The sequence below is a fragment of the Rhodamnia argentea genome, chromosome 4 (assembly GCF_020921035.1).
Source record: "Rhodamnia argentea isolate NSW1041297 chromosome 4, ASM2092103v1, whole genome shotgun sequence".
Classification (NCBI taxonomy): domain Eukaryota; kingdom Viridiplantae; phylum Streptophyta; class Magnoliopsida; order Myrtales; family Myrtaceae; genus Rhodamnia; species Rhodamnia argentea.
This window is the reverse complement of record NC_063153.1, coordinates 26,088,373-26,159,056: the sequence shown is the minus strand read 5'-3', so window position 1 is coordinate 26,159,056 and position 70,684 is coordinate 26,088,373. Positions and strand designations below refer to the sequence as shown.

Sequence of the window (70,684 nt, the reverse complement as noted above, 5' to 3'; positions counted from 1 at the left end):
CAACTTCATCAGGACACCAACACATCGAAATATACCAAGCGCTAACTGATCAACAATTGACTTTGGTATTATTTGTTAGGAACCTCTAATAAACCCAATATTTTTCCTCAAGGAAATCACCGAGATTAGTCAATCCATGAAAACCCACATTGACTCAAAACTTAAGTTAATGAGTTAAGAGCCAATTATGATATGTTAACTGTTTCACACAATGTTATAAAACTTTTAGAATGCAATTTATGCATTTTCTTCCTTGAGAGCAAAAATCAATAAATGAAGAAGTCAAGCGTATTTTTTAATAACTAAAGTAGTATGCTTAAGCTTCAAAAATATGGTAAAAGTAAATATGGTGTAGCATTTATTTTTATATCTAACAAAAGTCCATCTTCAAAATTTTTGAAAGAGACTCATTCCCGTTGAAATATTATTCCACATCGCTTAATAATATTTCTTAAATGCTTTTTATATTCACATGGCATTTCTCAATCTATAAGCTATATTTTTTCTGCCGAACATTTTAACAACGTTGTTGATTTGTGAAGGCAAATTGAAATGAAAACATTCAATCTTGGATTACCTACAAATTTTTTTTTTTTTTGAGGAATTTAACGGGGGAAAAACTTGTTTTCCTAGCCTAAAAGTTATTTAGCTACTTAACGAACCTTCACTATGCAAATATTTTAAAAAATTGAGTGGGAGCAAGAGCACCCGATATTGTTTATGTAGTTTCATTCCTAAACTTATAAGAGCGAGTTTTGTAGTTATAATATAGGGTTAATACCATTAAAAAATTAAATTGATACACCTATAATAAATTTACTTCAAATAATTTTGTTACCATACAAAAATCTCAAATTGGGAAAATTTCAAGAAATGGTCCGAAGTCCTCTCATTTTCTCAAATAAGGGTCTTAAGTAAATTTTATTTTAAATAAAGGCTTGAAGTGCTCTCATTTTCTCAAATAATTATCCGAAGTGAATATTGTTTTAAATAATGGCCTAAAGTGACAATAAAATCTCAAAAAAGGGCCTACCTTCAAGGGCATTTTCATTTTTTTTTTACTTATTTGATTTTTTCTCTTTTTTATTAGACTTTTCTTTTATCTTTTTTCAATAAAAATTAACCAAAAAAATTTTCAAAAAAGAAAAAGACAACATATACAAACGGGCCACCGCCCCACTACCCGAGGGGTGGGGGGGAGGTGAAGGTCGGTGACCCTATCGACCCGAAGCAAGAGGCCGGTAGGCTCTCGCTAAAATCGGAATAGGGTCGGGCCCTCTCCAAGATTTGGGTGGGGGTCGTCGGCCCCGCCTTGATTAGGGGAGGGTCGACGACCCTCGCCTAGATCCGGGAGAGGGCCCGACACTCTCTCGGTTTTGCGAGGGCCAGAGGCCCTCGCCTCTGGTCGGTGGGGTCTTCGGTGCTCATAGAGGTGCCGCCGACCCTATTGGCCTTTGCTACCCTTGCCGACCTTTGCCGACCCCCCACTTACTGTGGACCCACGGCCATAGGCGGGAGGGGCAGCCCTCCCGCATGTGTCACCTTTTCTTTTCTATTTTTTTTTTAATTTTTTAATTTTTAAAAAATAGAAAAAAGGAAAAAATAGAGAAAAAATGAACGAAAAAATCAAAATGAGAAATGATGAAAATACCATTTAGGCCAAACCCTTTTTTGAAACACTATGGTTACTTTAGACCCTTATTTGAAACATACTACTGCCACTTCGGGCTCTTATTCGAAGCAAGGTTCACTTCGGACCCTTATTTAAGAAAACGAGAGGATTTCGGGTCCTTATTTGAAAATTTCTCCCCAAACCGGTACGCATGAGTTAAATTTACTCTAATCTAATTTTTTTACCACAAAAAAATCCCAAACCGATGTATTTGTAACAAATTTTTACATTAAAATTGATTTATACCATTAATAATCTTAAACTGGTACACCTGTGACAAACAAAGGTAAAAATCTCAAACCAGTACACTTGTCAATTGCCATGTGTCATTTAATTCAATAATTTGATGGTAAAATTTAATAAAAGTCAAGGGAGGATAAATTATCACTAGTGTACCATATTAGAATTTTTTGCGGTTAAAAAATAAGTTTGGGATAAATTTATCACAGATGAACCAGTTTGAGATTTTTAGTGGTATTAATATTATAAAACAAGAATTGTTTTTGTGTTAATTGAAATCAATGCTTTCAAAATTAATTTTTTCCTAATTCAACATACTTAATAAGTGACTCAAAAAGCAATTATTAATAGGACCATTACACAACCATGTCCCGTCATGCTAGATTGAAGTATGGACTAATAGAAAAAAGGCATGAACTTTCAGACCGATGAATGCTACCTACACCAGAATTTCAGTTGATCGGAAGGAAACTTACAAAAATACTATTTAGGTTGTTCATGTGCAGAACATTTTTTCTCAAAACATTTCCTACGACGTTTTAAGATAATTTTTCACGACTTGGGTTTGGTTTTTTGGTTTTTTTTGTTAAAGGCTTACGTGTGTTTATTTTAGGAAAAATGAATTATTTGAAAAATATTTTTTTAAAAATTGATCTATTGAAAAATTGGACAATAAAAAGAATCTTTATTATCGATAATAATTTATGTTTAGATATTTTCGTGTGTGGCGGAATAAGCGGGGTAAGAGATTATTTTTTAGACAAAAACTTTCCAATTTAGACAAAAACTTTCCAAATCTTTCAATTGTTTTTAAACGGACGGAGCATTTATGACATTAATCAAATCCAAACGGACCAAAAAGAAAATATCCCAGAAGGTAACGTTTAAATCAAATTGAGCGCTTGCATAAACCAGGGCCAATTCCACAGCGAGTACCCAACAGTTGCGTACTCGAGGAGAGTAGGAGATCTCCGTTCGCCGACCTGCAAAACAGTCCATTTTCATCTCGCTTCCTGCACACACAAAAATCAGTTTTTTTTTTTTTTTTGGGCCTTCGCCATTATATGATCCGTTCTCTCCATCTCTCCGCTTCCAGAGCTCTCTCTCGCTCTCTCCCTCTCTCTCTCTCTCTCTGTAGCGGCCTTATCTCCATCAGCAGATAACCATAAGAGATCTCTCTCTTTCGCTCGCCGCGTGGAAGTCCTGCGAGGAGCCGAGCGAGGGAGGTTCTCTCACTCTCTCTCTCTCTCTAGGCTGCGCCGATGGCGGGAAACGACTGGATCAACAGCTACCTGGAGGCGATCCTCGACGTCGGCCCGGTGCTCGACGACAAGAAGTCGTCGCTCCTGCTGAGGGAGAGGGGCAGGTTCAGCCCCACCCGCTACTTCGTCGAGGAGGTCATCACCGGGTTCGATGAGACCGATCTCTATCGCTCCTGGGTTAAGGTTAGATCGAAGCGGGCGCTGTTGTTGTTGCTGTTGATTGCGGCGTGATTTTTTGGAGCGCTTCGTTTCTGGTTCCTGTTTGGTTTGTGGCGCGGTGGTTTTTTTTTTTTTTTTTTTTTTGATGTGGAGTGTTGCCTGTGCTGTTTTTGTGTTGGGATTTTTGTTAGGCCCAAGCGACGAGGAGTCCCCAGGAGAGGAATACTAGGTTGGAGAACATGTGCTGGAGGATTTGGAACCTGGCGCGGCAAAAGAAGCAGGTGTTGTTCCTGTTGTGATTTCGTTGCTGTTCATTCGGGAATTGGTTCCGGTTCCATATGATTTCAAAGTTTCGTTTTCGGAGTATCTTGTTTATTTTCACTTTGATTGAGCTTGTTGGTAGGAAGAAGTAGATGGTGGTGGATGTTATCGCTTTGTGATTATTTTGTAGATGTTTGGTTGATCTGCAGTAGAAAGCCTTGTTTGCGGAATTTAGCAAGTGTTTTCAAATGGTACTACTTGTTGCCTAAAGTTAGCTTAACTAGTCCTTTTTTTTTTTTTTTTGGTTGTTTTGGGATTTCTTGTGGCGGAAACTCTCTAGTTTGGGACTTTATTTCATACTTTGGATTTTATCTGAGTAGTTCTGTTCTGTGCGGCTATATGGAGTTCATTGTTTGAGGTAAAGAGCTAGGCTTGGAGACTTCTCTTTTCCTGGATTCGTGTGGCGAGAGTATGGAATCGAACTACATCCCATAAGTATTGGTTTTGATCGTTTTTCCTCAATGCATAAAGGGGATGAGGAACAATTGAGAATTATGATTTTCTCTGTTTTCTTTATGGTCCCTCTTGACTACCGATGCTTTTCATTTCGCTACCAAGGTAGAAGCTTCCACAAAGTAGCTAAATATGAAATAGCTGTAGAAATTAATTTCAAGTGGAGTAACTTATAAGCTTGTTGAAGGATGCTTCATGCGCTGGTTCTAAGTAAAATATACTGATTCCAATGTCGATCCCTTACTAGCTTGAAGGTGAAGAAGCCCAGAGAAAAGCTAAGCGTCGACTTGAACGTGAAAGGGGTCGCAGAGAAGCAACTGCTGACATGTCTGAGGACTTATCTGAGGGAGAAAAGGGAGATGCTGTCAGTGATTTATCAACTCATGGTGATAGCAACAGAGGCAGATTGCCTAGGATAAGTTCTGCCGATACAATGGAGACATGGGTTAGTCAGCAGAAGGGGAAGAAGCTTTACATTGTACTAATAAGGCACGTGCTGTTATATCCTGTTCTGCACAACTCTGTCCATTTGAAGCACCATTGAAAAAGACATTGGGTTACCCCCTCATTCAGTATCTCACTTATGCTTTTAGAACTCAATGAGACAAATGTGGGCCACATGTGTGACTTGATTTTCTTACAATGCAACCGTGTTTGTCTGGATGATGCAAAGAAACTTATATCAACTGTACTACTTGTGAATAGATGATATGGATCCATTCATTGCTGTAAGTGTTGTGTAAGATTTAATGGAATGTGATAATGTCTGCAATTTATTTTCTCAATCACTGCTGTTGTCTGCAGTCTTCATGGCCTGATCCGAGGTGAAAACATGGAGCTTGGCCGTGACTCAGATACTGGCGGTCAGGTAGATTTGAGTTGTGATCTTTGATTTGCTTAATTTGTTTGACAAAGTATCATTATTGTCTGAGTTTACAAGGCTTTTATAACCTTTACTTGTGGGTGCATATTTGTGATGGTGATTTTGTACCTTATTTCTAGCTGTAAGGTAGAAGACTTATTATGGGCCATTACTCTTTAGGTCAAGTATGTCGTGGAACTTGCAAGGGCGTTAGGTTCAATGCCAGGTGTTTATCGAGTAGACTTGCTTACTAGACAGGTGTCATCACCAGATGTTGATTGGAGTTATGGCGAACCCACAGAGATGTTGAGTCCAAGAAATTCTGAAGTTATATCAGATGAAATGGGAGAGAGCAGTGGTTCTTATATTGTCCGTATACCTTTTGGACCAAGAGATAAGTATATTCCGAAGGAACTTCTTTGGCCCTACATCCCTGAATTTGTTGATGGGGCGCTCAACCATGTAATACAAATGTCAAAAGTTCTAGGAGAGCAAGTTGGTGGTGGCCAACCAGTGTGGCCCGTTGCCATCCATGGTCACTATGCTGATGCTGGGGACTCCGCTGCTCTTCTATCTGGGGCTCTAAATGTACCAATGCTATTTACTGGTCACTCACTTGGTCGAGATAAGTTGGAACAACTCCTCCAGCAAGGTCGTCTGTCCAGGGATGAAATTAATACAACATACAAGATAATGCGCCGAATAGAGGCAGAAGAATTGTCCCTTGATGCCTCTGAGATAGTAATAACTAGCACTAGGCAGGAGATTGATGAGCAATGGCGCTTGTATGATGGTTTTGATCCGATGTTGGAGAAGAAGCTACGAGCAAGGATTAAGCGCAATGTAAGCTGTTATGGAAGGTTCATGCCGCGCACGGCTGTAAGTAATATAAATTCCTTTTTTCTCTCCTTCTCTGACCTAACTCTCTCATTCTTACTGCAGTTTATCGCATGATGGATGTGACAACCTCTTGCGCATATTTTTATTTCCAAGCCATTTTAAAACTGGCTTACTAATAGTTAAATGATTCTTTAGTTAATTATGCAAGTTAATTATCATCTACATTATGCTCGGGTGCTTTTGGGTTGATTGTTGATGAGAGAAAATGATACGAGCCGCAAGCTTCATGAGAGAGGGAGGGAGGGGGGTGGGGGGAAAATAGGAAATTATGTGAGTATATTTTGTGCATGTGTAGATATTGTTATTGTTGATGATGCTGTACTATAAGATGAACTAAACTATTCTGGGTACCAATTCAGATAATACCTCCAGGAATGGAATTTCATAATATTGCTCCACAAGATGGTGATGTGGATGGGGAGATGGAAGGAAATGACGATCATCCTACTACACCAGATCCACCAATTTGGCCTGAGGTTCGGAACGAATTGTTCGGAAAAGCTAAAATTTTGAAGAATGGCTCAAGTTAAGCTTCTTGGGGCATGCATTGGCATGGACTCACCTTTTGATTTGTAACAATGCAGATAAAGAGATTTTTCAATAACCCTCGGAAGCCCATGATACTAGCACTTGCGAGGCCAGATCCCAAGAAGAACATCACCACATTGGTCAAAGCATTTGGAGAATGCCGACCATTACGAGAACTGGCTAATCTGGTAATATAGTCTAATTCATTACCATGGTATTTGTTTGTTAAAGACTCTTGTCGATTATGCCTGTGAGAGAGTGAAGAGTATGGTAACCTCATTTAGCCCTTTGTTGTGTAGACTCTAATTATGGGTAATAGAGATGGCATTGATGAAATGTCGAGCACAAACGCTACTGTTCTCCTCTCCGTGCTCAAGCTTATTGACAAATATGATCTTTATGGGCAAGTGGCATATCCTAAACACCACAAACAGTCTGATGTTCCCGACATATATCGGCTAGCAGCAAAAACAAAGGTAACCTTGGAGGATTATGCTAAACAAGCTGTCTGCGAGAATACAATTGTTCATTTTCCCAATAGAGCTGTTGCAACTTACAGATAATCCATGTTATCATTCGCATGGTGCTTTTGGAGTTTACTTTGGCACTGACATCTTGCATACCATTTGGTTAGAGCATACACTAGAACAAGCAACCCCATTTTGATTACTTGAGTCAGCCATGTTTGTTCTATACGGTTTTGTGCTGTTATAAATTTCAATTTTAGTCAAGATTATATGCCCCAGTCCAGCCGTGCAACAGTGCCCACTTGCATGCATGTGTTCAATTTTCTACTGAATGATTCTACTGATCTGATTCTTTTGCAGGGTGTTTTCATCAATCCAGCTTTCATCGAACCATTTGGTCTTACTTTAATAGAGGTGTGTGTTACTTCGTGAAGTGTTAATCTTCTCAAGCCGTTATATGATAAGAGTCCCTCTGTCTTGTCAAACAGGCAGCAGCTTATGGTTTGCCAATGGTCGCCACAAAAAATGGAGGTCCGGTTGATATTCACAGGGTATGCCTTATCGATCTGTATTTTTTAAACAAATTTTCTGTGCATATCTTAAACTGACTGAAAGGAAAAAAAGTGCAGGTTCTTGATAATGGCCTTCTTATTGATCCCCATGATCAGCAGTCGATTGCTGATGCTCTTCTAAAGCTGGTGGCGGGTAAACAGCTGTGGGCTAGGTGCCGACAGAATGGACTGAAGAATATACACCTATTTTCGTGGCCAGAGCATTGCAAGACTTACCTCTCTCGCATAGCAAGTTGCAAGCCCAGGCATCCACAGTGGCAAAGAAGTGAGGATGGTCTTGAAAATTCAGAATCTGATTCGCCAAGTGATTCCTTGAGGGATATCCATGATCTGTCCCTAAATTTGAAGTTCTCATTGGACACAGAGAAGAATGAAGCTAGTGGAAATGAGAATTCTGTCGGATCTGAAGAGAATGCAGCAGATAGAAAGAATAAATTAGAGAATGCTGTTATGACATGGTCCAAAGGTGTTTTAAAGGATAGGAAGACGGGTTTAGTGGAGAAATCTGATCAGAATGCCAACTCTTCCAAATTGCCACCCCTTAGGAGGAGAAAGCACATTTTTGTCCTTGCTGTGGACTGTTATTCACGGACAGATCTTCTTGAAATCACACAAAATGTTTTCTCTTCAGTGGAGAAGGAGAGGAATGAAGGCTCTGTCGGATTTATACTGTCAACATCTTTGACAATATCTGAGATTCAGAGTTTTCTAGTTTCCGGGGGTTTGAGTCCTAATGATTTCGATGCATTTATCTGCAATAGCGGTAGTGATCTCTTCTATCCATCTCTCAATTCTGAGAACCGTCCATTTGCACTCGACTTCTATTACCATTCACACATTGATTACCGATGGGGTGGGGAAGGGTTAAGGAAGACTTTGGTTCGTTGGGCAGCTTCTATTACTGACAAGAAGGCTGAAAATGAAGCCGAGATTGTCACTTTGGCAGAGAAGCTCTCCGCCGACTACTGCTACACCTTTAAAGTGGAAAACCCGGGAATGGTACACCTTATCTCTTTGTCATTCAGCTTGTAATGAGACAAGTATTGCAATTTTTGTTGACATGGATGAGGGATGTAGGTGTTGTGCTGATTTCTGTCACTGTCCTAGTACTCAGGTTGAAATGTGTGAGCCTCTCTTAACTTTTGGTCCTGCAGGTTCCCCCAGTTAAGGAGGTGCGGAAGATGATGAGAATTCAGGCTTTACGGTCGCATGCTATTTATTGCCAAAATTGGACCAGGCTGAATGTCATTCCAGTTCTGGCATCTCGTGCCCAAGCACTTAGGTATTGTTTTTTACTATTGTCATGGATGACCTGAAAATATCTGATAGAAATAAGTGCATTTGACCAAAACTTCATGTTTTTTCAAATTAGGGCCCGAGGCATTTGTTTTGTTTGGAACCTGCATATTGAGCAATCAATATTAGTCGCAAAGAAATGGATGTGGCGAACTTGGCTTAAATCCGAATAATGGCACCTAATAGTCATAACTACAATGCTCTGGTGAAGATTGTCCTAAAATTACAGAACACTGCAAAGGCAATTCATTGAACATCAATGGCCAATGAACTAGAGAGTCAAGGTTTGTTGGAAGGGAAATGCGTTCTAGAGACATGAAGGTTCCACAACTTGCAAAGTTTTGGTAGCTGTAAGAAGGGTCGTGCGGATTTAGGAAACACATAGAGCTCTGCAAGCAAGCTCTTTTGCAGGGAACTGCATAGAGAATGCCTGATCTCCATATGTCTAATGTCCCCTGAACAATTTACTTGTCTTGTGACATCAATTGGTAAAGAGTACTAAACACGGTAATAAATGGCTGTTACCTGTTACAGGCACAGAGATATGACTAGACTTCGATTAAACTTCTCTACCCATAGTTCACTCTACAATTACAAGTCTCAGAGTGCACCGCGTCTCCTTGTACGCTGCTGTAGGGAGGTCTGTTATTTTCATCATGCTTGATCGACTGCCAAATGAACTTAAAATATTTCACGTAGGTACCTGTGTGTGCGGTGGGGAGTCGACCTATCAAAGATGGTTGTTTTTGTTGGAGAATGTGGTGACACGGATTACGAAGGATTGCTTGGTGGGTTGCACAAGAGTGTTATACTTAAGGGGGCTTGTGGCAGCAACAGCAATCAATTCCATGCCAACAGAAACTATCCTCTTTCAGATGTCATGCCCTTGGACAGCCCAAACATCGTTCAGACATCTCAAGACTGCAGCAGCGATGACATTCGGGCTTCTCTGGAGACTTTAGGAGTCATAAAAGAGTGAGAAATTCTTCTCCATGACCTGTTCTGAACTTTATCACGAGAGGTGCTCGTCGTCATCCCTTGGAAGCTTCACATTCTTTCCTTCGCTCTTCTTTCAACATGCGTTTCCACATAGCTGTTGCTCTTACTTGATGATGAAGCCTTCTACTGCTGGAATCCGCACTGTTTTTGTTTCGTATTTTGCCTCGAAAAGTCCCATCGTTTTCTTTTCTTTTTTATTCATTTCCTCCGGCCAAGAGATCCTCAGAAGGCCATTATCTTGCTGTTACTTGTATATAAGTTGCCGGTGCATCTTCCGATGCTCTTCTTTTGGACATTATAACATCTCTCCCAAGATGTTTCCCGTGTATCTGAGGATGAACATGATGTATATACGTAAGTTGCCCTCTTGCGCATGCTCACGTGCAACTCGAAGCTGGATCAAACAATTGACATAAATATACACATGTACTCTCATTTTTTGTTTTATGGGTGATCATGAGTGGTTTTTTTTTATTTTTTTGGGGTCGAAATGAGGGGGTTTTGTTTACGAATTAGAGACTGCGTTGTTCGGGGTGTTAGATCTTATGGATTTTGATTTGGAATGGTTAAGAGTTAAGAGTGTTTTTTTTTTTTTTTTTGGGGGTGGGTGTCGGGAGAGTCTAAGTTGAAGAAGAAGAATAAGGTGGTTGCCGAGATTTGTCAACCGCCGAAAAAGGAGAAGAAATCCACTTCGGCAAGTAAGCAAATTTTTAACGGGGGTAAGGTCCTGTCGGCATCACCGATAATCCAGGGACAGCCTGAGACATTTTAATAGAGAGGAAGAGGACAATTTTGTGCATAAGAATAGCCATCAGACTTGACGCCTCGTAACAAGAACGATTATAATGAAGAGAAAGTTAAATATAAGAGCCGCAATGCTATCATGAAATCGAATAAAAATTTAAAGTAGATATTGTTTTAAATAAGGTTATAAAATATCCTCGTTATTTTAAATAAGGGGCCTGAAATGGATATCGATTCAAATAAGGGTCTTTCACCAATTGGTTAGGGATATTTTTGTCATTTAATTTTTAATTTTTTTTTCCTATTTTTAAATTTTTTTTCCTATTTTTTTGTTTTTGAAAAATTAACAAAAAAATAAAAAGAAGAAGAAATGCAAGCAACATGCAGCCCTTCCACCTGTGGACGCTGCCCCACCTCCGATGGGGCGGTAGCGATTGCTGCCGGTGACATTTAACTTTTAATTTTTTTCTTTTTTTCTTTTTGAAAAATTAATAAAAAAGCTAAAAAGAAAAAGAAATGCAGGCGGGATGCAGCACTCCCACCTGTGGACGCCACAAGGACCTGTTGGCCCTCGCCTTTGGTAGACGGGGTTGCTGGTCCTCGGCGAGACGTTGCCAACCATAGTTGCCGCCCCATCGAGGATGGAGCTGCAACCACGAGGCTGGATGGTAGCCCTCGCACTTGTAATTCCTCGCTTTTTTTGTATTTCAACTTTTAATTTTCTTATTTCTTAATTCAATTTAACTAAAAATTATGTTAAAATTATATTTTGACGAAAATGTCTTTGATTGGCCAGAATTTTTAGCCGGCTAGTCGGTCGACGAGGTCATGCCCTTATTTGAACTAACCATAATCACTTTGAGCCTTTATTTGAAGCAATGGGGCACTGCATACCCTTCTTTGACACAAAAACCACTTCAGGCCCTTTATTTGAAAAAATGACAATACTTTGAGCTCTTATTTGAAATATCATCTATAAAAATGACGACACTTTGAGCCCTAATATTGTGTATGTTCTAAGAGATTTGGCGGAAAGTTAAAGGTTTAATGGAAGATTATCAATTTGAAGTTCAAATGAACGAATCGCTAGGATAAGATCTAAGCTTCATTTGTTTCACGGAAAATAACTTTCACGATTTTTTTTTTTTGTGTGCATTTTCCGACATTTGATTCACAGAAAATAAATTAGTCAATGATAGCATTTTTCATCAATGGATAGAACACATTCAAAAGTAAGAAAAATGATTTTATCTTTTATGAAAAGAGAAAATCATTTTTCCTTATCTTTTCTCCCTGCACTCCTTCACATTCATTTTCTTTTTAATTATTAAAAAAATTCCAAAAATTTTTTATGTTTAAAATTTTAAATATTTTTAATTTTATATTTTTAATAATATTTTTTTTCTTTCCCTACCGGTGTCCAGCCACAACGACGGTGGGCGAGCTTCGAGCTTGCCCGAGACCGTAGGAGGAAGAAGGAAAAAGAAAAAGAAAGAAAAAAAAATCAAAATTTTAAAAAAATTTATAATTTTTTTTTAACTTGTAAGAATTGTTCACGTTAGTGCTGATAGCACCATGTAGGATGTTAACAATTAATTTTCGATCAAACAACAATGGAAAATATATTTCGGTTCTTTTTTTGGTCTTAGCCAAATACTGAAAAATGTTATTATTTTTCTGGAAAATAATTTTCCGAAAATTTTCCGTCAAACAAACGGAGCATGAAACAAAATCAATTTCTCCGGCGTGCTTTCAAACTCGCATGCGACTAGTTGTAAAGCATGTGTTCCAACCTCAAATCAAATGCATTCGAAGAAATGATAACTCAGGTTCACGAGCGAACTTGGCATGGTAGTTCAGTCAGCGGTGCTCAACATAAAGCGAGCTGCGAGTTTTTATAGACCTAATGAGAGTACTTTGCGCCATTTTCTGATTTCACATCTATCTAGCTTTCCTTGAATTTTCAATTGTAGTATCTCTATCGGTTAAAGAGAAAATTTAACAACTTCCCCCCCTTTTTTATTTTTATTTTTTATTTTTTATAGCAGAAGATAATTTTTGGATATTGAGCATGATAAAATAAAATTTTTCATCAACATAACTATTATTCAATTAATTAAAGAGCGCATCATGCCATAACATTCGCAAATAATTATAAAATAAAAATCGCTCAACCTATTGTACATATCATAGAAAGAGAAGGATGATTACCTAAAAAATCCTAAACCTACTATATTTATGCCAATTTAGTTTTAAACTTTTTAATTTGATCATTTTAGTCCTAAGCATTTTAACGATTTTCAATTCAGCTAATTATGGGCGAATTTCGCTGACTTGGACATCGGCTGTCTTGTGTATTACAACCTACGGTGATGCGAACAATTTTTTTTTTTTCCATTTTCACTAGCGTGAGATGCACGAACACGACCTGCTAACATAAAACTCCCGCCCAAATGACATTCGCGAGGCTACTTTTTGATGGAGGCGGAATGAAAACTGATGGCGAAATTGTTTTAGTTGATTACTAAGGGTGTGCTTGTTTCACTGAAAAATTCATAATAAAGAAAAATAATTTTCAAAGGGAATGTTTAGTTTATATTTGTTTGGTGGTTTAAGGAAAGTTATTTTCTTCTTGACACAAAGGAAAGTTGTCTTCCCCCAATCTAAGCTTATTGTTTTTAGTCCATGACCAACTTTTTTCATAGATCGATTAGTTTTCTGTCATTCAAACACCAAAAATACCGAAACCAATTTCTCTGAAACAGTTTTCCTTCAAACAAATGGACCCTAAGTACTACTAGTAACTAGGGTGGTGCTTTTTGGGAATTCCAGCAAATGACCAAAGATATGATTGTCAGTTTCTAAAATAACAAACTGGCGTACTAAGTTATTTTTCTAATTCAAGCCGAGTGACGGTCATTGGGACGCCATCAAACACATTGAATGCCATTTTAACTGTTGAATCTTTTGATTTCAGCCCTTAAGGATGTTATCGAACCGCCCTTAAATCTGTTACCAAGTAGAACCAATGAATGATTCAGGGCCGCTTTCAGGATTGAACCGTCCCCATGATTCGAGACGACAATAAAATAAAGGGCTTAATTTGATCCATTTATATTATATGTAGATCATTGATTATCTTAATGAAAAAAAAAAGATCTCTTTATCAAGTCCGATCGATCCTAGAACCAAGTCATTGTCAATAGTACATCACGTTCCATGTCAGTCAACATATAGCCTTCTGTTGTTTGAACTACTTCGAGATTGATTCAGGGACAATTATGAGGAGCTACAATTTGTCACGACGATGCATTTGAATCCACAACTTCTTTTTCTTATCTTACTTTTAAGTTACATAAAAATGACATATCCGATGCACTTGAGTCCTTCCGTCAATTCGGCCCGTTTTGAGTGTACAGAAAAAGGTCATGTGGCTCTTTGTATCATACGCCGCTCACCACTAAAACCTAACGGAAGTATTAAAGTTGACAACTACAATTCAAATATACGAAACGAAAATTTTAGTAGCCGAGTAAATAATTGCAATGAGTTTTCAGATTAAGATCGCAATATCTCTTCTTTTTCTGCTCCTACATTCCCGCGCTTCACTCATGTAGACTTTCAGCATTGGGCGTCTGATGACTTTGGTTTCAACCCGACGGCAGCAAGCACGAAAAGTTTTTGGGATCCAGGAGACTCACTAAAATAATAATGGCTTGAACGATATATAAGGTCGACAAGTTCTCTTTTCCTAGCTTCTCGTTGAAAAAATATTCGTAAGGTTGACTATGGTACGTTCTCCATCTTAAATGCTAGCCAAGCTTAACATGTGAAGCCCCTAGAAGTTACCGCTCGAAGAAAAAAGACTAATTGAAAGCTTATACTTTCATCATTGACTTCAAATTTATCACAAATCTTGACTCCTAGCTCAATAACCGGAGAAACAGACATTTGGCTGCACGAATTTAAGTATCATATAGTTTTTATCAAGCATATCGCATTACATACGGCTTGTTGATCGATAGAATAATCATTGCAAGAGATGAATGCACGTTATACAGAAAGGTGTTTTAATATTGTGATTAAGCTTGCCATCAAATTTTTTTTTTTTTTTTGTTTATTTGCCAGTCACAAGTTTGCGGCTGGCATTTGACCGTCCATTGTCATCGCAAGGGATCGGAGGGGCGTCTGGAAGAGAGTCTTATGGCCAGCGGCAAATTGTGTAGAAAAGAAAAGCTTCCGGATGTGCTCGACTCTCGCTCTGAGATTTTCCAGACTGCATGTGCTACTCGACTCTCATTCTGTTATGTTTGCATATGATCCGCCTTACACTTGGTTACACAATTCGCCAAGTCAAGAAACAGAATCCCCCCAAAAGAACCGAGAGAAGCGCTCTCCAGCCCATAGGACACTCTCCCCGAGCCCCCCACTCTCTTCTCTCTTTATATCTTGGCAGGGAAGTCCGGAAAACTCAAGATCTCTCACTCGAGATTTCTTCCCCCGGCGCCAACCATCAGCGGGGACGCTTCCGAGACTCGAGTTCTTCGTTCGATCGTTGTTCGTGACCATCTACTGCAATCTCCAAGGTAATTGCATCTCTGCTCTGTTCTGGTTGGTTGAGTCCGAGTTATGCTACCCAAGTCCATGAGGAAAACGGTTTGTCGAGCTTGTGAATCGTAAACGTGTGATCTTTTACACAGTGAACATTTGATATCCCATTTGCTTTATTCAAAGATGAGGAGCGGATGTGTATAGTGGCGAGTTTGAGCCAAGGAAACTGATCATTTTGAGTAGATTTCCTGCATGTGCGTTGATGTCGATCTCAATCCATTTTTGTTAGTCTCTCTCCAGTTTTGTGGATTCACACTGTGTGGTTTTTGTTGGATGAGCAGAATTCATGAATTTCTTTTATGGATAATACGGTGAAGCCGTGCATCCTGGATTGGCCTTGGCATCCAATTGGTCGTGTTTTCGGTCATCTATCGCGTTGAATAAAATCCACGCAATGTTCGCAGTCACTGGAAACAAGATGATGGTCCCACCAAGGTTGATTGGGCGATCATCCTCGGCGGGGCTGCCTTCTCGTTAGTGGTGATAGCGACCATTGGGTGGGTTGTCAACACGATGATGTCGGAGACTCTGGGGTGAACGCTGGAGGATGTGAGGCAGTTTTTTGATAATATCGATGGGGAGGGAAATGAAGATGCAAAGGTACAGTGAGGTCAACAGCAACCCAACCAAGGCAGTGACGAGGGGAAATTAGGAGAACGATTGTAAGGCAGAGGGTATTTGCTTAAGCATTCATCGTATCACAATGCATGGTTGTTGTATTGTTATGGAAAGGAGTGCAGCTGGTTTCAATTGCATTCGTATCGTCTCATGTCACTTTCGATTTTTTGCATTTCTTGTACTTTGGAGCTTCATTATCTTTTTAAATTACAACAACTTGTTTGTTCCAAAATTCAAGTTAGAGGCTGAAAACAGTTGCTTAGTTATTTCAAATTCGATTGAAAACAATCTCTTGAGGGTGTTCTTCAACATAATCAAATCTTAATGAAGCAATATCACATTTGTAGAAGTGCCTTGCACACTACTTGTGAGCAAAGAGTAGTGGGTAGAATTGGAACCGGCTCAATTGCAAACTGATTTTAAGGAGAATTGAAGTAGTTCCATATTTTAAAGGTTTGGAATCGATCAAGACCAGTTTGATTCTGGATTTTGGCCTTGGAATAGCATTTCTATCGGGAAATGAGACCGACCAAGGTTTTTTTTTTTTTTTTTTTAAACTTTTGATAAGAGGGAAATATTAAGCACTAAAAATTAAGCAATGAATTCTAAGTTGCATGATATAAGTGCTGAAACTTTAGTGAAATCTACTTGATATAACATGAGTTTAAAAGCACTGAATTCAATAAATTTGTTTGATGACGAATGCTGCTGAAAATTGAAAGCAAGAGGTCATATTTTTTTTGTAAAATCAACCAAGGCTTTTTTGTTTTCTTTTGTCTGAGGTAGACTCCACATCACTGCCACACATACTTAAAAAAAAAATATAAAAGAAACACCATGTTGACTTTTTTACATTCCCCCGGTCAACAAAATTAACTCAGTTATTGCGCAAGGCTTGATTTCATCAATTTTCAAAAGTCTAAGACTGGATTGTATGTTGGAGCAAACATTTAAGACAGTTGATATCAACATAAATAGTGCCTAAATTTCGGCTTAATGTGCAATGTGGTCTCTAAATTTTTAGTTTGCGCAATATGGTCCATGAAATTTGAGTTTATATCCAATCTAATTCCTAATTATATGAAAATGTTCAATGTTATCCTTAGTGAACAAATGTAAAGTTCAGAGATGACATTACACATTAGTCTAAAATTTGAGGACCATATTGAATAAATTAAGTTTTTAGATCACATTGTATGTTGAGTTAAATTTTAAAGATTATTTGTCATTTTTCCACATAATTTTCCTTTTCGTGAATTACAAATGCGCATACAAATATTTCGTTGCCTATATAATGGCCTGGACAACCAATAGTACAAAGTACATGGGAAAGACAAAATCTTGAAGAACAATGATTGCACGAAATTTTTTATAAGGCAGTTGTGAACATTGGATTTGTCATTCGTGATAAAAGACTTCACTCTGAATTTTTGCCATTACTTGAATGTAGGCACCACAAAAAGTGAATAATGTGATCACTATATAGTAAAAATGATAAAGAGTTATTTCGTGGGGAAAAGTACACTAGAAGTGCCATAACTTTTGTACGGCGTTCACTTGAGTGCCATAACTTTCAAAACGTTCACTTAAGTGCCATAACTTTTAAAAATCGTTCACTTGAGTGCCATGTTGACGTGGCAACCGGAAAAACTGACGTGGCAGCCGGGAAAGTTACTGTAAACGCCGGAAAAGTTATTGTAGAACGCCGGAAAAATTACTGTAGATATCGGAAAGATGACGTGGCACACCGGAAAAGTTACTGTAGCACTCAAGTGAACGATTTTGCTCTAATGTAGTACTCAAGTGAATGATTTTTGAAAGTTATGGCACTTAAGTGAACATTTTGAAAGTTATGACACTCAAGTGAACGCCGTACACAAGTTATGACACTTCTAGTGTACTTTTCCCTTATTTCTTATTTCGTGCTATGACACTCAAATTGACAATTTTGAATACGAAACGATAACACAACTCAAATATGATATGAAGCTAGCGGGTTTGATTTTAGGCTAATTATGTTTGTATCGATTTCTTGTCAACTTGCCGGACATGTATAATAATCGGGTCATGTTTGTATCCAATTCATTAGACACAAAATTGAGTCGTATAACACGTTTTAATTAACGAGTTAGTGTTGACAAGATTTGTATATGATCGATTTAGACACAATTAGCTAAAGATCATTTTTTCCTTGGTATTCACTATTAAAAATTTTTGTGAGATAATTGTTCAAAATATTCTAAACCTATTGCATGGCTATCAAATTAGTTATAAAATTTTCAATTTGGTCAATTTATTCTTGCACCTTTTGACGATTTGCCAATGTAGTCGTTCTGACCAAATTTGACCATAAAAAAATCGGTGATGTGTACGTCGGCCATCGTGCGTGGCACGGCTAGCTTTGACGTGGACAATGTTTGTAATTTTTTAAAATTTTTGAATTTGTATCTTTTTCTTTTTCCTTTCTCTTTCATGTTTCCTTTTTAGTTCATACTTCCTTCCACCAGTCCGAGGCCTCGGCTAAGCTGGAGAAGGTCACTGGTAATAGGTAAAAGTGTAGGGGCCCTCGCCAACCATAGCAAGGGCTAGCAGGCCCTTGTCCAAATCTAGAAAAGGCATTGCGGCCCTCGTGTTGCTGAGGCCTCAGACCAATGCAAAGAAATAGGAAAGAATATAAATAGAAAGAATAAAAAGGCAATTAAAAAAAATCAGAAACTTTGTTCCAAAAAATTGCAAAAATCGTCGACATCAATGTTGGAGTGCCACACGGACGAGATAACGTCCACGTCAGCGATTCCATGCCAAAATTAAATAGAAGAACTATATTAGCAAAATGTCAAAATTTTTAGAACTAAATTAATGAAATTAAAAAGTTTAAGATCGAATTGATCATCATACAATAAAATTTTTAAAAATATTTTGTGCCAGTCTCGTGCCGGTTGGCTGATTTCATTTTGACAGATTGAATTTCATATCATAGTGGGTCATGCAATCATGTTGACTCTTCTATAAGTTATTTTACCGTGTTACACAGATTTTACCGTGTTAATCCGTTGATTTTATGGTCGTGTTCATATCAATTAGGTTGACATTATTAATAAGCTAATTTTTTTATGGAGGCGGAATGAAGAGGGGTGGCAAGATTGTTTTAAATGATTACTAAGTACAAGTAATTACCAGGGTTGTACTTTTTTGAGAATTCAAGAAAATTATTGAGGATAACAACAAACTCAACGAACTCTTGACCGCATTGAGTCATTTTGAAAAACATTGGGTGAGTTCGTTTTGCGAAAAAGATGATTTCAAAAATATTTTCTCAAAAGTAATCGAAATATTTAGGGTACGCTTGTATTATAAAAATGAGTGAACGAAAATTTTTAGTGAATAAGGTCGGAAAAAAAAGGGTTAAACAACGACGTTTTTCAAGTAACTTGTTGGGAGTAACATTACAAATGTTCTTATAAAATTACCAACTTCTCTTCATGGTTTGCAAATTAGCCATTTTATATTAACTTACCAACTTTTACTTGCAAAACTTACCAATGCTTCAAGTTTACCAACTATATGAGAAATTACCAACCTGAACTGGTGAAATATACTGAATTTCATTATATTAAATTATTAAATAATTTTGGATTACCAACTGTCAATTGTGTTACTCAGCGACGGGCTGGTGAACGAGCCGTATGCCGTCGAAGGATAGTTCATAGACGAGATGGAGGACAAGCGGAACCTGTTCAGGGCTCGCCGTCCTGACGAGGCGCATGCCTTCTTCCTCCCTTTCAGCATGAACAACGTCGTCCACTACGTGTACGAGCCGATCCTCTCCGTCAACGACTACAGACGGGGATAGATTACAGAGGTTTTTGCGAGATTATTGTCGTGTTGTGGCGGATAGACATGAGTTTTGGAACAGAAGCGAGGGCGTCGATCATTTTACGTTTGCTTGTCACGATTGGGTAAGTATATTTTGTAATTATGTTCTGGAATGTTTTCAAATTCGCACAAGAGAGGGAAGGAGAATTTGTCTAGTGCCCAATTAAACCCGCAGAATCGGCCAAATAATTGTGATGAAACCGGTCAGTCTGTCAGGGTTTTACAAAGCACAAGTATTGTAGATAGCCTGTGATTTATATGTGATTGGTTAGGTCGAACATGACGGTCGTACGTTGTACTTATACATTGCTTTGTTGAGTTAGATGAAAATTTACTTTGTTAATGCAAGTAGACTCTGCAGAAAACAAAGGTTAGTGTCAGATTGGCTTCGCTTGTGTAGTTTTATATGAGGTTGGCAAGTGCATGAAACATTACACAAAAGTTTTCATAGCAGGATCAAACTGCATTTATGGTAATTGGCAAAGCTAATGGAAATTAAAATCAATTTCATACGATCAACATTATCATTAAATAGCGTGAAATCGTTTAAACTACCATTGATCGTTTAAGCTTTTATTATAGTCGGCGGTCTCATAAAATTTCATATCATATCGGAGTATGTTTCAAGGATTCAAATCAATCTACTCTCGATTTATTGTTCTGTTATTTATTGTGATTTATATGCGATAAGGTGTGTTGAGTAATATAGTATAACTACATTGTTAGTCTTTTTTTTTTTTAAAGAACAATTTAGACGTCTAGGAAAACGATTTATCTAAAAAGGGATGTCAATATCAAAAAAATGTAAGACCCTTTGCTTTTTATTTTTTTTGGAGTCAAAATGTGAAACCCCTTTTTAGATAGCAGCTATGATAGACATGTGATAGAACATGGAAGTTCGCCTAAACAAAAAATAATTAATAAACTCATCATGTATAAGATTAAGATACGGTCGACAAAATTAATCAAAATATTTCTAGGAAAATACATAATAAAATATTTTCTGTGAAATTCACTATGAATTCCACTGATTATGACACAAAAAGGATCACTACTCCACGTGCTATTTTAACTGATGAAAATATCTGGTAAGAAACTCCAATTGAATGATCATGTAACTATCGTTAATTTATTGTGAGCTTAACAACCTATTTTGCTCACAACAAAAAATAAATAAAAAATAATTCAAATGTGTTGTGAGGTCCGCTCCTTCAAGAATTGATGGCTCACAATATGTTGTTAATCTCACAGTATGTTGTTAATTTATTGTGAGCTTAACAACCTATTTTGCTCACAACAAAAAATAAATAAAAAATAATTCAAATGTGTTGTGGGGTCTGCTCCTTCGAGAATTGATGGCTCACAATATGTTGTTAATCTCACAGTCATCTAAACACGGTTATGCCAGAAAAACTCAACATTATATCATTGGTACTTTCCTAGATCCTAATTCCCATGGCTCACAATTTCCTCCATTTATCAATTTTTTTTTTCTTCTGGCTAATTATTTGATCCATTTCAATGTTCACGTAGGGTCCTGATGTTTCATCAGCGGACCCTAAGCTCTTCAAGAACTTCATCTGAGCCCTCTGCAACGCCGACAACTCTGGAGGATTCCGACTCGAGAGAGACGTCTCAATGGCTGGAGTCTATTTAAAGCACGGTGAGCTCGGTCCGCCTCGCTTAGGTCTCGACCCTTGCAGCCGCACAATCCTCGCCTTTTTCGCCGGTGGAGCCCACAGTCCCATCCGAGAGCTCTTGCTCCAGCTTTGGAAGGACAAGGACGCCAACGTCCAAGCGCACGAGTATCTCCCCAGGGGCCAGAACTACTCAGCTGATGGGGAGAGCAGGTACTGCCTGTGCCCGAGTGGGTTCGTGGTCGTGAGCCCAAGGGTTGCGGAGTCGATCTACGCGGAGTGCATCTCCGTGGTCATCAAGGACGGTTACTGGTTGCCATTCAGCGACGTGCTCGACTGGAGCAAGTTCTCGGTTCGAAAAGCGGTGGACAAAATAAAGGACATCAAGACGATTCTGGAGGCAATCCCATTTGAGAAGTACGTGAAGTTGCAGAAGCGGGTGGTGAAGGTCCGGCAGCACTTCGAGCTGCATAGGCCGGCGAAACGGTTTGACGTGATTCACATGGCGCTCCACGGGCATTTTTCAAATCAAGTTAAAAAAAAAATAATTACCAAATCAAGTGTAAAAAAATTTCATTTACCAAATCAGGTGCCGTTCGGCGATCACACTGCCGAGCGGGCCAAAAAAACAAAAAAATTTCCCGCTCGGTAGTCTAATTACCGAGCCGACAGAGCGCATATTTTTTTTAAAAATTTCTTATTCCCTCTCGGCAGTCTAATTGCCGATCGGGAGGAGCGCATAACTTTCTTTAAAAGAATTTTTGCTTGCTCGGCAGTATGACTGCCGAGCAAGCACTCAACCTTTCTTTATTTAAATTTAAATTTAAATTTTCTTTTTTAATCATTTTTTAATTTCTTTTTTTTTTAATTTTCTTTTAATCATTTTTTTATTATTCAATTTGTTCTTTGGAACGGACAAAATATTAATAACATTCCTCTATAATACAATGTTCCGTGTTAACGAGTGAGCGAACGAACGATCGAGGCCACGGAGCGAACGCTCACTCGTTCGCTCGCTCGGTTTGCGGGGTCGAGGCTTGCTCGTTCGTTTGTTCACTCGCTCGCTTGTTCGCTCCACGGCCTCGATCATTCGTTCGCTTCCTCGTTCGTTCGCTCTGCAGTCTCGATCATTCATTCGTTCGCTTGCTTTGCGGGGTCGAGGCTCACTCGCTCGCTCATTCATTCGTTCGCTCGCTCATGTTTACATTCCGTGTCGGAGTAAACCAAGCCATCCTGGTCTCATAGGGTGAGGAAAGGGACTATCAAAATAGAGCGTATGCACCATGTTTATGAATTTAACGCACATGTTTACGTTGCGTGTCGTGGTTTCCTTGCCATGCCAAGTGCTCAATGGAGTGGACTCACTCAGGAATGCATCTTTCCGTAAATTGGAATTATTTGTAGGAATGAGTTTGGGCGAAGGAACCAGCGCGACCATGTCGGACGATGAGGATGAGTTGCAAATGGATTTCTCGTGGGATCTTTCCTTCCAACTGAATCCAAAAGGTCTTTGATGGAGAAAGTTCGCCACGAATTGAAAATTGAGGATGAGCAGGTGAACGATCGAGGCCGCGGAGCGAGCAAAAGAGCGAGAGAGCCTTGACCTCGCGGAGCGAGCGAGCGAACGATCAAGGCTGCGGAGTGAACGAACGAGTGACCTTTGACCCCGCAGACCGAGTGAGCGAACGAGCGAGCATTCGCTCCGCGGTCTCGATCGTTCATTCGCTCGCTCGTTAACATAGACCATTGTATTATATAGGAATTTCATTAATATTTTGTCCATTCCAGAGAACAAATTGAATGATAAAAAAATGATTAAAAGAAAATAAGAAAAAGAAATTAAAAAATGATTAAAAAAGAAAACAATAAAAAAATTTAAAATAAATAAAAGGTTGAGTACTTGCTCAGCGGTATGACTGCCGAGCAAGCATAAATTTTTTTTAAAAAGGTATGGGCTCCTCCCGCTTGGCAATCGGATCGCCGAGCGGGAATAAAAAATTAAAAAAAAATATGCACTCCGTCGGCTCGGCAATCAGATTGCCGAGCGGGAAATTTTTTTTCTTTTTTGGCCCGCTCGGCAATGTGACTGTCGAGCGGCACCTGATTTGGTAAATAAACTTTTTTTACACTTGATTTGGCAATTATTATTATTTTTTAACTTGATTTGGAAAAAAGCCCGCGCTCCACTCCGTATCGCTGAGGAGGCTGAACGTAAAGCTGGATCGAAGAAATGATTGAGCAGTTCTTTAGGTCCTGGTTCTTGTGTACGAACAATTAACAGGAGATAACGAAAGTTTGACGAACAGCAAATAATGAAAATTTAGTTCACATTAAAGTTGGCAATTTCCTGTCATAAGATATCAGGAAAAATATCGAATTACCCCGACTTCGAACCTGAGCTGAACCCACAGTTTCTTCAGGGACTAACGGTCGGAGGCATCGCGAAAATTATGGCCCTTTCTCTTGATTTCATCTTGTTGTAACTGAATCTTGCAAGTAAATAAATATGAAAGTCAAACTAAGAAAACAGAGAGCTTTCGAAGGAGAGGAAAAAGGAAGGAACAGAAACCATCAGCGATCTCATCTCTTCCAGACCTCTCTCTCTCTATATCTTCCGTCCTGCGGCAGGGAAGTTCAAGATCTCTCACTCGATATTTCTACTCCCAGCGCCAACCATCAGCGAAGATGCTTCCGGGACTCGGGTTCTTCGTTCGATCGTTGTTCGTGACCGTCTACTGCAACGTCCAAGGTAATTGCATCTCTGCCCTGTTCTGGTAGGTTGAGTCCGAGTTATGTGGAGAGAAAAATTGCTTGTGAGTCTCTCTGCAGTTTTGTGGATTCACATTGTCTGGTGTTTCTTGGATGAACAGAATTCATGAATTTCGATTATGGATAATACTGTGAAGCCGTGTGTCATGGATTGGTCTTGGCACCCAATTAGTCGTGTTTTCGGCCATCTATTGTGTTAAAACAACATCCACGCAATGCTTGCGATCACCGCGAATAGGAAGATGGCCCTACCAAACGTGATCGCCTTGCACAGCCACAAAACTCACCACTTTGTTGTTGTACAAGGCGATCACACTTGGCGGGGCCCGCCTTCTTGTTCGCGGTGATTGCATGTGTCGTGTGGATGTTATTTATCATGATGATGTTGGAGGCGCAGGTACGATGGCAACCCGACGAGTCAGAGACAAGGGGCACTTAGAAAAAATGATTGTAAGGAAGAGGATATCTGCTCAACCCTTGATCCTATCATAATCATATATGATTGTTGTATTGCCGTGGAAAGGAGTTGAGCTGGTTTCGATTGCATACGTATCGTCAGTTGCATCATGTCGGACTTTCTTTCGAATTTTTGCAGTTCTTCGACTTCTGAGCTTTATTATCTTTTGAAACTGCAACAACTTGTTTGCTCTGAAATTCAAGCTAGAGGCTGAAAACAATCCATTGAAAACAGGGCCATTGGTAGATGTGCTATCACAGGGGAGTTTAGGACCTCGACATTACTTAGTTTGTAGATATGTATCGGGGACATATTAAGGCATAGTGGTCACAAATTTAACAAGAAAAAGGAAAGTATAGGTGATATTAGGACAAATCCAGCACAATCCACAAGTGTATAGACCGAACACGTTAAAATATATCGCAATGCGCGAGAGATATGCTAATTGCTCATCTATGTTACTGCTCTAGTGGATGTTCCATAACATATGATCTTGTCCGCAAATACGATGATCGGCCAATTTCACCAAAAGCATCTAGCCTCTCCAGGTGTAATGTCCTGTTGGTGTAGCGCTCAGAACACCTGACAATTTACGTAAATGAGCGCCCCAACTTGATGTATGTCAGAGAATCGACGAAGAGCGAACCAAAATAGCGCTCGAAATCAACAGGGAGTTCGTCTAGACTCGTGATCAGTGACTATCCCTCCGCATTACCTAACCACCACGAGCTCAATCCTCCCCACGTTATCTAGAAATCTATCTTAGAACCGACCAAAATATTGGCAGCAAACCAGCAATAAAATCTCCGGGCATAAGGCCCCTGCTAGAAAATTCTGAAAGTTATAATGAGTGATGATCTGGTTGTAATGTATGAATATCAAACATAAGCCATGAAACATGTACGTCTTACGACTCTGAAAAATGCCATTTCATATTTTGTTTCATAAAGAGAGAACAAGATTATTTCACGATTTTTATCTTGAGGTGTGTTCTTCAATATAATCAAATTATAGTGAAACAATATCGCGTTTGTAGAAGCGCCTTAAACACTAGGTGTGAGCAAAAGGTGTGGGTAGAATTGGAATGGGCTTAGTCGGTTCGATTCCAAACCGATTTCAAGAATAATTGATTTAGTTTGCAATTTCAAAAGTTTGGATCCAACCAAGACTAGTTTGATTCTCGATTTTGGCCTTGGCATAGGCATTTTTATCGGGAGACTTACTGAGGTTTTTTCCCTATAAAAGTGAAATATTAGGCAATTAAAATTAAGCATCGAATTCTAAGTTGCATCCTGACCAACAAAAATTGTTTTGCATGACATAAGTGAAGAAACTTTATTGAAATCGACTTGATATAACGTGAATTTGTTTGATGACGAATGCAGCTGAAAATTGAAAACATTAAGTCAATTTTTTTTTGCAAAATTTTTCTTATAAAAGAAATGCTCCTTAAAATTAGGCTTTTTTGTTTCCTTTTTATTTCAAAATTTGTCTTTTTCTGAGGTGACTCCATGTCATCGCGACACATGCTTTAAAAAAAAAAAACCACCACGTTGAATTTTTTACGTACCTAAGTTGTTGTGAATGACTTGATTTTGTCGATTCTAAAACATTTACGATTTGAATAGACTTTTTCAAACGTTTAAGATTGGATTGCATGTTCGAACAAAAATTTAAGACTATTGATATAATTTTAGATAATGAAACGAATAGTGCTTCAACTTTTGCCTAATTTACAATGCGGTTCATAAACTTTTAGTTTGTGCAATGTGATCCTTGAATTTTTGGTTTATGTTCAATGTAATCCCTAAATTATATGAAAATATTGAATGTTGTCATTATTGAACAAATTTAAAGTTCAGGGATGACATTGCATATTTGGCTAAAGTTTAAGGACAACATTGAACAAATTAGAAGTTTCGGAATTACATTGCATATTGAGTCAAAGTTCAAGGACTATTTATATCGTTTTCCCATATATGTTTCCCTTTTTTTGTGAATTACAAAGACGCATACAAATATTTCATTGGCTATGTAATGGCCTCGACAGCCAAACATGATACGAAGTATATGGGAAAGACAAAATCTCGAATAAAAATGGTAGCAGGAAATATTTTATAAAGCAGCTGTGAATATTTGATTTGTCATTCCTTATAAAAGACTCAACTTTGAATTTACCCCATTACCGGAATGAAGGCACCACAAAAAGTGAATGATGTGGTCACTAAATAGTAAAAATTATAAGGAGTTCAAAGGTATTAAAAGTGAAGAAAAAATTTATCTCTTGCTATGACACTCATGATCAATATTTTTCATACAAAACGATAACATAACTGAAGTATGATACAGAGCTAGCGGGTTTGATTTCCGGTTAATTATGTTTGGGTCAATTTGCCGTCAACTTGCGGGACACATTTAATGATCGTGTTATGTTTGTGTCCAATTCATTAGACACGGAATTGAGTTGTATAACACGTTTAAATTAACAAGTTAGTGCGAACACGATTTATATATGATCAATTTAAACACAATTAACTATGAATCACTCTTTCCTTTGATATTTACTATTAACAATTTTTACGGGATAATTGTCCAAAACGTCCTAAGCTTATTACACATTAGCCAGTTTAGTTCTAAACATTTCAATTTGGCTATAATCCTAAATTTTTCGATGATTTGCCAATGTAATCATTTTAGCCAAATTTGGCCATAAATGGTTGATGTGGACATTAGTTATTCTATATAGCATTACTTGTGTTGATGTGGATAATTTTTTATAATTTTTTAAATTTTCTGAATTTGTTTATGTTTTTTCCTTTCCTACTCTTTCCTTTTTCTATTTCCTTCTACCAGTCCGCCTTGGCTATGGCTAGCAGAGGTCGACGACCACAAGTGAATGCGTCGTGGCCCTCGTCGACCACGGTGTGGGCTCGCAGGCCCGTCCGGATAAGGCGTGGGCATTGCGGCCGTTGGCCATTGCCTAGGCCTCGGACTAGTGGAGGGAAATAGGACAAAAAGAAAAAAAGTGAAAAGAAAAGAATAAAAAGGATATTAAAAAATCATAATTTGTTTGGCCAAAAATTGCCAAAAATTGTCTACATCAATGTCGGTCGTGTGAAGTAGGACGGTCGGCGGCCACGTCAGCGATTCCATACTCAATTAGTCGAAAGGAATATGTTAGCAACACGTCAAAAGGTCTAGGATTAAATTGGCCAAATTAAGACATTTAAGACTAAATTGGCCATCGTACAATGAAAATTAGATGATATTTTGCGTTAGGCTCGTGTTGGTTGGTTGATTTCGTCTCGACAAACTTCATGTCATAGTGGGTCATGCAATCATTTTGACTCTTCTATTAGTTATTTTACAGCGTCACATGGACTTTCATGTGTCAATCTGTTAATTTTATGGTCGTGTTCATACCAACTAGGTTGACACTACTAATAAATTTTGTCTCCTTTGAATTGACATGTTTTGTAGTATACTTGCAAGGCAGCATGACATGAACACGACCAGCCAACACAAACTCTCACCCCTGACCGCATTCACAAGGCTACTTTTTGATGGAGGCGGAATGAAGAGTGATGGCAAGATTATTTTCAATGATTACTAAGTACTAGAAATTACAAGGGTTGTACTTTTAGGGAATTCAAGCAAATTATCGAAGATATGATTGTGTGTTCGTATCGTTTATAAATTTAAACAAAAAATATGTACATCACTCATGAGAATGTTTAGATATAAATTGTTGTTGATTAAAAAATATTTTTCATCAAAGGAAAATGGTTTAAAAATAATTTATTTTTTACGAAACAAACAACGAAACCTTAATGATGTTACTAAAGAAGCCTTAAGTCTGTTCCAAGGTCTAATGATTCAAAGCTGGTTTCAAAATGGAACTGGCCTCGTAACAGATTCAAAAGATAAGTTGTCGATTCAAATCGGACCATCTGACCCATCCATACCATGATTGCAAGGCTAATAGTCATTTAATTATGTCAAACGTATATCATATTCTACGTTAGTTAAACTATAGCCTTTCGTTTTTGAACTATTTGAAGATTGATTTAGCGACAACTATAAGGAGATAAAATTTGTCACGATGATGCTATTGAGACCCACAACTTTCTTCTTTGCAACTTGTAAGTTCTAAACTTGCCGCCTCGATGCAATGACAGGAAAAGATGCAAGCTATTCTAATTCTATTAACCACACTAACATGACACGCAACTATTTGAATATGGCACCTAAACTTAATAATGACATGTGATTTAAATTAAATAACCCCAACATGCCATTTATACTACATGATATGCGAAATAGCTAGCTAAAGACATGCAATTCAGTTAACGAACCGAAATCTAATGGCACGCAATATGACATGGCAGCGACATAAGAATAAGATGATGACCGTACATGACATAGGCATGCACGTGCAGTTTATTTAATGGGAATTCGAAATTAATGTTTAGAGGAATTAAATTACCCAGAATGACATGTTATCTAATTTGAACTAGGAAATAGATTAATTCAGGTCCTAATTTAAATCGGATAAGTATCCCATATTCTAGAATGCAATCTATTCGAACATGCAATCTAATTTTAAAGGTGCAAAGTTACCAAGAAATCCAATCCTATCTAAGAATCAAATCAGAATCCTTTTAAAATGGACTCTATCTATATTTAATCTAATTTACAGATTGCCTTACGCGTGGTTACAAATAGAGAGGAGAGAAGAAGTCCACTGGCCAAGTGAACCGAGAGAAGCGCTCTCATCTCTTCCAGACCTCTCTCCCTCTTTATATCTTCAGTTCCATGGCAGGCAAGTCCAAAAAACCCAACATCTCTCCCTCGAGATTTCTTCCCCCACGCCAACCATAGGGGAAGACGCTTCCGAGACTTGAGTTCTTCGCTCGATCGTTGTTCGTGACCATCTACTGCAATCTGCAAGGTAGTTGCACCTCTGCTCTGCTCTGGTAGGTTGAGTACGAGTTATGAGGAGAAGTAAACGGTAATGATCAAGGACCTAACGGCAGCCTAAACACGCTTCGATGCCATTGCGATTGTTATGGATCTGGATTGGTTCTTCTGTGTGGCCTCTATATGTCCTCGCTCTCTGATTCCTTCCATGGATTCACCGCAGATTCAAGCCCTCTAGGACGCCTCTGTGTTTGTTTTACTCCAAGCCGATCGATCATCGCAGCAGGTAACCACCTTTTCCTTGATGGAACTGAGTATCTTCTGTTTTAGATGTAGGAGAATGAAAAGAGAGGCTTAGAATCTACTTCTCGCTAGCTTGAAAATCACTTACGAGCTTATATCCGTGATTGTAACTCGTCTGTGATGGTTCCATGTTGAACCGGATCTGATCCCATTGCGATTGTATGAATCGTTTACGTCTGAACTTACATCCGTGTTAACATATTAGACCAATCTTTTCTTAAGGTTAATGTCCAGATGTTTATTTAATCAGTTTGAGAACTTCCGTCAATTTAGTCTAGAGCCAAAACATTCAATATTGCTTGTTTGACAATCTTTTTTTCTGGCTCACGTTGTGTGTATTGTATGTGGGTTGATGTCGATCCCAAGTCTTGGCATCAAATTAGTCATGTTTTCAGCCATCTATTGCCTTAAAGTAACATTCGGGCAGCGCTTGTGATCACCACGCACAAGAAGGCTCACCACTTGGTTCACGGCAAAGGCGATTGCACATCCCTGTGCACGTAGCCTCAACAGGAATATTTGTACACCGACATGATCGGCCCCCATCATGATGGAGAAGGCCGATCATGTTGTTGTGCAGCTTGGAATCTTCTTATTGAGGCAGTGTGCACAGGAGTGTTTAATCGGCTTTGCTTGGACCGGGTGGTGAGTGTAGTGTCATGCACGACGTTTTTGTTGTTGTACAAGACAAGTGTTGATGGAAAATGATTGCGAGTGTTGTGTGGATGTTATTTAGCACGATGATGTCATAGATGTAGCGGTGGACGCTGAGTGTAGGTCCATAGCGAGGCAAATGGAGATACAAAGGTACAGTGAGGCCGACGGCAAACCGATCGACGGAAAATGAATGTGGGGCAGGTTGTGTCTACTTAACCCTTTATTGTATCACAGATGCATGATTGTTGTAATGTTAATGTTATGGAAAGAAGTGAATCTAGTTTCAATTGCACTCGTATTGTAAGTTTCATCATGTCGTACTTTCTTTCGAATTTTTGCACTTAAGACTTTTCAGCTTCATTATCAGTTGAAACTACAACAATTTGTTTATTTTGAAATTCAAAAGTTGTTTCGAGGTTGATTGAAAACAAGGCCATTGGTTGATGTGCTATCACTGTTCAATTTAGGACCTCGACATTACTTAGTTTCTCGATATTTAATGGGGGATATTAAACCATAATGCAAAGCATAGGTGATATTAAAAAAAAATCTAACACAATCCAAAGGTGTGTAGACCGAACATGTTAAAATATATTGCAGTGCACGAGAGATATGCTAATTGCTCGCCTATGTTACTGGTCCAGATACAAGGATCTGCCAACGCAAAACACGATAATCAGTTTCGCGAAATGTATCTAGCCTCTCTAGGGGTAATGTCCCGATTGGCATGGCATTGAGAACACCTGACAATTCTTCTAAATGGGTGCCCCAACTTGATGTACACCAGAGAAAAAATCGCGCTCGAAGTCAACCGCGAACTCGTTTAAACTCGTGATCAATGGCTATCCCTCCTCATTACCTAACTCCAACGAGCTCAAACCTCCCAACATTCTCTAGAAATTTATATTAGAACCAACCGAAATCATTTAAAAAAAAAAAAAACCGAAAGAGGACAGAAGTTCGAACCCTAACAAAGCAAAAACCATAAGACTAGAATCGAACACAAAATTCGAACCCACATCGAGAGAGCTGGGAGCTGAACGTGGATTACTAACTTTTTAGGAAGGGCCAACCCAAATGTTGGTTTCGACCAAAAAAGCAAAGGACCAAAATATTGGCAGCAGAACAGCAATAAAATCATCCACCAAATTATTGAAAGTTATTATGAGCGATAATCTATTCGTTATGTAATAATATCAAACATAATTCCATTTTAAGGAGATTACAAGATTGTATTGTAATTTTATCTTGAGGTATGTTTTTCAATATAATGAAATCATAGTGAAGCAATATGGCGATTGTAGAAGTGCCTTGCACACTAGGCGTAAGCAAAGGGGGCGGGTAGAATTGGAATTGGCTTAGTCCGTTTGATTCTGATTCTATTTTAAGAAGAATTGATTTAGTTCGCGATTTCAAAAGTTTGGAATCGACCAAGACTAGTTTGATTCTCAATTTTGGCCTTGGAATAGGCACTTCTATCGGGAGACCGACCAAGGTTTTTTCCTAATGAAAGTGAAATATTAAGCACTTAAAATTAAGCATTGAATTCTAGGTTGCATACAAACCAGGAAAAAAAAGAACTTAAAGTCCTTTTTTTCGCTCACAATTTCCTCCAATTATCAATTTACTCCTTTTTTTCTCCTGGCTAATTGTTTGGTCTATTTTTCATGTTCATATGGGGTCCGGATGTTTCATTAGCGGATCTGAGCTCTTCAAGAACTTCGTCAGTCCCAGTGCACGACTATCTCCCCAAGGGCCAGAACTACACTCAGCTGATGGGGAGAGCAGGTACTGCCTGTGCTCGAGCGGGTTCGTGGTCGTGAGCCCGAGGGTTGCGCAGTCGATCTATGCGGAGTGCATCCCCGTGATCATCAAGGACAGTTACTGGTTGCTATTCAGCGACGTGCTCGACTGGAGCAAGTTCTCGGTTCGAATACCGGTGGACAAAATAAAGGACATCAAGACGATTCTGGAGGCAATCCCATTTGAGAAGTACGTGAAGTTACAGAAGCGGGTGGTGAAGGTCCGGCGGCACTTCGAGCTGCATAGGCCGGCGAAACGGTTCGATGTGATTCACATGGCGCTCCACTCCGTATTGCTGAGGAGGCTGAACGTAAAGCTGGATCGAAGAGATGATTGAGCAGTTCTTTATGTTGTAATATAACGCGGAAGCTAACCCAGATCTTGCAAATAAATCAATGCGAAAGCACCAAGAGAAATAACGATGAACGATAAATGACACCAGGGATTACGTGGTTCGGTCCGAATATCGGTACCTACATCCACGGGAGAGCCAGCAAGAACAATCCACTATAATTGGAGAATCGGAATTACAATCGCTCAATACGCTCGTGTTTCCCACACCTAGATTATACCCAAACCCAAAGTGTTTACAAATAAACAACTTACTTGGATATAATAAGATAAAATAAAACTCACGAAGCACAAATCTAACCTCAAGATTTAATCGGCTTTGACACTTGAATTCTTGATGTAATTCCACGAACAAAACCCACGAATGAAACCCTTGCAGAGCACTCAATGAATGGCTCTCTTTATGACTCTTTTTCAAGAGTCATTTGTAAAGCAAGCTTGATAAGCATTTTATATTAAACCCACCACCAAAGAGTGTGCAGATTTCCACCGTGAAGATAGGGACAACAAAGTCTCAAACTTGGACTTTCTTACTCCTGCATGCAACTTTTTCAACAACCAAGAAAGCAAATCTTATCTTTTCTTCTTTGTCGTTGTCTTCAAGGAGTCCACTTTGAACCAAATATCCTCATTATTTGGTTAAAGTCAAAGATTGCACTTTTCCCTTTTCTCATCCTTTCACGTGAACACATATCCACCGGCAAATATATGTGCCAATCTTTTTTTCGTTCTTTCACGTGCTGGAGCATCCACACAATACATCGTCGGATTTCGTTCGAACTCAAACTCGAGACATATATTTTAACAATCTCCACCTTGGCTCGACGTTTGAGCCAAGTCTCAATCGCTTCGCTGATAATCCAAACATCATCTGCTACTCTCCTAACAGCCCCAATGGGCTCAACCGCCACAGATATCATCCAAGTCCAAGCCGCGCTTGAACTTCGCCGTAATCGTGGACCTCATCAGAATACCAACTGAACATGCACCTTTAACTGCTCTACAAGGACATTCTGACACAAGCTCCTTAATCGCAGATAAAGCAAAACCACCGTTGCATCCATATCCGTCGGGAGATCGAATACGTACCTTATCAATATCAGCGATAACAGCAACCGTTGGCTCTACGGGCTCCACCTCGCTACAAGCACCATCTGTGTCGATTATCACGCCAGCACTCGCTACCTCGGGAGTTTCTGGTTGCAACTCCACCTCAAGCTGAACACCGTTTAGATCCGTATTTATACTGCCACAAACACTCCTACCCCGAAGTACCGGAGACTCGTCAAAGGTAACTTTTCCGTTGCAAACAGGTGAATTTATATTCGAGCACCACAACCGATAGCCCCGCTCACCTCGTGCATAGCCATGGAATATGCATCTTGCCCTCACATCGAGCTTACCATCACTTACTCGATAATAACACGGGCAACCAAACATTCTAAAAGTAAAATAATTAGCAACGTTACTCGACCACACTTCTTCGGGAGTCCGAAATCCAATCGCGATCGATGGAGATCCGTTCACCAGGTAGCTCACCATACTAAGCGCATCCGCTAGAACTCTTCTAGCCATACCAGCACTAGAGATCATTTTACGGGTCATCTCTAGTAATGTTCTGCTCATCAATTCTGCAAACTGTTGTGGTTTATTGGCACTAGTGCGGTGTTTCACTATGCCATTTATCATGCAGAATTTATTTACCAGCTTTGAGCAAAACTCCATGCTACTGTCGGTTCGCACATGCTTGATCGACTTAGCAGTCTCCACCTCGATCAAAGCTCTCGACCGCGTGTTCCCGACAACAGCATCAAACTTGTGCTTCGACACAATCACCCAAGTCTTTCTCGAGCAATCGTTAGACTCTCGAACAGATACCGACGTCTCCGGAGCGAAACCCGTCAATGTCTCACCTTGAAGTTCATATAGGCTTCCATGCTTGATTCCTTTCATTATCACCAAGGCACCTCGAACAACCTTTAGAACTCCACCTTGTGAAGAATACCTGCATCCAACTGAATCTAGGGCAACCAAGGAAATTAAGTTCTTTTTCAATTCTGGAACGTATCTTACTCCGGTCGGTGTCCTCACAATACCATCATGCATCTTGATTTTAACACTTTAGGTCCTGGTTCTTGTGTACGAACAATTAACAGGAGATAACGAAAGTTTGACAAACAGCAAATAATGAAAATTTAGTTCGTATTAAGGCTCCGTTTGTTTCACGGAAAATATTTTTCCAGAAAACATTTTCCCCAATTTCCGGTGTTTGGGGGGCGGAAAATTAGCGGTCAACGGAAAATATTTTCCGGTCAACAAAAAAAACCTTCTAAAACTAAGGAAAATGATTTCCTCATTTTGAGAAGAGGAAAACATTTTCCACACTTTTCATTCTTCCTCTCTTTCAACTATTTTTTCTTTTTAATTATTTTTTTGCTTTCTTTTCTTTTTTTATTTATTTTTTCAATTTTATTTTTCGGATAAAATTTATTTTTTAATTACTTTCTTTATTTTTTTTTTTTCCTTTTTGAGTCTTTTTTTTATTTTTTTTAATATTCCTTCTTCTCCCTCGACGGGTCGCCGGCCACGGCCACGGCCTGTGGCTAGCCAGGTGAGGCCCGGCGTCGCCGGCCTCGAGCAAGGAAAGTTATAGCGAGGAGCAGAGCCGTGACGTCCGTACCGAACTCCTCGTGCTCCACGCGGACCTCAGCGGCGGACTCGCCATGGAGGCGCCCGGGAGGATGGGGCCGATATTCACGGCAGCGGTGACGGTGGGGAGGCGAGTGGGGGAGGGGGTGACGCACGTGTTCCCGCACGACGTGAACCGGCAGGTGGAGAGGGCGTCTGCGGAGGAGTTCCCATGCATGAAGTACAAGGTGGAGCGCATGGGGAGGCTCTGGCATTTCGAGATCCCACCGTCCCATAACGTGAATGCTTCACGATTCTGTTGAGGACGTCTTTATCATCCTTTTTTTCCCAGTTTTGGTATCGTCGTCTTCTTGTTGTTACACCATATTGTGTGGAGTTCGTGTAGAGAAATTTTACGAAAAATTTAAGGAAAAAAAAAATTGAAGCGTGTTGAGAGTGGGATTTTACGACGTAGTTGACGTTGACGAGCAGGTCGGCGAGGCACTTGACGGCCAATTCCGAGTCACTATCGAGGGTGGCCTCTAGGAGACGCTGCGAGACCTCCGCGACACAATCGACGGGGACCACCTACTTCCCAATGAACGCCGATAGCATCGCGAGCGGGGACGGCGCCAGAGCTCCGAGCACCGTCGCCTCACACTTCCTCTGCAGCATTAGTGGCGTGCTTCGCGTGCACTCCGAAATCAAAATCCCTATTGCTCAGTGCGGGGGATTATATTATGCGCAACGCCTATCTCTTTCGGATTTCTCTCTCTATCTCTAGAAATGAGAGCTGAGAGAGAGAGGAGACTTTAAAAGAAGTGACCACTAGAGTCTATTTTGAAGAAAAAAATAAGACAAATTTTCCTTACCAAACGGCGGAAAACATTTTCTGAAACATTTTCAAGTTTTTGCCAAACACCGGAAAAGGAAGTCATTTTCCTGGAAAATGACTTCCCGGAAAATATTTTCCGAAAAAGTCATATTTTCCGCGAAACAAACGGAGCATAAAGTTGGCAATTTCCTGTCATAAGATATCAGGAAAAATATCGAAGTACCCCGACTTCGAACCTGAGCTGAATCCACAGTTTCTTCAGGGACTAACGGTCGGAGGCATCGCGAAAATTATGGCCCTTTCTCTTGATTTCATCTTGTTGTAACTGAATCTTGCAAGTAAATAAATATGAAAGTCAAACTAAGAAAACAGAGAGCTTTCGAAGGAGAGGAAAAAGGAAGGAACAGAAACCATCAGCGATCTCATCTCTTCCAGACCTCTCTCTCTTTATATCTTCCGTTCTGCGGCAGGGAAGTTCAAGATCTCTCACTCGAGATTTCTACTCCCAGCGCCAACCATCAGCGAAGATGCTTCCGGGACGCGAGTTCTTCGTTCGATCGTTGTTCGTGACTGTCTACTGCAACGTCCAAGGTAATTGCATCTCTGCCCTGTTCTGGTAGGTTGAGTCCGAGTTATGTGGAGAGAAAAATTGCTTGTGAGTCTCTCTGCAGTTTTGTGGATTCACATTGTCTGGTGTTTCTTGGATGAACAGAATTCATGAATTTCGATTATGGATAATACCGTGAAGCCGTGTGTCATGGATTGGTCTTGGCACCCAATTAGTCGTGTTTTCGGCCATCTATTGTGTTAAAACAATATCCACGCAATGCTCGCGATCACCACGAATAGGAAGATGGCCCTACCAAACGTGATCGCCTTGCACAGCCACAAAACTCACCACTTTGTTGTTGTACAAGGCGATCACACTTGGCGGGGCCCGCCTTCTTGTTCGCGGTGATTGCGTGTGTTGTGTGGATGTTATTTATCACGATGATGTCGGAGGCGCAGGTACGATGGCAACCCGACGAGTCAGAGACAAGGGGCCCTTAGAAAAAATGATTGTAAGGAAGAGGATATCTGCTCAACCCTTGATCCTATCATAATCATGTATGATTGTTGTATTGCCATGGAAAGGAGTTGAGCTGGTTTCAATTGCATACGTATCGTCAGTTGCATCATGTCGAACTTTCTTTCGAATTTTTGCAGTTCTTAGACTTTCGAGCTTTATTATCTTTTGAAACTGCAACAACTTGTTTGCTCTGAAATTCAAGCTAGAGGCTAAAAACAATCGATTTGAAAAAAAAGGGCATTGGTAGATGTGCTATCACAAATGAGTTTAGGACCTCGACATTACTTGGTTTGTAGATATGTATTGGGGACATATTAAGGCATAGTGGTCACAAATTTAATAAGAAAAAGTAAAGTATAGGTGGTATTAAGACAAATCTAGCACAATCCACAAGTGTATAGACCAAACACGTTAAAATATATCGCAATGCGCGAAAGATATGCTAATTGCTCATCTATGTTACTGCTCTAGTTGATGTTCCACAACATATGATCTTATCCGCAAATACGATGATCCGCCAATTTCGCCAAAAGCATCTAGCCTATCCAGGTGTAATGTCCTGTTGGCGCGGCGCGAAGAACACCCGAGAACTTACGTAAATGAGTGCCCCAACTTGATGTATGCCAGAGAATCGACGAAGAGCGAACCAAAATCGCGCTCGAAATCAACCGGGAGCTCGTCTAGACTCGTGATCAGTGACTATCCCTCCGCATTACCTAACCACCACGAGCTCAGTCCTCCCCACGTTATCTAGAAATCTATCTTAGAACCGACCAAAATATTGGCAGCCAACCAGCAATAAAATCTCCGGGCATAAGGCCCCAGCTAGAAAATTCTGAAAGTTATAATGAATGATGATCTGGTCGTAATGTATGAATATCAAACATAAGCCATGAAACATGTGCGTCTTACTACTCTGAAAAATACCATTTCATATTTTGTTTCATAAAGAGAGAACAAGATTATTTCACGATTTTTATCTTGAGGTGTGTTCTTCAATATAATCCAAGCATAGTGAAACAATACCGCGTTTGTAGAAGTGCCTAACACACTAGGTGTGAGCAAAAGGCGTGGGTAGAATTGGAATGGGCTTAGGTGGTTCGATTCCGAACCGGTTTCAAGGAGAATTGATTTAGTTTGCAATTTCAAAAGTTTGGATCCAACCAAGACTAGTTTGATTCTCGATTTTGGCCTTGGTATAGGCATTTCTATGAGAAGATTGACCGAGGTTTTTTCCCGATAATAGTGAAATATTAAGCAATTAAAATTAAGCATTGAATTCTAAGTTGCATCCCGACCAAAAAAATTGTTTTGCATGACAAAAGTGATGAAACTTTAGTGAAATGGACTTGATATAACGTGAATTTGTTTGATGAGGAATGCAGCAGAAAATTAAAAACAGTTAGTCAATTTTTTTTTTTTGCAAAATTTTTCTCATAAAAGAAATGTTCCTTAAAATTAGGCTTTTTTGTTTCCTTTTTTCTTTCAAAATTTGTCTTCTTCTGAGGTGACTCCACGTCACCACCACACATGCTTAAAAAAAAAAAAACCACCACGTGGAATATTTTACGTCCCGAAGTTTTTGTGAATGACTTGATTTTCTCGATTTTAAAACATTTACGATTTGAATAAAATTTTTCAAATGTTTAAGATTGGATTGCATGTTGGAATAAACACTTAAGACTGTTGATATAATTTCAGATAGTGAAACGAATAGTACCTCAACTTTTTTCCAATCTACAGTGTGGTTCATGAATTTTTAATTTGTGCAATGTGGTCTTTGAACTTTTAGTTTACGTTTCATGTAGTCCCTAAATTACATGAAAATATTGAATGTTGTCATTATCGAACAAATTTAAAGTTCAGAGATAATACCGCACATTTGGTTAAAATTTATGGATCACTTTGAACAAATTAAAAGTTTGGGAATTACATTACATATTGAGCCAAAGTTCAAAGACTATTTATGTCATTTTCCCATATATGTTTCCCTTTTTCTGTGAATTACAAAGACGCATACAAATATTTCATTGGCTATTTAATGGCCTCGACAACCAAATATAATACGAAGTACAAGGGAAAGACAAAATCTCGAAGAAAAATGAAAGCACGAAATATTTTATAAAGCAGCTGTGAACGTTTGATTTGTCATTCGCGATCAAAGACTCAACTTTGAATTTACCCATTACCTGAATGGAGGCACCACAAAAAGTGAATGATGTGGTCACTAAATAGTAAAAATTATAAGGAGTTCAAAGGTATTAAAAGTGACGATAAAATTTATCTCTTGCTATGACACCCATGATCAAGATTTTTTTATACAAAACGATAACATAACTGAAGTATGATACAGAGCTAGCGGGTTTGATTTCCGGTTAATTATGTTTGGGTCAATTTAATGACCGTGTTATGTTTGTGTCCAATTTATTAGACACGGAATTGATTTGTATAACATGTTTAAATTAACAAGTTAGTGTGAACACGATCTATATATGATCAATTTAAACACAATTAACTATGGATCACTCTTTCCTTTGATATTTACTATTAACAATTTTTACGGGATAATTTTCCAAAACGTCCTAAGCTTATTACATATTAGCCAATTCAGTTCTAAATTTTTCAATTTGGCTATAGTCCTAAATTTTTCGATGATTTGCCAATATAATCATTTTAGCCAAATTTGACCATAAACGGTTGATGTGGACATTAGTTATCCTATATGACATCACTGGCGCTGATGTGGACAATTTTTATAATTTTTTAAATTTTCTGAATTTATTTATGTTTTTTCCTTTCCTACTCTTTCCTTTTTCTATTTCCTTCTACTAGTCCGCCTTGGCTATGGCTAGCAGAGGTCGACGACCACAAGTGAAGGCGTTGTGGCCCTCGTCGACCACGGTGAGAGCTCGCAGGCCCATCTAGATAAGGCGTGGGCATCGCGGCCGTTGGCCATCGCCTAGGCCTCAGACTAGTGGAGGGAAATAGGAGAAAAAGAAAAAAAATGAAAAGAAAAGAATAAAAAGGAAATTAAAAAAATCATAACTTTTTTGCCCAAAAATTGTCAAAAATCGTCCACATCAATGTCGGTTGTGCGAAGTAGGACAGTCAACATCCACGTCAGCGATTCCATATCGAATTAGTCGAAAGGACTATGTTAGCAACACGTCAAAAGGTCTAGGATTAAATTGGCCGAATTAAGACATTTAAGACTGAATTAGCCATGGTACAATGAAAATTAGATGATATTTTGTGTCGGGCTCGTGTTGGTTGGTTGATTTCGTCTCAACAAATTTCATGTCATAGTGGGTCATGCAATCATGTTGACTCTTCTGTTAGTTAGTTTATAGCATCACATGAATTTTCATGTGTCAATCTGTTAATTTTATGGTCGTGTTCATACCAACTAGGTTGACACTATTAATAAATTTTGTCGCGTTTGAATTGACATGTTTTGTAGTATACTTGCAAGGCGGCATGACATGAACACGACCGGCCAACACAAACTCTCACCCCTGACCGCATTCGCAAGGCTACTTTTTGATGGAGGCGGAATGAAGAGTGATGGCAAGATTATTTTAAATGATTACTAAGTACTAGAAATTACAAGGTTGTACTTTTAGGGAATTCAAGCAAATTATCGAAGATATGATTTTGTGTTCGTATCGTTTATAAATTTAAACAAAAAATATTTACATCACTCATGAGAATGCTTAGATATAAATTGTTGTTAATAAAAAAATATTTTTCATTGAAGGAAAATGGTTTACAAATAATGTATTTTCTGCGAAACAAACAACAAAACCTTAATGATGTTACTAAAGAAGCCTTAAGTCGGCTCCAAGGTCCAATGATTCAAAGCTGGTTCAAAATGGAACTGGCCCCACAACAGATTCAAAAGATAAGTTGTCGATTCAAATCGGACCATCTGACCCATCCATACCATGATTGCAAGGCTAATAATCATTTAATTATGTCAAACGTATATCATATTCTACGTCGGTTAAGCTATAGCCTTTCGTTTTTGAACTATTTGAAGATTGATTCGGCGACAACTATAAGGAGATAAAATTTGTCACGATGATGCTATTGAGACCCACAACTTTCTTCTTTGGAACTTGTAAGTTCTAAACTTGCCGCCTCGATGCAATGACAGGAAAAGATGCAAGCTATTCTAATTCTATTAACCACACTAACATGACACGCAACTATTTGAATATGGCACCTAAACTTAATAATGACATGTGATTTAAATTAAATAACCCCAACATGCCATTTATACTACATGATATGCGAAATAGCTAGCTAAAGACATGCAATTCAGTTAACGAACCGAAATCTAATGGCACGCAATATGACATGGCAGCGACATAAGAATAAGATGATGACCGTACATGACATAGGCATGCACGTGCAGTTTATTGAATGGGAATTCGAAATTAATGTTTAGAGGAATTAAATTACCCAGAATGACATGTTATCTAATTTGAACTAGGAAATAGATTAATTCAGGTCCTAATTTAAATCGGATAAGTATCCCATATTCTAGAATGCAATCTATTCGAACATGCAATCTAATTTTAAAGGTGCAAAGTTACCAAGAAATCCAATCCTATCTAAGAATCAAATCAGAATCCTTTTAAAATGGACTCTATCTATATTTAATCTAATTTACAGATTGCCTTACGCGTGGTTACAAATAGAGAGGAGAGAAGAAGTCCACTGGCCAAGTGAACCGAGAGAAGCGCTCTCATCTCTTCCAGACCTCTCTCCCTCTTTATATCTTCAGTTCCATGGCAGGCAAGTCCAAAAAACCCAACATCTCTCCCTCGAGATTTCTTCCCCCACGCCAACCATCGGGGAAGACGCTTCCGGGACTTGAGTTCTTCGCTCGATCGTTGTTCGTGACCATCTACTGCAATCTGCAAGGTAGTTGCACCTCTGCTCTGCTCTGGTAGGTTGAGTACGAGTTATGAGGAGAAGTAAACGGTAATGATCAAGGACCTAACGGCAGCCTAAACACGCTTCGATGCCATTGCGATTGTTATGGATCTGGATTGGTTCTTCTGTGTGGCCTCTATATGTCCTCGCTCTCTGATTCCTTCCATGGATTCACCGCAGATTCAAGCCCTCTAGGTCGCCTCTGTGTTTGTTTTGCTCATAGCCGATCGATCATCGCAGCAGGTAACCACCTTTTCCTTGATGGAACTGAGTATCTTCTGTTTTAGATGTAGGAGAATGAAAAGAGAGGCTTAGAATCTACTTCTCGCTAGCTTGAAAATCATTAACGAGCTTATATCCGTGATTGCAACTCGTCTGTGATGGTTCCATGTTGAACCGGATCTGATCCCATTGCGATTGTATGAATCGTTTACGTCTGAACTTACATCCGTGTTAACATATTAGACCAATCTTTTCTTAAGGTTAATGTCCAGATGTTTATTTAATCAGTTTGAGAACTTCCGTCAATTTAGTCTAGAGCCAAAACATTCAATATTGCTTGTTGGACAATCTTCTTTTCTGGCTCACGTTGTGTGTATTGTATGTGGGTTGATGTCGATCCCACCAATTAGTCATGTTTTCGGCCATCTATCGTCTTAAAGTAACATTTAGGCAACGCTTGTGATCACCACGCACAAGAAGGCTCACCACTTGGTTCACGGCAAAGGCGATTGCACATCCCTGTGCACATAGCCTCAGCAGGAATATTTGTACACCGACATGATCGGCCCCCATCCTGATGGAGAAGGCCGATCATGTTGTTGTGCAGCTTGGAATCTTCCTATTGAGGCAGTGTGCACAGGAGTGTTTAATCGGCTTTGCTTGGACCGGGTGGTGAGTGTAGTGTCATGCACGACGTTTTTGTCGTTGTACAAGACAAGTGTTGATGGAAAATGATTGCGAGTGTTGTGTGGATGTTATTTAGCACGATGATGTCGCAGATGTAGCGGCGGATGCTGAGTGTAGGTCCATAGCGAGGGAAATGGAGATGCAAAGGTACAGTGAGGCCGACGGCAAACCGATCGACGGAAAATGAATGTGGGGCAGGTTGTGTCTACTTAACCCTTTATTGTATCACGATGCATGATTGTTGTAATGTTAATGTTATGGAAAGAAGTGAATCTAGTTTCAATTGCACTCGTATTGTAAGTTTCATCATGTCGTACTTTCTTTCGAATTTTTGCACTTAAGACTTTTCAGCTTCATTATCAGTTGAAACTACAACAATTTGTTTATTTTGAAATTCAAAAGTTGTTTCAAGGTTGGTTGAAAACAAGGCCATTGGTTGATGTGCTATCACTGTTCGATTCGATTTAGGACCTCGACATTACTTAGTTTCTCGATATTTAATGGGGGATATTAAACCATAATGCAAAGTATAGGTGATATTAAAAAAAATCTAGCACAATCCATAGGTGTGTAGACCGAACATGTTAAAATATATTGCAGTGCATGAGAGATATGCTAATTGCTCATCTATGTTACTGCTCCGGATACGACGATCTGCCAACGCAAAACATGATAATCAGTTTCGCGAAATGTATCTAGCCTCTCTAGGGGTAATGTCCTGATTGGCATGGCATTGAGAACACCTGACAATTCATCTAAATGGGTGCCCCAACTTGATGTACACCAGAGAAAAAATGGCGCTCGAAGTAAACCGCGAACTCGTTTAAACTTGTGATCAATGGCTATCCCTCCTCATTACCTAACTCCAACGAGCTCAAACCTCCCAACATGCTCTAGAAATTTATATTAGAACCTACCGAAATCATTTAAAAAAAAAAAAAAACAACTGAAAGAGTGACAGAAGTACGAACCCTAACAAAGCAAAAACCATAAGACTAGAATCGAACACAAAATTCGAACCCACAGCGAGAGAGCTGGGAGCTGAACGTGGATTACTAACTTTTTAGGAAGGGCCAACCCAAATGTTGGTTTCGACCCAAAAAAACAAAGGACCAAAATATTGGCAGCAGAACAGCAATAAAATCATCCACCAAATTATTGAAAGTTATAATGAGTGATAATCTATTCGTTATGTAATAATATCAAACATAATTCCATTTTAAGGAGATTACAAGATTGTATTGTAATTTTATCTTGAGGTATGTTTTTCAATATAATGAAATCATAGTGTAGCAATATGGCGATTGTAGAAGTGCCTTGCACACTAGCCGTAAGCAAAAGGTGCGGGTAGAATTGGAATTGGCTTAGTCCGTTTGATTCTGATTCTATTTTAAGAAGAATTGATTTAGTTCGCGATTTCAAAAGTTTGGAATCGACCAAGACTAGTTTGATTCTCAATTTTGGCCTTGGAATAGGCACTTCTGTCGGGAGACCGACCAAGGTTTTTCCCTAATGAAAGTGAAATATTAAGCACTTAAAATTAAGCATTGAAATCTAGGTTGCATACAAACCAGGAAAAAAAAAAACTTAAAGTCCTTTTTTCTCTCACAATTTTCTCCAATTATCAATTTACTCCTTTTTTCTCCTGGCTAATTGTTTGGTCTATTTTTCATGTTCATATGGGGTCCGGATGTTTCATCAGCGGATCTGAGCTCTTCAAGAACTTCGTCAGTCCTCTGCAGCGCCAGTACCTTCGAAGGATTCCGACCCAAGAGACATGTCTCCATGGCTGAGGTCTACTTAGCTACGGTGAGCTCGGCCCGCCTCACTTAGGTCTTGACCCTCATAACCGCACAATCCTCGCCTGTTTTGCCGGTCGAGCCCATGGTCCCATCCGAGAGCTCTTGCTCGAGCATTGGAAGGACAAGGACGCTACGTCCAAGTGCATGAGTATCTCCCCGAGGGTGAGAACTACACTCAGCTGATGGGGAGAAGAAGGTACACCGCCTGTGCCTGATTAGGTTCGAGCTCGCGAGCCTGAGGATCGTGGAGGCAATCTACCCGGAGTTGCGTCCCCGTGATCATCAAGGGCCGTTACTGGTTACCCCTCAGCGACGTGCTTGATTGGAGCAAGTTCTCTATTTGGATACCAGTGGACAAAATGAAGGACATCAAGACTGATACTGAAGGCGGTCCATGTGAGAAGTACGTGAAGTTGCAGAAGCGGGTGGTGAAGGTCCAGCGGCACTTCGAGCTGCATAGTCCGCAAAACGGTTCGACGTGATTGACATGGCGCTCCACTCTCTGTGGCTGAGGCGGCTGAACGTCAAGCTTGAGCGAAGAGATTTTTGAGTAGTCCTTTACGTCCTGGTTCTTGTTTACAGTGATTAAAAAGAGATAACCAAAGTTTGATAAACAGGAAATAATGAAGATTAAGTTCCTATTAAAGTATCCGTCGTAAGGTATCATGAAAAAAATAAAAATACCCAACTTCGAACCTGAGGTGAGCAAACAGTTTCACCAGGGACTATACGGTTTGTGAGAAAGGGGAATGAATATATATAGTCTTACCTAGCTAGTCACTAAAGTAAATATAACTAGACACTATAACCTATGTTGCGACCTATATTTCAAAATCTAATGGATTACTAAGTATTATAACCTAACTCGAGCTCTCCCAAGCTTATACCAACTCACAACTTAGGTTCGATATCTAGTCATGCAAAAAATTTTGATTTGGAGTCGCCACTCATCTGTTTACGGTTGATTGATTAGACACCTAATTAAAATAACGAGCGGAGACTCGGTTACGCCAGATTAATCTAACGACCCTTCAGTATTCTTACTATTTTTATTTTTTGAAAATAATCACGCAGGCAACTTGAATTAATTTTAACCTGAGTAATAACATGCAAGGGGTGATCATGCAAGTACGCAACCAATGAAATTAATGCCCAATCAACCAAGATAAATAACACATCAAAACAAGGAATTAACGGGAAAAGATGCAAGCTATTGTAATCCAATTAACCACACTAACATAACACGCAACTATTTGAATATGAAACCTAAACTTAATGACATGCGGTTTTAATTAAATAATCCTAACACGCAATCCAGTGACATGCCAATTAATTAACCTAACTAACGGATGCCACATAATGGCATGCAATATGACATGGCAGCGACATGAGAACAAGATGATGACCCTACATGACATAGACATGCACATGCAGTTTATTTAATGAGAATTCGAAATTAATGTTTAATGGAATTAAATTAACCAGAATGAAATATTATCCAATTCGAACTAGGAAATAGATGAATTCAGTTCGTAATTTAAGTTGGGTAGGTAACCCAACTTCTGGAATGCAATTAATTTTAAACTTGCAAAGTTGTCTAGAAATCCTATCCTATCTGGGCATCAAATCAGAATTATTCTAAAGAAAACTCTATCTATATCTAATCTAATTTTTAAAATGAAGTTCTATCTATATGCACGTATCTTACCAACGGAGCTATTTTCAATAATTTTCTCAACAAAAAGAAAACAGAGAGCCGAGAGGAAATAGGAACGAAACACTTCGAACGCTTACAATTTACGGGTTGCCTGACACTTGTTACAAACAGAGAGGAGAGAAGAAACAGAACCCCCCAAAAGAAGCGCTGTCAATCTCTTTATATCTTCCAGACCATCTCCCCCCCGCCGCTCTCTCTCTCTCTCTCTCTCTATATCTTCCGTTCCACGGCAGGGAAATTCAAGACGCTTCGGGGACTTGAGTTCTTCGTTCGATTTGATGTTCGTGACCGTCTGCTGCAATCTCCAAGGTAATTCCATCTCTGCTCTGTTCTGGTAGGTCGAGTTCGAGTTATGTGGAGAGGAAAACGGTAGTGATCAAGCACCTGACACTAGTCTAAACACACTTTGATGCCATTGCGATTGTATGAATCGTTTACGTCTGAACTTACATCCGTGCTAACATATTAGACCAATCTTTTCTTAAGGTGAATGTCCAGATGTTTATTGCATCAGTTTGAGGACTTCCGTGAATTTAGTCTGGAGCCAAAACCTTCAATATTGCTTGTTTGACAATCTTTTTTTTGGCTCACGTTGTGTGTATTGTATGTGGGTTGATGTCGATCCCAAGTCTTGGCATCCAATTAGTCGTGTTTTCGGCCATCTATCGTCTTAAAGTAACATCCAGGCAACGCTTACGATCACCACGAACAAGAAGGTTCACCACTTGGTTCACGGCAAGTGCCATTGCGCATCCCCGTGCACGTAGCCTCAACGGGAATATCTTCAACTGTACACCTACATGATTGGCCCCCATCCTGATGGAGAAGGCCGACCATGTTAATTGGTGTGCAACTTGGAATCTGAGGCAATGTGCATGGGAGTGTTCAATTGGCTTTGCTTGGGCCAAGTGGTGAGTGTGGTGTCATGTAAGACGTTGTGTGGATGTTATTTAGCACGATGATGCCGCAAATGCAGCAGCGGATGCTGAATGTAGTTCCACAACGAGGGAAATGGAGATACACAGGTACAGTGAGGCCGACGGCAACCCGATCGACGGAAAATGATTGTAAGGCAGAGGGTGTGTGGTTAACCTTTTATTGTATCACAAAGCATGATTGTTGTATTGTTAATGTCATGGAAAGGAGTGAAGCTGGTTTTAATTACATTCGTATCGTAAGTTTCATCATGTCGGACTTTCTTTCGAATTTTCGCACTTAGACTTTTCAGCTTCATTATCTATTGAAACTACAATAACTCGTTTATTCTGAAATTCAAAAGTAATTTCGAGTTTGATTGAAAACAAGGCCATTGGTAGATGTGCTATCACTGTTGAATTTAGGACCTCGAAATTACTTACTTTGTCAATATTTAATGGTGCATATTAAACCATAACGCAAAGTATAGGTGATATTAAAAAAAATCCTAGCACAATCCACAGGGGTGTACACAGAACATGTTAAAATATATCGCAGTGCACGAGAGGTATGCCAATTGCTCGTCTATGTTCCTGCTCAGATACGACGATCCGCCAAGGCAAAACACAATGATCAATTTCACAAAATGCATCTAGCCTTCAGGAGTAATGTCCTAATTGGCATGGCATTGAGAACACCTGACAATTCATCTAAATGGGTGCCCCAACTTGATCAATTTCGCGCTCAAAGTCAACCACGAACTGGTCGTGATCAATGGCTATCCCTCCTCATTACGTAACTCCCACGAACTCAAACCTCCCAACATTCTCTAGAAATTTATATTAGAACCTACAGAAATGATTAAAAAAAAAAACAACTTAAAGAGTGACAGAAGTACGAACCCTAACAAAGCAAAAGCCATAAGACTAGAATCGAACACAAAATTTGAACCCACAGCGAGAGAGCCGGGAGCTGAACGTGGATGTGGATTACTGACTTTTTAGGAAGGGCCAACCCAAATATTGGTTTCGACCAAAAAAAAAAAAAAGTACCAAACTACTGGCAGCAAAACAGCAATAAAATCGTCGACCAAATTATCGGAGTGATAATTTATTCCTAATGTAAGAATATCAAACATAATGCCATGAAACGAGTGCGCCTCACAACTCTGAAATATACCATTTCATAATTTGTTTCATAAAGAGATGACAAGATTGTTTTATAATTTTTATCTTGAGGTATGTTTTTCAATATAATCAAATCATAGTGGAGCAATATCGCGATTGTAGAAGTGACTTGCACACTAGGCGTGAGCAAAAGGTGAGGGTAGAATTGGAATCGGCTTAGTCCTTGTGGTTCTGAATCTATTTTAAGGAGAATTGATTTAGTTTGCGATTTCAAAAGTTTGAAATCAACCAAGACTAGTTTGATTCTCGATTTTAGCCTTGGAATAGACACTTCTATCGGGAGACCAACCAAGGTTTTTTCTTGATAAAAGTGCAATATTAAGCACTTAAAATTAAGCATTGAATTCTAAGTTGCATACCAACCAGAAAAAAAAAATCAGTGAAATTACTTGATATGACATGAATTTTAATGAGGGGAGATCCTTGGCGGATGGGGGAAGAGTGATTAAATACCCACCTTTCGAAATCTCGTCTTTCACGAATTTGAGGTGAGAGACGAAGGGTTGGAACAGCCCGAAAGCCGGCTTCTCTCGGATCAACCCCGGGAAGATCACCAGCTCACATCTTCAGACATCGTAGTAAGAGCACACCCACATCAGAAATCACTTGGACTAGGAGCAGTTTGTGGTCAACATAGTGAAATTGCAGGGCCAAAGGGCGAGAAATGCAGAGAGGTTGAAGGCGAAATTTACCTGTCCGAGTTGGGGTGAGGTGAAACACAGCATGATCGCGACGAGTTCCCGAGCCTTGGCCACTGGCCGGCTACCACCACCAGTGGAGGTGAGGGCCACGACGCTCGTCAGCGGTTGGTGGTGGTCACCGACCATTGGTTGGGGCTCGGCAACCCCTTTGACAATCACCCACACATCGAAGGCCATTGCCGGCGACGTTAGGGAGGCGATGGCGAAAGGTGTGTAAGCCCTCACCTCTACTACCAAAATCCTTTTCTTTTTTATGATATTGTTTCGACCTTTTCTTTTTCATTTATTTTTGAATTTAATGTTGAATTTTTTTTTTAAAAATCCACGTGGACTCTTTTTTCTTAAGTGCCACATGAACACCACGTGGACTGCTTTATTAAAAAAAAATTGCCACATGGACTAATTTTTAATTATTAATGATGTGCATATTTTTTAGATACAATCTCTCGCCGCTGGTATTTAAATGATCATTTTTTTTTCAATTTGGTACCCGAGGGAGCCGGCGAAAAATTTTGGTACCAAAATAAGTGTCATATGTAACTTTTGGCATCTTAGGTGTCCTGTTGCCGAAATCTACTTAATATGCGATTAATTTTAAGCAATGATTTCAATAAATTTGTTCGATGACAAAAGCAGTTGAAAATTGAAAACAAGAGAAGTTACACCTTTTTTACAAAATTATCCTTTTAAAAGAAATGTTCCTTAAAATTAGGCTTATTTGTTTTCTTTTTCCTTTCAAAGTTTGTCTTTTTCTGACGTGACTCCGCGACCACACTTTTTCAATGGTGGAACGAACATTGAAGACCGATGATATATTTTGGATAGTACTAGAAATATTACTTGAATTTTGGCTCAATATGTAATGTAGTCGCGGAATTTTTAATTTGTGCAATATGGTATGTTTAATATGGTTCCTAAATTATATGAAAATGTTCAATATTGTCTTTATGAAATAAATTTAAAGTTCCCGAACAACATTGCCTATTGGGATAAAATCAACAATCACAGTGGGCAAAATCAAAGTTCATGGATCATATTGCATATTGAGTCAAAACATAAGGGTTATTTATGTCATCTTCCCATATAATTTCCTTTTTGTGAATTGTTTATACCTAGATTTTGGCTAATTCATTTAGGAAAGATTTGCATAAAAATTAGAGACTAAATTTAGTCTCCGACCAAAAATATTTAAATCATTTTCATTGTTGTTTCATATGCATTAATTTAATTTTCTGCTTGCATTGTATTTGCATTTGCATATTTATCGGACCGGCGATGGACGGACTTATTTCAAGGTTTTGAGCTTAATTGAATTATTTGGACTTAACCCACAAGATCAGAAAGTTCGGCCAAAGCCCATGATTATCAGTAGGGGACGAAAATTTGTAATTATAATGCCAAGTGGAAAATTAATTTATTAATTGAAGACTTGGCGGCTAATTAAGCCTTTTATATTAGGGTTTGTTTTTTTTTTTTTTTTTTTTTTTGTAAAATCTAAACCTAGTTATCACAATTAAAGGAGGAGGCGACTGAATTCATAAAACATACGGCCACAAAAGGGAGGCAACCAAGAAGAAGAGAAACGAATTTACAATCATGGCCCGGAATGTTTTCGGTGCCCGATTAAACCCGTCGAATCCGCCAAATAATCCTGCTAGAGTTATACAAAACACCAGTATTTTAGATATCACGTGACTTTGATAATGCAATTGATTCCGTTATGCAATGCTTTGTTGAGTTGATGAGAATTCACGTTGTTAACGCAAGTAGATTCTACGGAAAACAAAGGTAGGGAAGTCAGATCGGTTCTACTTGTGGAGTTATATTTGAGGTCGGCAAGTGGATGAAATATTATACAAAAGTTTTCATAGCAGGGTCAAACTGCATTTATTGTAATTGGCTAGGTAAGGGAAGCTAAATCAATTTCATATTTGTCAATATTATTATAGCGCAAAACCGTGTAAACTATGAAATGGAAAATTCGTAATTTAAACTTTTAGAATAATTTCCGGCCCGAGACCATGGGCCTATTTCATGACTTGTGCATGTAAAGATTGACTTACATGCGAGGAGTGTTAATTAATCGGCTATAACACATAGTTAGTCTTTTTTTTTTTAACAATTTAGTCTCTTGGAAAACGATTTGGAAAAACGATTTGCCTAATAGAAACAATAATTTTTAACAATATTAGAAAAATATAAGACCCTTTGTTTTTTTTTTTTTGGACGGAGAGAGAGACACTTTGTTTAGATAGCCGCTATTCCTGACATGTGATTTTTCGTCTAACTCAAAATAATAATTACATAAACTCATCGTATAAAAGATACGGTGAAGAAAATTCACTATGAATTTCACTGATTAAGACACAAAAAAGGATCACTACTTAAATATCGAACATCTTATTGTTGACCCTTTTCTTAAATCCTAATTCCTAATGCTCACAATTTCCTCCAATTAACAATTTACTTCTTTTTGCTTCTGGCTAATTGTTTGATCAATTTTCATGTTCATGTAGGGTCCTGACGTTTCATCAGCGGACCCTGAACTCTTCGAGAACTTCATGTAATGACGTCTCCATGCTGAGGTCTATTTCACTTTAATAATGCAATGACCATACTATATTAGATGCAATGCAAGTATATGCTGTAAATGCAATGACGGGAAACCATGCAAAGCTATATTCCAATTCCATTAACCACACTAACATAAGACGCAACTATTTGAATGTGAAAGCTAAACTAACGTATGCTACATGATATGCGGAATACCTAGCTAATGACATGTAATTTAATTAGCGAACCTAATTAAATTAGCTAATGACATGGCAGCGACATGAGAACAAGATGATAACCCTACGTGACATGGACATGCACTTGCAGTTTATTTAATGAAAATTCGAAATTAGTGTTTAATGGAATTAAATTAAATAGAATGAAATATTATCCAATATGAATTAGGAAATAGATGAATTCAGTTCGTAATTTAAGTCGGGGAAGTTAACCCATCTTCTAGAATGCAATTAATTTTAAACGTGCAAAGTTGTCTAGAAATCCTATCCTATCTCGGAATCAAATCAGAATTATTCTAAAAAAACGCTATCTATATCTAATCTAATTTTGAATAATTTTCTCAACAAAAAGAAAACAGAGATCCGAGAGGAAATAGGAACGAACCACTTCGAACGCTCTCAATTTACGGGTTGCCTTACACTTGTTACGAACAGAGAGGAGAGAACAAGCCCCCTCGCCAAGTCAAGAAACAGAACCCCGCAAAAGAAGCGCTCTCAATCTCTTTACATCTTCTGTTCCACGGCACGGAAATTCAAGATCTCTCACTCGAGATTTCTTCCCCCCCTGCGCCAACCATCGGGGAAGACGCTCCCGGGACTTGAGTTCTTCGTGGGATCGTTGTTCGTGACCAATGACCGTCTGCTGCAATCTCCAAGGTAATTCCATCTCTGCTCTGTTCTGGTAGGTTGAGTCCTAGTTATGTGGAGAGGAAAACGGTGGTGATCAAGCACCTAACACTAGTCTAAACACACTTTGATGCCATTGCGATTGTATGGATCGGAGTATCTTCTGTTTTTAGATCTAGGAGAATGAAAACAGAGGCTGAAAATCTACTTCTTGCTAGCTTGAAAATCGTTTATGTCCGAGCTTACATCCGTGTTAACATATTAGATCACGGATTGTCTTTTCTTAAAGTGAGTGTCCAGATGTTTATTGCATCAGTTTGTGGACTTTCGTGAATCTAGTCTAGAGCCAGAAACTTCAATATTGCTTGTTTGACATGTTTTTTACGGCTCATGTTCATGTATTTTATGTGGGTTGATGTGGATCCAAATCCATTTTTGTTAATCTCTCTGCAGTTTTGTGGATTCACGTTGTCCGGTTTTTCTTGGATGAACAGAACTCATGAATTCCTGCAATGGATAATGCTGTGAAGCCGTGCGTCTTGGATTGGTCTTGGCATTCAATTAGTGGTGTTTTCGGCCATCTATCGTGTTAAAGTAACATGCACGCAACGCTCACGATCACCGCGAACAAGAAGACGGCACCACTTGGTTTGCCGCAAAGGCGATTAAGCACCCATATGCATGTAGGCTCAGGGGGAACAGTTCCGAGATGTACACAGACATGATCAGCCCCATCTTGATGGAGAAGGCCGATCATGTTGGTGTGCAGCTTGGAATGTTCCTGTTGAGGCAATGTGCACAAGAGTGTTTGATCGGCTTTGCGTGAACCAAGTGGTGCCGCCTTCTTGTTCGCGGTGATTGTGAGTGTTGTGTGGATGTTATTTAGCACAATGATGTCGGAGACACAGTGGCGGATGCCGAGTGTAGGTCCATAGCAAGGGAAATAGAGATGCATAGGTACAATGAGGTCGATGGCAACCCGATCGAGGGAAAATGATTGTAATGCAGAGGGTATCTACTTAACCCTTCATCGTTTCACAATGCATGATTGTTGTGTTGTTAATGTTATGGAAAGGAGTGGAAATGGTTTCAATTGCATTTGTATGATAAGTGCCATCATGTCGTACTTTCTTTTGATTTTTTGCAGTTCTTACACTTTCCAGCTCCATTATCTTTTGAAACTATAGGAAACTGGTTGCTCTTAAATTCAAGCTAGAGGCAGAAAACAATCTCTTAATTGTTTCTGAGTTCGATTGAAAACATGGCCATTGGTAGATGTGCTATCGCTGTTGAGTTTAGGACCTCGACATTGATTAGTTTGTAGATTAGTATTGGGGACATATTAAGGCATAGTGGTCACAAATGTGATAAGAAAAAACAAAGTATAGGTGATATTAAGACAAATCTAGCACAGTCCACGGTAGCGCACGATAGGTAAGCCAACTGCTCATCTATATTACTGCTCTAACGGATGTCCTAGAATATATGATCTTGTCCACAAATACGATGATCCGCTAACGCATATCCGATGATCAATTTCGCCAAATGCATCTAGTCTCTCTAGATGTAATGTCCCGTTGGTGGGCCGCCGAGAACACCTAACAATTTCCGTAAACAAGCTCCCCAACTTGATGTATACTAGCGAATCAACCGCGAGCTCGTTTAAACTCGTGGATTTGCGACTTTTTAGGAAGGGCCGACCAAAGTATTGGCAGCAAACCAGTAATATTATCTTCAGGCAAAATATTGAAAGTTACAATGAGTGATACTCTATTCGTAATGTATGAATATTAAACATGACGCCATGGAACAAGTGCACCTCATGACTCTGCAAAATGCCATTTCATATTTTGTTTCATAAACAGATAACAAGATTATTTTATAATTTCTATCTTGAGGTGTGTTTTTCAACAAAGTTACACCATAGTGAAGCAATATCGCGTTTGTGAAAGTGCCTTGCACACTAGTTGTGAGCAAAAGTTGTGGGGAGAATTGGAACTGGCTTAGTCGGTTCGATTCTGAACTAATTTCATGGAGAATCGATTTAGTTTAGTATTTCGAAAACTTGGAATCGACCAATACTAGTTTGATTCTCGATTTTAGCCTTAGAATACGCATGTCTATTGGGAAATGAGACGGACCAGGGTATTTCTCTAATACAAGTGAAATATTGAGCACTGAAAATTAAGCAATGAATTCTAAGTTGCATGACACAAGTGTTGAAACTTTAGTGAAGTGTCCTTCATATAACATGAATTCTAAGCACTGAATTCAATAAAATTATTTGATGACAAATGCAGCTAAAAATTGAAAACAAGAAGTCATATTTTTCACAAAATTTTCCTTATAAAAGAAATGCTCCTTAAAATTAGGTTTTTTTTGTTTTCTTTTTTCTTTAAAACTCTGTCTTTTTCTAACATAACTCCATGTCACCAGCACACATGGTTAAAAGAAATGTAAAACAAACTCCACGTTGAATTTTTTACGTTTCTCAAGTCAACAGAATTAACTCAGTTGTTGCAAAGGACTTGATTTTATCGATTTTAACTTTGGATAATAATACAAATAGTCGCTAAACTTTAGTCTAATATGCAATGTGGTCCATGAACTTTTAGTTTGTGCAATATAGTCTCTAAAATTTTATTTTATGTTCAATCAAGTCTTTAAATTATATTAAAATATTTCATGTTTTCCTTATTAAATAAATTAAAGTTCAGGGACTACATTGAATAAATCAAAGTTTAGCAATAATATTGCATATTGAGCCAAAATTTATAAATCATTCATGACATTTTTTCCATATAATTTTCCTTTTTTTTGAATTACAAAGATGCATGCAAATATTTCATTGGGAACATAATGGTTTGGACAACCAAATATAGAACGAAGAATATGGGAAGGACGAATCTCGAAGAACAATGACTGCACGGAACTTTTTATAAAGTAGCTGTTAACGTTTGATTTGTCTGATTTGTCGTTCGTGATACTGTGAATTTTTGCCATTACTTGAATGGAGGCACCACAAAAACTGAAAATTGTGATCACTACGTTAAAGGTGTTAAAAATTAAGATAAAACTCATTTCTTGCTGTGATACTCGAGGTAACAATTTTTTATACGAAGGGATAACCCAACTCAAGTATGGTACGGAGTTAGCTGGTTTGATTTCAGGTTAACTATGTTTGGGTCAATTTCCTGTCAACTTGCGGGAGACATTTAATGATCGTGTCATGTTTGTGTCCAATTCATTAGATACGGAATTGAGTCATATAACACGTTTAAATTAATGAGTTAGTGTTGACATGATTTGTGCATGACCTATTTAGAGACAACTAGGTAAACATGATTCTTTCTTCGGTATTCACTATTAAGAATTTTTATGGGATAATTGTCGAAAATGTCCTTAATCTATTGCATGGCTGTCAATTCAGTTCTTAAAATTTTTAATTTGGTCAATTTATGTCTAAACCTTTGGACAGTATGCCAATGTAGTCATTCCGGTTAAATTTGACCATAAATTATTGATGTGGATATCGGTTATTCTACGTGGCATGACTGACTTTGACGTGGATATTGTACCGCTTCTTTTAGAAATGTACTATAAAATTATTAATATTAATATTAATATTATTATTTTAACTCTCATGCAAGTTTCCCTCCCAATGAATGGTCGTTTTTTCAGATATTTACTTATGATGTCTGATAGGAGAATCCGCAGCACCACAGAGGAACAGTAATCGGCATGATGTTAGTCCTGTCACGTCAGTATAAAGAGCAAGTCAAGAATCTTTGGTAGAAATAATAAAAACCAAATGAAGTATTTGAGGAACGTCTACCAAGAGAGATGGAGTGGACCGGGCCACAACCCTAGAGCTTCATGATTGCTTGGTGGCATTGGCGCCCAAGTTCCGACCAACGGTGACGGATTAGAGCAACGGCAGAGACTAGAGCCGCAACTGCAAAGGCCTCGGGCCTCGTGTCCCGCCTCAATAAGGACAGTGCCGCTCTTACCTAGGCTCAAGCCCTATTACACGACCGTCATAGTAGTAAAGCGTGGGTTGTTAGGAAAAATCTCTTATGATATTTTAAAGATGTCAAAATATTAAAAGACTACTAATGTATTTATTGATTGAGTAGAACTAAGTGAAAGAAATGCATGCCGCTATGCAGATGACTTATTGACAGAACGTTCGAAGGTCATGAATTATCTACCAATAATGAATAAGGCATTGGACATATAGGTGTCTACAAGCTTGATGTACTTAAGTAGAAGGTGAACAAATCTAGAACGGGAAGTTTGGTAAAGCTTGGAAGGACCTTGAATAGGTGAAGTTTTGGATATTGCATTAGAGAATAGATGTTCATATTGACCTTAGTTGGATGTTCGGACTCAAGGCAAGAGTACCGCATATCTGTTTTTAAAAGGGTTAGATCATGTTATTCAGATTAAGTGAAGTGTCACTTATGTAGCTTCAACCACACTTTGAATAAAGACTTATATACGAGCGAATGTGAGCATCAACAGGGTTTCTATCAACATCAAATTCAGTATTATTTGTATTCGGATTCTGAAGGCTGGTTTCATTTGTTTGTTTTGTTTTTTTCTGAATGGAGAGGGAAACATTGTTCGACAGCTACTATTCTTGACATGTGGTTGTTCATCTAACTCAGAATAATAATCACATAAACTCATCATATGGTAGATACGGTGGAATAAATTAATTATAATATTTGTGAGAAAGTACATAATGTATTATTTTCCGTGAATTTGACTATTAATTCCACTTATTGTGACCCCCAAAAGATCACTTTTTCCACCCACTATTTAAAAAAGTCTATGACAGATAATTCGACATTGGGTTTCGAGCCTCAAAATCGAGACGTACTATCAACACTACTGATCCTCTTTTAAATCCAAATTCCTGTCGCCCCCAATTTCCTCCAATTATCAATTTACTCCTCTTTCCTCCTGACTAATTGTTTGATCTATTTTAATGTTCATGTAGAGTCCGGATGCTTCATCAGCGGACCTGAGCTCTTCACGAACCTCATCAGTCCTCTCAATGCCAACACCTTCGAAGAATTCCGACCCAAGAGACACGTCTCCAAGGTTGAGGTCTACTCAACTACGGTGAGCTTGGCCCACCTCGCTTAGGTCTTCACCCTCACAACCACACAATCCTCGCCGTTTTCGCCGGTCAAGCCCACGGTCCCGTCCGAGAGCTCTTGCTCGAGCATTGGAAGGACCAGGATGCGACGTCCAAGTGCGTGAGTATCTCCCTGAGGGCGAGAACAACACTCAGCCCGAGCAGGTTCCAGCTCACGAGCCTGAGGATCGTAGAGGGAATCTACGCAGAGTGCGTCCCTGTGATCATCAAGGACCATTACGGGTTGCCGCTCAGCGACGTGCTTGATTGGAGCAAGTTCTCTATTTGGATTCCGGTGGACAAAATGAAGGACATCAAGACGATACTGGAGGCGGTCTCATATGACAAGTACGTGAAGTTGCAGAAGCAGGCGGTGAAGGTCCGGCAACACTTCAACCTGCATAGGTCAGCAAAACCATTCGACGTGATTCACATGGCGCTCCACTCTCTACGGCTGAGGCGGCTGAACGTCAAGCTTGGGCGAAGAGATTATTGAGTAGTCCTTCATGTCCTGGTTCTTGGGTACAATGATTAAAAAGAGATAACCAAAGTTTGATATACACGAAATAATGAAGATTAAGCTCGTATTAAAGTATCTGTCGTAAGATATCAGTAAAAAAAAAAATAGAAGTACCTAGCTAGTCATTGAAGTAAATATAACTAGCCACTATAACCTGTGTTGCGACCTAAATTTCACCAAATCTAATGGATCACTAAGTTTTCTAACCTAACTCGAGCTTTTCCAAGCTCATACCAATTTACAACTTAGGTTCGACATCTAGTCATGCAAAAAATTTTGATTTGGAGTCGCCACAAATCTGTTTACGGGTGGTCGATTACATACCTAATTAAAGTGATGAGAGAATTATTCTACTTCTACAAACCATATATTTTAAGTTCGGGGAGACGGTTATGCTATATTAATCTAATGACCTTTCAGTATCCCTTCTATTTTTATTTTCGAAAATACTCATGCATGCAACTTGAATAAATTTTAGCCTATGTACTAACATGCATGGGTTGATAATGCAGGTGCGCAACCAATAAAATTAACACCCAATTAACTAAGATAAATAACATACCAAAAAAAGGAATAAATTTTTTGGGGGGTTCTCACTTTAAAAATGCAATGAATATACTCTATTAGAAGCGATGCAAGTAAATGCTTTAAATGCAATGACGGAAAAAGATGCAAGCTATTCTAATTCCATTAACCACGCTAACATGACCCGCAACTATTTGCAAACGAATCCTAAACTTCATGACATGAGATTTCAATTAAATAATCCTAACATGCAGATCAGTGACGTGCTTTTGACCCCCCCAAAAAAAAAAAAAACAGTGACATGCCAATTAATTAACCCAACTAATGTATGCTACATGATGTGCGAAATAGCTAGCTAATGACATGTAATTTAATTAGCGAACCTTAATCCAATGGCATGCAATATGACAAGGCAACAACACAAGAATAAGATGATGACCCTACATGACATATACGCGCACGTGCAGTTTATTTAATGAGAATTCGAAATTAATGTTTAATGGAATTAAATTAACCAGAATGAAATATTATCCAATTTGAACTGAAAATTCCTGATTTAAGTCGGGTAGTGCAATCATTTTTAAACGTGCAAAGTTATCTAGAAGTCCTATCCTATCTGGGAATCAAATCAGAATTATTCTAAAGCAAACTCTATCTATATCTAATCTAATCTTAAAAATGAAGTTCTGTCTATATGCACATATCTTACCAACGGAGTTATTTTGAATGATTTTCTCAACAAAAAGAAAATTTACGGGTTGCCTGACACTTGTTACAAATTTAATGGGTTTTAATAAGTTTTCGAACCTAACTGGAGCTTTTCCAAGCTCATACCAATTCACAAATTAGGGGTGATCATGCAAGTGCGCAACCAATGAAATTAACACCCAAATAACCAAGATAAATGACACACCAATACAAGGAATTAATTTATTTTGGGGTTTTACTTTAAAAAGGTAATGACTATACTCTATTAGATGTGATGCAATTATATGCTCTAAATGCAACGACGGGAAAAGATGCAAGCTATTCTAATTCCATTAACCACGCTAACGTAGCACGCAAGTATTTCAATATGAAACCTAAACTTAATGACATGAGAATTCAATTAAATAATCCTAACATGCAAACCAGTGACATGCCAAGTAATTAACCTAACTAATGTATGCTACATGATATGCGAGATAGCTAGCTAATGACATGTAATTTAATTAGCGAACCTAAATCCAATGGCATGCAATATGACATGGCAGCGACATGAGAACAAGATGATGATCCTACGTGATGCGCGTGCAGTTTATTTAATGAAAATTCGAAATTAATGTTTAATGAAATTAAATTAACCAGAATGAAATATTTTCCAATTTGAACTAGGAAATAGATGAATTCAGTTCCTAATTTAAGTCGGGAGGGTAACCTATCTTATAGAATGCAATTAATTTTAAACGTGCAAAGTTGTCTAGAAATCGTATCTGGGAATCAAATCAGAATTATACTGAAAAAAAAAAAAACTCTATCTATATCTAATCTAATTCTGAATAATTTTCTCAACAAAAATTAAGCAGAGAGCCGAGAGGAAATAGTAACGAACCACTTCGAACGCTTACCATTTACGGGTTGCCTGACACTTGTTACAAACAGAGAGGAGAGAAGAAACAGAACCCCTCAAAAGAAGCGCTCTCAATCTCTTTATATCTTCCAGACCTCTCTCTCTACATATCTTCCGTTCCACGGCAGGGAAATTCAAGACGCTTCGGGGACTTGAGTTCTTCGTTCGATTTGATGTTCGTGACCGTCTGCTGCAATCTCCAAGGTAATTCCATCTCTGCTCTGTTCAGGTAGGTTGAGTTCGAGTTATGTGGAGAGGAAAACGGTAGTGATCAAGCACCTAACACTAGTCTAAACACACTTTGATGCCATTGCGATTGTATGAATCGTTTACGTCTGAACTTACATCCGTGCTAACATATTAGATGAGTCTTTTCTTAAGGTGAATGTCCAGATGTTTATTTCATCAGTTTGAGGAGTTCCGTCAATTTAGTCTTGAGCCGAAACCTTCAATATTACTTGTTTGACGTTTTTTTTTTTTTGTGTGTGGCTCATTTGTGTGTATTGTATGTGGGTTGATGTCGATCCCAAGTCTTGGCATCCAATTAGTTGTGTTTTCGGCCATCTATCGTCTTAAAGTAACATCTAGGCGGCGCTTGCGATCACCGCGAACAAGAAGGTTCACCACTTTGTTCACGGCAACGCAATTGCATAACCCTGTGCACGTAGCCTCAGCGGGAATATCTTCGAGCTGTACACCTACATGATCAGCCCTTATCCTGATGGAGGAGGCTGAACATGTTGATGTGCAGCTTGGAATCTGAGGCAGTGTGCATAGGAGTGTTCAATTGGCTTTGTTTGGACCAAGTGGTGAGTGTGGTGTCAAGTAAGACGTTGTGTGGATGTTATTTAGCACGATGATGTCGCAAATGCAGCAGCGGATGCTGTGTCGTTCCACGGCGAGGGAAATGGAGATACAAAGGTACAATGAGGCTTATGACAACCTGATTGATGGAAAATGATTGTAAGGTTGAGGGTATCTGCTTAACCCTTTATCATATCACAAAGCATGATTGTTGTATTGTTAATGTCATGGAAAGGAGTGAAGCTAGTTTCAATTGTATTCGTATCGTAGGTTTCATCATGTCGGACTTTCTTTTGAATTTTCACACTTAAGACTTTCCAGCTTCATTATCTGTTGAAACTACATTAACGAATTTATTCTGAAATTCAAAAGTAGTTTCGAGTTTGATTGAAAACAAGGCCATTGGTAGATGTGCTATCATTGTTGAATTTAGAATCTCGAAATTACTAAACTTTGTCAATATTTAATGGTGCATATTAAACCATAATGCAAAGTACAGGTGATATTAAAAAAAATCTAGCACAATCCATAGGGGTGTAGACCGAACATGATAAAATATATCACAGTGCACGAGAGGTATGCTAATTGCTCGTCTATGTTCCTGCTCCAGATATGACGATCCGCCAATGCAAAACGCAATGATCCATTTCACGAAATGCATCTAGCCTCCAGGAGCAATGTCCCGATTGGCATGGCATTGAGAACACCTGACAATTCATCTAAATTTGTGCCCCAACTTGATCAATTTCGCGCTCGAAATCAACCACGAACTCAGTCGTGATCAATGGCTATCCCTCCTTGGCCAGCTTCTCTTGGATCAACCCTCGGAAGATCACCAGCTCACATCTTCAGACATCGTAGTAGGGGCACACCCACATCAGAAATCACTTGGATTAGGAGCAGTTCGTGGTTGACATAGTGAAATTGCAGGGCCAAAGGGCGAGAAACGTAGAGAGGTTGAAGATGGAATTTACCTGTCCGAGTTGGGGTGAGGTGAAACACAGCATGATCGAGACGAGTTCCCGAGCCTCGGCCACTGGCTGGCTACCACCACCAATGGAGGTGAGGACTGCGATGCTCGTCAGCGGTTGGTGGTGGTCGCCGACCACTGGCCGGGGCTCGGCAACCCCCTTGACAATCACCCACACATCGACGGCCATTGCCGGTGACGTTGGGGAGGCGGTGGTGAAAGGTGTGTAAGCCCTTGCCTTTGCTACCAAAATCCTTTTCTTTTTTATGATATTGTTTGGACCTTTTCTTTTTCATTTATTTTTGAATTTAATGTTGAATTTTTAAAAAAAATTCCACGTGGACTATCTTTTCTTAAGTGCCACATGAACACCACGTGGACTGCTTTATTAAAAAAAATTGCCACGTGGACTAATTTTTAATTATTAATGATGTGCATATTTTTTAGATAGAATCTCTTGCCGTTGGCACTTAAGTGATCATTTTTTTTTTCAATTTGGAAACTGAGTGAGCCGGCAAAAAATTTTGATACTAAAATGAGTATCGTATGTAACTTTTGGCATCTTAGGTGTCCTGTTGCCGAAATCTACTTAATATGACATGAATTTTAAGTACTGATTTCAATAAATTTGTTTGATGACGAAAGCAGTTGAAAATTGAAAACAAGAGAAGTTACGCCTTTTTTACAAAATTATCCTTTTCCTTAAAATTAGGCTTTTCTGTTTTCTTGTTCCTTTGAAAATTTGTCTTTTTCTAACGTGACTCCGCGACCACACTTTTTCAATGGTGGAATGAACATTTGAAGACCGATGATATACTTTGGATAATACCAGAAATATTACTTGAATTTTAGCCAATATGTAATGCAGTCGCTGGATTTTTAATTTGTGCAATATGGTATGTTTAATATGGTCCCTAAATTATATGAAAATGTTCAATGTTGTCTTTATCAAATAAATTTAAAGTGCCCAAACAACATTGTATAGTGGGATAAAATCAGCAATCATACTGAGCAAATCAAACTTCATGGATCACATTACATATTGAGTCAAAACATAAGGATCATTTTTGTCATCTTCCCATATAATTTTCCGTTTTGTGAATTGTTTATACCTAGATTTTTGCTAATTCATTTAGGAAAGATTTGCATAAAAATTAGAGACTAAATTTGGTCTCTGACCAAAATATTTAAATCATTTTTATTGTAGTTTCATACGCATTAATTTAATTTTCTGCTTGCATTGCTTTGCTTTTGCATATTTATCGGACCTTCAAGGTTTTGAGCTTAATTGAATTATTTGGATTGAACCCGCAAGAGCACAAAGTTCAGCCAAAGCCCATGATTATCAGTAGGGGGGAGAATTTGCAATTAGAATGCCAAGTGGAAAATTAATTTATTAATTGAAGACTTGGAGGATAGTTAAGCCTTTTATCTTAGGGTTTTTTTTTTAAAATAAAATCTAAACCTAGTTATCACAATTAAAGGAGGAGGCCACTGAATTCATAAAACATACGGCCACAAAAGGGAGGCAACCAAGAAGAGGAGAAACGAATTCACAATCATGGCCCGGAATGTTTTTAGAATCTTCAAGGATATTGAAGGGTTGTGTTCAGTGCCCGATTAAACCAGTTGAATCTGCCAAATAATCCTGCTAGAGTTACGCAAAACACCAGCATTTTAGATGTCACGTGACTTTCATAATGCAATTGATTCCGTTATGCAATGCTTTGTTGAGTCGATGAGAATTCACATTGTTAACGCAAGTAGATTGTACGGAAAACAAAGGTAGGGAAGTCAGATTGGTTCTCCTTGTGGAGTTGTATTTGAGGTCGGCAAGTGGATGAAATATTATACGAAAGTTTTCGTAGCAGGGTCAAACTGCATTTATTGTAATTGGCAAGCTAAGGGAAGCCAAAATCAATTTCATATTGGTCTACATTATTATAGCGTAAAACCGCGTAAAATATGAAATGGAGTATTCGTAATTTAAACTTTTAGAATATCCAGTCCCATACAATATCACATCATATCAAAACACGTGTTAAGAATTCAAATCAATATACTCCATCTCATTTTTCGCTATTCTTTGTTCATAGTATTTTATCGATTATCTTGTTTCATGAGTTGGGCATGTAAACGCGCAAAGTTATTTAGAAATCCCATCCTATCTAGGAATCAAATCAGAATTACTCTTAAAAGAAAAAATCTATCTATATCTAATCTAATTTGAATAATTCAGTTCTATCTATGCGCGTACATTACCGACAGTGCTATTTTGAATAGTTTTCTCAATAAAAAGAAAGCAGAGAGCCGAGAGGAAATAGGAACGAACCACTTTGAACACCTACAATTTACGTGGTTGCCCTACACTCGTTACAAACAGAGAGGAGAGAAGGGGCCCCACTCGCCAGGTCAAGAAACAGAACCCCACAAAAGAAGCGCTCTCAATCTCATATCTTCCTGGCTTCTCTCTTTATATCTTCCGTTCCACGGCGGCGAAATACAAGATCTCTCTCTCGAGATTTCTTCCCCCCCGCCAACCATCATCAGCGAAGACGCTTCCGGGACTTTAGTTCTTCGTTCGGTTCGTTGTTCGTGACCGTCTGCTGCAATCTCCAGGGCAATTCCATGTCCGCTCTGTTCTGGTAGGTTGAGTCTGAGTTATGTGGAGAGGAAAACGGTTGTGATCAAGCATCCACTTTGATGCCATTGCGACTGTATGGATCTGAGTATCTTCTGTTTTTAGATCTAGGAGAACGAAAACAGAGGCTGAGAATCTTGCTAGCTTGATAATCGTTTAAGTCTGAACTTACGTCTGTGTTAACATATTAGATCAGTCTTTTCTTAAGGTGAATGTCCAGATGTTTACTGCATCAGTTTTGAGGACTTCAGTGAATTTAGTCTAGAGCCCGAAGCCTTCAATATTGCTCGTATGACAATTTTCTTTTGGCTGACGACTTGTGTATTGTATGTGGGTTGATGTCGACCCCAATCCATTTTTGCAGTTTTGTGGATTCACATCGTCCGGTTTTTGTTGGATGAACAGAGCTCATGGATTTCTGTCATGGATAATACTGTGAAACCGTGTGTCCTGGATTGGTCTTGGCATCCAATTAGTTGCGTTTTTGGCCATTTATCATGTTAAAGTAACATCCACGCAACGCTGGCGAGCTCACCAATTGGTTTGTGGCAACCGCGATTAAGCACCCCTGTGCATGTAGCCTCAGTGGGAGTTGTAAACTGACATGATTGGGCCCCATCCTGAGGGGGCCAATCATGTTGGTGTGCACAGGAGTGTTTAATCGGCTTTGCCCGAACCAAGTGGTGAGTGTAGTGTCACCACAGCAGGGCTGCGTTCTTGTTCGCGGTGAGTGCGAGTGTTGTGTGAATGTTATTTAGCACGATGATGTCGGAGATGCAGCGGTGGATGCCAAATGTAGGTCTACGGTGAGGGAAATGGAGATACAACGGCAACCCGATCGATGGAAAATGATTGTAAGGCACAGGGTATCTGCTTAGCCCTTCATCGTATCATAATGCATGATTGTTGTATTGTTAATGTCATGGAAAGGAGTGAAGCTGGTTTCAATTGCATTCATATCGTAAGTTTCATCATGTCGGACTTTCTTTCGAATTTTTGCACTCAGCCTTTCCAGCTTCATTATCCGTTGAAACTCCAGCAACTTGTTTATTATGAAATTCAAAAGTTGTTTCGAGTTTGATTGAAAACAAGGTCATTGGTAGATGTGCTATCACTATTGAATATAGGACCTCGACATTACTTAGTTTGTCGATATTTAATTGGGCATCTTAAGCCATAGTGGTCGCAAATTTAATAAGAAAACGCAAAGTGATATTAAAAAAATCTAGTTCAATCCATAGGTGTGTAGACCAAACATATGTTAAAATATGTCGCAGTGCATGAGAGGTATGCGAATTGCTCGTCTATGTTTTGGCTCCAGATATGATCATCCGCCAACGCAAACACGATGATCAGCTTTGCGAAATGCATCTGAGTGCCCTAACTTGATGTACACCAAAGAATCCCGAAGAGCTGTCCAAAATCGCCTTCGAAGTCGACCGCAAACTTGTTCAAACTCGTGTCAATGGCTATCCCCCTCCATTACCTAACTCCCACGAGCTCAAACCGCCCAACATTCTCTATAAATCTATCTTAGAGCCTACCGAAATCATGCAAAAAAAAAAAATGAAAGGGTGACAGAAGTAGGAACCCTAACAAAGGAAAAACCATAAGACTAGAATCAAACATAAAATTCGAACCCAAAGCGAAAGAGCTGGGAGCTGAAGGTGGATTACTGACTTTTTACGAAGGGCCAACCCAAATATTGGTTTCGACCGAAAATAAAGAAAAGACCAAAATATTGGCGGCAAAACAGCAATAAAATCTTCGACCAAGTTATTAGAAGTTATCATGGGTGATAATCTATTCGTAATGTAAGAATATCAAACATAATGCCATGAAACAAGTGCGCCTCACAACTCTGAAATATATCATTTCATAATTTGTTGTATAATTTTCATCTTAAGGTATGTTTTTCAATATAATCAAATCATAGTGAGGCAATATCGCGATTGTAGAAGTGCCTTGCACACTAGGCAGGAGCAAAAGGCGCAAGTAGAATTGGAATCGGCTTAGTCGGTTTGATTCCAAATTGATTTTAAGGAGAATTGATTTAGTTCGCGGTTTCAAAAGTTTGGAATCGATAAATACTAGTTTGATTCTTGATTTTGGCCTTGGAATATGCATTTCTATTGGGAGACCAACCAAGGTATTTTTCCTGATAAAAGTGAAATGTTAAGCACTTAAAATTATGCACTGAATTTTAAGGGAAGCAATACTTGATGGTAATTTTGTTTACTGCTCTACTATTAATGCACATACGCCACGAACCATCCTTCTTTGGTATAAGAAAGGCAGGGACATCACAAGGACTGATGCTTTCCCTCACATACTTTTAGCCATGAGCTCATCGACTTGCTATTGTAGCTCTTCATGCTCCTTAGGACTCATTCGGTAAGCTGATTTTTTAGGAATAATGGCTCTCGTAATGAAATTAATACAATGCCGAATATCTCTAATAGGTGAAAGACCAGGTGGAATTTCTTCTAGAACAACGTCCGAAAATTCTCGGAGAAGAGGTTCTACCCGAGTAGGAACAACATAATATTCTTCATTCTCCTTTAGCACCACAAGAGCATATGCATCCATGGAATCTTCCAATGATTTATCAATTTCAGATTTAGAGAGCAAATTATTTCCCTCCCCATTAAATGGTTTAGGAATACTCTCCATTTTGGAAGGACCCAAGATGATCTTGACTCCATCTTTCTTGAAAGCATAAGTATTTTTGAACCCATCAAGCTTTGTTTTTTTATCAAATTGCCAAGGCTTCCCGAGAAGCAAATGGCAAGCATCCATGGGAATGATGTCACACCACACTTCATCGATATATTTTTTTCCAATGGAAAATTGGACGAGACATCGTTTATCGACTTGTACCTCATTTCCTTTGCGAAGCCAAGAAAGCTTGTATGGTTGTGGGTGTTTCTCCGTCTTGAGGTGCAATTTGTCCTCTATTGTTGTTGCCATGACATTTTCAAAGCTTCCTCTAACGATGATAACATCACACACCTTTCCATGAGAGGTGCATTGAGTGTGAAAAATATTATTATGAAGCCACGCACCGTCTCCATCGGGAATAGCATTCAAGATTCGACGAATGATTAGAGACTCTCCTTGGTCTCCATAGATAACTTCATCTCCCTCCTCCGATTCGTCATTGTAAATCTGGGAGCCTTCATGATTGTCTTCTTTAAATTCTTCTTCTACTAGAGAGGCAACCTTATGATTTGGACAATCGGAGGCAATATGGCCAAACCCTTGGCATTTGAAACATTTGACAGAATTTGAACGATTGGAACTCGATGCTCCACTATTCTTTGACACAGATTTTGAAACGATAGCTTTAGCTTTAGGAAGAGAGGAACTCTCCCCTTTGGAATAGCTTTCTTTATTCCGATATTGCAAACTAGCACGAGTCTCTTTCAGTTTTCGTTCAACCTTAAGAGCAAGTTGGACAAACATCATTATAAGTCCAATAAGGCCGAAGTTGTACAACATTACCGATTTCTGATCGAAGTTCGCTAAGGTACTGAGCAACAGTTTGCTTCTCGGACTCCAAAACGTCAGAAAGCATCATAAGGTGATCAAATTCTGCGGTATATTTCTCCATGGACAGCTCCTTTTGCTTCAAATTGTGGAATTGGAGGAAAGTATTCTGCGGATAGTTCATCGGTAGGAAGTTCTTCTTCAATTCTTTTCGCATCTTTCCCATGTGATGATACGACTTTTTTCGTCACGAGATCTTTGCTTCTTCAAATGCTCCACCAAATAGACGCGTGCTTTTTAAGTTTAATGGTGACAAGCTTCACCATTCGATCATTCGGTAAGTTTTGGTAGTCGAAAACTCTTTCGTTCATGTGTAGCCAATTCATGAATTCTTCGGGTTGAAGTTTCCCTTTGAATTCAGGAATATCAACCTTCACATACGAATCTCGTTGAAATCCATCAGGTCTTCGATGCTGACATTGAGAAAGTCCCTCCTCACTCGAAGCATCACTTCGAGCACCAGCGAAGGGGTTGACATCTTCTTCGTCGGAGGGAGCACTATTTGAATCGTGACGTAGATCATCACTCCCTAGAGGTTCGTAGCATTGCAAACGCTCCTGCAGTTGCTGTATTTGTCTCCTTAAATCATCCACCTCTATGTCTCATAAGTTTCTTTGTCGACCTGTAGGAGACTCAATGTTTGGTCTATGTCGATGACGACCAGCCATTGAACCAAAGCTCTGATACCAACTTGATGCTAGGAGAAGGCATAAGAGAGTAGGAGGGAACACAAGTGAGGGACTAAGGGATAGGATACTCGCCACTTGTAGGAATTACCTAAGGGATAAGAGTATAAACAAGAATTCCTTCTTGTTAACAAGCCAAAGGCTCAAATTAATTCATCAATTGAAACGAGTCCTCCATTCTCATTCATCGTAGCATCCTTATATAGGCGAGCATGGAACAACCCTCCAAGCTTGAGTAATGAGACTCATCAATGAAATACAAAATTCTTAGGAAAGACAAAAGATTCATGGAAAATAGAAAACGTAATAAATTCCTAGGAGCTAGAACTTTGACCCTTTAAGGAAGACAAATCACAATTAATAATGACTCTCGAAATCTAAACGTCATTCAACTACTCTTGAAAATATAAGAAATTATTAATGGCCTTCGCTGTCTTCAAGAAATGCTTCGGCATCACTCAGCCACCATCATTCGAACCAGAACCCAATCCCTAGCCTTGCAGTACCTCCAGGGAACCTCTCCACCGCAGCCCGCCGTCGTGCAAAGGTTGGATGCCTTGTCTTCTCCCTTCTCTGACCTGCAGCTCCAGAGCCGGAAGTTCCAGAAACCCTATCTGGTGCCCGCGGAAGGAAGAAAAGTCGAAGAATCAAGCTTCATCATAAACGCTAGCCAAGCTTAATGTGTGAAGTCCCCAGAAGTCACCACTCGAGGAAATAGAATATCCGATTTGAAAATCTTTGACTTCAAATCATTACGAATTCGGACTCCTACTTCAATAACAGGACTACAGACATCAGGCGGTTCGTGTTTAAGTATTAGATTTTTTTTCTTATTAAGCATACCAAATATGAATATACGGAGAAGAGACCATCCTCTGGTCCATGACAGCTCGTTGAATGACCTATATGCCGTCGAAGGACAGCTTATCGACGAGATGGAGGACAAGCAGAGCCCATTTAGGGGCACGCCATCGCGACTAGGCGCATGCCTTCTTCCTCCCTTTCAGCGTAACCAACGTTGTGAACTACATCTACAAACCAATCCTATCCATTCACGACTACAGGTGGGACAGATTGCAGAGGTTCGTGAGAGATTATGTTCATGTCGTGGCTTATAGACATGTGTATTGGAGCAGAAGAGAGGGCGCCGATCATTTTATGTTTGCTTGTAAGGATTGGGTAAGTATATTTCGTGATTATGCTCCGGAATGATTCCAGAATCATACAGGAGAATGAAAGTTCATATGTTCAGTGCCCGATTAAACCCGTCGAATCGGCCAACTAACCATAATTGAATTGGACATTCCGCTAGGGTGTTACGAACACCGGTATTTTAGATATCTGGTGAGTTTTACAATGTGATTTTTTCCGTTACACTGTGTTTTGTTGACTCTATGAGAATTCACGTTGTCACTGCGAGTAGATTCTGCATAAAACAAAGACAGGGAAGTTAGATGGGTTCTACTTGCGGAGTTATATAAGAGGTCGGCAAGTGGATGAAATATTATACGAACATTTTTGTATTAACGTCAACCTGCATTTATAGTAATTGGCAAACTAAGGGAAGTTTCCACTTTAAAAAAAAAATAGCCTAAAATCGTGCAAAATATTAAATCGAGTATTCCTAGTATAGTCTT

The 70,684-nt window shown here is 39.0% G+C and overlaps 1 protein-coding gene and 3 pseudogenes across 2 annotated transcripts in view; all 4 read left to right on the top strand.

Moving 5' to 3' along the window:
- Positions 1 to 10,105, top strand: part of LOC115753989 (probable sucrose-phosphate synthase 1) — a 17,172-nt gene extending 7,067 nt beyond the window's left edge. The window contains exons 2-14 of one of the 2 annotated variants that reach the window (XM_030692870.2): positions 3,126 to 3,357; positions 3,525 to 3,614; positions 4,355 to 4,596; positions 4,912 to 4,975; positions 5,150 to 5,848; positions 6,229 to 6,345; positions 6,454 to 6,585; positions 6,697 to 6,873; positions 7,225 to 7,278; positions 7,353 to 7,415; positions 7,494 to 8,435; positions 8,591 to 8,718; positions 9,432 to 10,105. In XM_030692870.2, coding sequence (XP_030548730.1) covers positions 3,175 to 3,357; positions 3,525 to 3,614; positions 4,355 to 4,596; positions 4,912 to 4,975; positions 5,150 to 5,848; positions 6,229 to 6,345; positions 6,454 to 6,585; positions 6,697 to 6,873; positions 7,225 to 7,278; positions 7,353 to 7,415; positions 7,494 to 8,435; positions 8,591 to 8,718; positions 9,432 to 9,711 — 3,171 coding nt within the window. In that variant the 5' untranslated portion in view covers positions 3,126 to 3,174 and the 3' untranslated portion in view covers positions 9,712 to 10,105. The remainder of the gene's footprint in view (positions 1 to 3,125; positions 3,358 to 3,524; positions 3,615 to 4,354; positions 4,597 to 4,911; positions 4,976 to 5,149; positions 5,849 to 6,228; positions 6,346 to 6,453; positions 6,586 to 6,696; positions 6,874 to 7,224; positions 7,279 to 7,352; positions 7,416 to 7,493; positions 8,436 to 8,590; positions 8,719 to 9,431) is intronic. The other variant, XM_048277030.1, reaches the window with a different exon arrangement.
- Positions 10,106 to 19,374: 9,269 nt separating this feature from the next.
- LOC115733054 lies at positions 19,375 to 32,463 on the top strand (annotated as a pseudogene).
- Positions 32,464 to 44,530: 12,067 nt separating this feature from the next.
- Positions 44,531 to 45,211, top strand: LOC125314865 (annotated as a pseudogene).
- A 2,128-nt stretch (positions 45,212 to 47,339) lies between these two features.
- LOC115731562 lies at positions 47,340 to 58,239 on the top strand (annotated as a pseudogene).
- The last annotated feature ends 12,445 nt before the right edge of the window (positions 58,240 to 70,684 follow it).